Source organism: Aulonocara sp. 'chitande type north' Nkhata Bay, linkage group LG19 (assembly GCF_057382095.1).
Source record: "Aulonocara sp. 'chitande type north' Nkhata Bay isolate Kocher_YH1m ecotype deep benthic linkage group LG19, A_spYH_male_GT1.1, whole genome shotgun sequence".
NCBI lineage: Eukaryota > Metazoa > Chordata > Actinopteri > Cichliformes > Cichlidae > Aulonocara > Aulonocara sp. 'chitande type north' Nkhata Bay.
The window spans coordinates 24,837,841-24,909,929 of NC_141362.1; the positions used below are offsets into that span (position 1 = coordinate 24,837,841).

The following is a 72,089-nucleotide window of genomic DNA, read 5'->3' on the forward strand; positions in this document are numbered from 1 at the left end:
AAGCAGACCACAATACGAGGAGGCGTCTCATGCAGAGAGGCCGCTCCCGAGCTGGGCTCTGTAGCCCACTGCTATGGGGAAAGAGAGTCAAACACATCAGCGGGGTTTGCCTAGAGGAAGAAACACACAGTTAAAGTCCATGTGCAAGGCCACAATGACAAGGGCCCGAGGCTGGTACACTGCGCACAAAGGACAATATTAGCCACAACAGCCAGTTTGTTGGTAGAATGGTTGCAGGTCAGCTTGGTAGAAAATGTACATTTGACAAAACACTCTTGAAAAATAAATGTCACCCTGTCTGTATTCATTTTGTGAGGCACCACAGTGGTAAGGACACAAAGAAGTGCGTCTGCCATAGGCCATCGCATTGGCTTGTGATGATATACTTGCCGCTTCGTCTGTGTCTCTGTGAGAACATTCCCACTGAAAGACGAAATGTAATGCTTGGCGCGTGATTGACAAGTTGTAGTCGTGCAAAGAATTTCAGTGGCTCTGCTCCTCTGTATTTACTGAGAAGCTGACTCTTGAATTTTAACAGTTTGTTTCATGGGAATTCCTTGTACTGTCGCTGTTTCACAATCAAAAAGAGGATTCAAAGCACAATAAAATTACATTTCTCAATATCCTTTGTAAAGCAATAAACAGAAAACTGCTGAGCATGCAAGTTTGTTTAGCACAGATTTGGTAGCATGTTGCTTGGAATTCACATATTTAAAAAAAAAAAGGAAAATGACATAGGAAAGACTTCTTTGGCTCTGTTTTTATTCAGATTTGTATATTTAAAGATTTATGGACAACATTAAAATACAGCGAAAGATTTGTGGATGACATTTACAGCTATTTACTTGACTCACAAAAATCAGCGTACAAAAAAAAACAACAACACTGATACACATTTGACAGGTAAAAAAATTCCCTGACGTTGGGCCCTTTAAAAACCAGGTGAAAGTTAAACGCTCTGTATTTATGGGGGATTGGCTCGCTCTCATGAATAATTGCTTGTTTGTGTTTTTTCAACCTTCAATAAAATTCTTCAGGCTCTATTGGCCCCCTCTGTTGTTCAATTTTTGATAACAACAATCAAAACAGCGCCGTGATGGGTTGGGTGAAGATCGATAAGCCCACTCAACTCCACCGCCATCACATGTGCGATGAAGAGAATAGCTGGAGTGAAGATGTATTCCAACTCAAATTATCAATACAGTTCATGATCTTTGAGAAAAGAAAAGCTCCAGGAGCAATGGTTAATGGTGTTATTTTCTTTGCGCATTGTCACACTGTGTCCACTGACAACCCCCCGCACCAATTATACACACACTTTTACGTTCACAGGACACACACATGCCCTGCAGCTGTGTGTGGTAGCGTCTTTCTCCTATTAACCAGGCAGCCTTAGAATCAACAGAAAACATAAAGAGGCCTAATCTTTTCAGGTGCTTGGTGCTGATTGCCTATTACACAATAATAACACACCTTGAATCTCACAGAGCACGAGAGACAGAGAAAAACTCTCACCTCATTCTAATGCACTTAAAACAGCCACAAGCCAGTCGCACAGTAAATCTATAGGTTTGCAGTGGAGCAGATGGTTTCAGCTGTGGCCTTTATGAGGGCTGTTAGCTAGTGTGCTTAAAGAAATTCTACCAGAAGCAATGACATATCAGAGGATACAGTTTATCGCTACATGGAATGAGACACTACCAGTGTCTCCTTTTGCAAACTCCAGTCTCTTGTTGTTTGGCACGCAGCTTTAGGTTGTGGAAGTTCCATACGCTTTGTCTCAGAGGTAGAATAACAGCTGTTGCAGTCTATGTCTCCAGTGGAGGACAAAGGGGATTACCGGCCTTCATTCTGGTGTCTGAAGTGGACTAAAAACATCCTCAAAACCACACACTGTTAAAACCACTTGCAGGCGCATACGGCTTTGCTTTTCAACAACGAGCTGTAAAACAAAAAAAACAGTCAAACATTAATGAGCAGTTACGCCGTTTTTCTTTTTCCACATTCACTGATGTCTTGTTGTAAGTCATTAGGTGTTAGTCTGTCAGTGTCTTCCTCCAGAAAAGCTCCACTAAATTCCAGAGCTGTGTATGGCTTCAGTCTGGCTGTTGACTCTGGCTGAGATTCTATAAACTGAGCCAGCAGGACAGGTGGAAGATCTGGGAGTCAGGCAAGTCCAGGACTGGAACCAGTGCTATGGATGGACTGGACTCTGCTACTGAGCTTCTTAAAGTTTCCTCAAGTCCTGAAAAGTAGATTTGGGGAGGTGGGTAAAAGGGTGAGGACAAGAAAAGCATTAGTTTCATTAAAACTTTCGCAGGAGTTGAACATTATGTTCTCATGTAGATGCCCCACTGGGGGTGTCCCAGGACAGAGGCTACATTTACCCTTCGACCAGGGAACACGGCCCATTTACAAATTATTGGCATTCTTAAATACTTGGCAGATTGCAGCTGCCCACCCCCACTTCATTCACCTTCCTGCAGTGCAAGCATATGGTCAAGCAAGGACTGATCTCTAGGCTACCCCTCCCAAATTTTGAGACACATATGACCAAACACATACACAGACACATGCGGCCTACAGGGGGCTAAAGGGGTCTCAATTTGCCCTTTTGGACAATTGAGCAGCTTGTTGGGGGTATCTAGTGGACTGCATCCTTTACTCTTGTTGAGTGGGGATATTAGGAAACTGTGTTGGGGCTGTCACTCAGCTTCGCTGGAGCTGAGACATGTTGTTAGAGCATGTGTATGTGTGTGTGCGCGTGCGTTTGTGTGTGGCTACAGATGAACAGTGGACATGTGAGAATTCTTTGAGTGTCTCAGAGGCTGTTCTTGATGACAGCCTGTCTATGTAGCAGTAGCCAGCTGGGATTTTGGTCCTTCCCTCATCTGCTCTGTGCACTAATTGATCACAAGTGTTCCTGTCTCATGGTTGACTGTCCTGCCTTATTTCTTCTAATTTAGCAGCACGTCGGATGAGTCTTGGGTGTGGTCACTACAATCCAGCAAGGTCGTAGAATTAAACATCTGGGAACCACGCTGTCGTAAGTGTAGCATCACAGACCTTACTTATGTTACATTAGCAATTATATTTGGCAAAAATAAAAATTTTTTTAAAATTTACCTTCAATCAGAGTGGTCAAAAACAAACTAGTGCTCTTTTAATAACATCTACTAGTACTATATAGTACTCTGTGACATCTGTATGAACTTCTAAAAAGAGAAATCAGGACACAGAGGTTACAATAGTTCTGCACTATTTAATAATCCCCATTCTCTTTCATTTGAAACACACACAGCATGTCAGACATCCTTACAAAGAGCCCACACACCCTAATTAGCTAATATGCACTACAGCTTAAAATGCCCCCACTGAACATAGGCCTTTTGTGTGGGGGGGCATTAAAAGCCTAAATATGTGTTATCAGAGCATGTGGCACACCCTGGGAAGCGGGATCCTCTAGAGATGGCAAGCTGACAACTGAATGAGCTATGGCGATCACAGACAGGGGATGGTTTTATTAAGAGAAGAAACATACCCTTCATCACACCTTGTGCGCTAAGCCTGTTTTATGTCAGGATGTTTTAATCTTTGTACCAATGGATAGGAAATAATTGTGCTCTCTCTTTGAGAGTCACTTTCAGTGTCTGTGTGCACAGACATGCATGGATGGAAGGCAGGAGGGGGGTGAAGGTGACATGAATGACCACGCAATTTTTTGTGGGGATTTTTTTTTTTGGTCTTTTTAGATAAAAAGTGAGCAAAGAGAGAGTGCCTCTTTCCTCCTGTCCCTATAAAAGCTTCTGTAAAATTCACGCAAAGTCCGATGAGTACTTCCCATCATATACCCAATCCCCTTCCCCTGGTCTCTTAGCCCCCCGCCCCCCTTTTGGGGGCTACATGGGGAGCCTCATTGTGAGGCTCGGTGGACAGAAGCTGTAAGATTCAAAAAGCCATCAAATTAGCATAAGATGAGACTAAACCATCTACCCAAGAGGACCAGTCATTATTCTGCTTCACAGCAAACACACAGGGAGCTGAAAAGGCTGTTTTCAAAACCAAAACATTACTAATGCCCACAACACCCTTTTATGCTAAACATTAACAGCCATTTTGTTTGAAGCGATTAATACATAAATATTGTAAGCCTAAGTGAATAGAAGGAGGGGTGTCAGTGAAGGCTGTGGTGGGGAGGAAAGAAAAGGGGTCTTCCTGTGTGGAATGGATAATGCCTGCTGGGGTTGTGGGGCTTTTAAGCCGTGGCTAAGGCCCAGAGCCAGTGGTTTTTAGCTGTGCTACACTGACTTCCAAACTGGTCAAATTAACCGGTAAACGAGGTGGTAATTAGCAAGTGTTGGCTCATGAAAATTGTTTATTTAGTCCGAAGAGAATAAAGAGAGAAGCCGAGGAACCGGAGGAGCACAAGGCTTGCACACCTCTCTTTAGCAATCTTTCTATGCTAACGCCAAACCACATGACTTCTTGTAATGTGAAAGTTTTCTTGTAAAAATGAACCCACAGAGAATTACCGCGCCCAGCTGTAGCTCTTGTCAGTTCTGCTGAGGCTTACATTGTTAAATTACCTACATTTTATTTTATTCAATTTCTGTTACTCATTATGCAAAATAACGGATTTGTTTCTAATTATATATTTTTTTCTTTTGTTGTAAAATAAGACTATTTAGGTCCATCAAAAAGAAAGATTTATTTTCTTGAGTTGTGAGGTTCTGTCTTTGAAGGAACCTTTCTATCGTAAGTAACAAGTTGAGACAAGATGTTTAAAGGTTTCATTCGAACCATATGTCATGTCTATCAACTGTGAATCCTAACGCAACCAAAGAAAGGAGGGGGTGTGCAGTCACATTTTGCTCCAGTGGTGTCTGTCTGCCCGCTGTCAGCGGCAGTTGCAGCACTGTGACTGCTTGCGCCAGAGGTGTTACTTTTCCTCCTTTGACTTTTTGGATTCATCACCCAATGAGCACAGGCTGTGACCCATAAAAAAGCCCACGGGTAAGCTTCCAGGGCTTAGTTGTGCATGTGCTGTACGGGAGCAAATTCTACCTCAATGATGAGTCAGTAAATGGTTTGAGGAAAGCAGTGTGTGCGGTCCATAATCAAAGAAACAAACATGTCAAGGGTAAATATCTAGGTTGAGCTTGCTCCAGTTCACAAATGACCCGGTAACACGGCTAACAGTTTCTATTAAAACAACAAAATCTGGAAAAACAAGCTTTTCCTTTTGTTGTGGATGACACAAGAAACAAATGGAAAGAGTTGTATATCATGAAACAATGTTCAGTAGCAATTATATAATTAGGTAAAAAAACAAACAGCTCTGCTTGGCTGGCACACATATATCAAGACGTATTCTCAACAGAGCAACCTTTTTCTCATTCATTTCTGGTAACTGTAATTTCACATCCTCAAAGTGATGAGTTATGTCAAAGCTAAAAGTGACAGTAAGATGGCTGGTTTGGCACAAACTCAAAAATGTTAATTAACTGCTTCAGAGATGACTTGACAACTGAGCCTATGTGATCGATGTGCTCATCGCCCTTTTTCCCTCCGAGAGAACATCTCTCAGGATAAAACAAATACCGCTCCACGTTTGTCTTGACAAGAACCTAGAATCCTGGGACGACAATATGGCAGCGTATGAAAGTGTAATGATGACAAAAGACTGCCAGCTGCTTGGGTTACTGTACACAGTGCAGACACAACAAATGAGTTATAATAATTAAACACAGGAAGGAGTTGAGATCCTCAGGAGAGACGGTTTCCTTCAATACTTTATGTTGACTTAACCAGTGTCAGCTCAAACTTTCTTTGAAACAAGAGCGCAGAGAGAGACAGCGAGTCACTTTGTTTTCATTAATACAGTGATGTGCAGCTTAACTCAGAAGAGCAGTATATCTCACACGTGTTCCTTCTAACAAAGCAGCCTATTTAGGATAAATCCTCTTAATGGGCGCACATATTGGATCACTTTAAATGCACGTATGTGTGTGTGTGTAATGTTACAAGTGAAGCCCGTGACATACCTTTAACAATCTGCTGTGCCAGTGAGTGGCTGCACTTGAAGAACACCCTAGCACACTGTGGCACCAGCTTAGCATCCATCTTCTTTGTGGCTTTCCTGAATGCAGTGCCAACTTCTTCTGTTACATGCTTTACATCAGTGGCCTCCAAGTTATCACCATGGACAGCCAGGGAAAGTGAAAGCGAAGCACTATGGCTGTCAGCAGACAGTAGAGTGTAACACTCTATAGATCCACAGGCTATCTTTGTAGTCACGTGACAGGAAGTCCTTTGGGTGGGATCGTCACGAACTGCAGTTGCATGAAGCTCAACGGCTGCACCCTTGGGCAAGGCAGGTACCACAACGACCAATAACGGCACACGTCTGATCGCAGAGTCCCACAACAAGTCCTGCAATGTAGACAGATGGTACTGAAATGAATTGGGTGGCAAATTATATACTATGTTGTGTTACGCACTACAATCAAATGTATGGCCCTCCTGCTGAGTTTCACGCTGCGTCTTTGGAACAAAAACACTACTCCATCAGCATTATCCCAAATGCTACCACACGGCAGTAGGACAGGCTTTTTACTTGAAAGACTGACAGACTATCAATTAATGTGAGACTGGGAGGTGACCCTTGGTAATGATAGTGTACAAACAATTCAGAAAGAATCCATCGTGCTTGCAGCCACCATGAATAAAACACATAAATGCATTCATTTGAGCTTCATGCACTGACATGGCAGGTCCTATCAAAATGACTTCTCACCTTTCTAGGAAGATCATCCACAACATGTGACGGCAGTTTCACCGCACGCATTTAGAGAGAAATGGCCTCCAATTTAACTGCAGGGCCAAAATTTCTCCTTTTTTCCCCCCTCCTCTGGACTGAGGGCCATTAGCACTAACAAAATGTCTTGGAGCAGTGCTACAATGTGGCCCTCTAATAATACTTGGCTGTGGCTTCATCTGCTAATGGGAGAGAAATGAGTGTTTTATATAACCGTCATTTCAGTCAGAGTCGATAGGGCAAAAACACTTAACCCCCCCCCCTTTCAATTTGCTGGATCAATTTTCATCCACTTACACCCCACTTCGTAAGTGCAGAATAATAACAGGTTACTTACATTTTATTTTGATATTCACTCACAAAAAGAAGAAATCATTGACAAGCCACATGGCGGCCTCTTTGTCCCTTCAGCAGACAAACCTGTCATGACCCAAACCGCCACATTCACTGAAGTAGCACTTACCTTCAGATAAAACTTCAGCAAATGCTTAATTGTGTATCAACAGCTAACCTCTTGACTTGGAGAGTTAGAAAAAGAAGAAAAAAAACATGAAAAATGCAGGTGTCCACAATGAGTGTGTGTAAAGAGGTTAGGTTAAGATTTCGCTACTCTTTACTGATTTTGAAGAGCGCTAGCTTGCAGTGATCAACAATAACAATCTCAGAAGGAGAAGCAGAACAATTACCATGTGATCTCAAGCCTCTTAGCATGTCAGACAAAGTGACACCACACATACGTGTCCTATGCTTTGATAAATGTTATATTAGCACTTCTGGCTCAGGCTAGGTATTTTCCTAGAGGGAACTGGTTCTCCACTTGTCAATAGTGATTGAACAGAGGACTGAGAGCTGAAACTGAAGAGAAGAATGACAGGACAGAGGGGTCTTGCTCAGCCAGGCTTAAAGGCCACCCTGCGGGGCCTTGAATGCTAAGATGCTATACCCCACCGACTGTCTACAAGGGACTTCAGCGCAGTGCTCTAGCCTCTGGCAGGACATTATTGTCGCAGCAGAGTTGCTGACTTTCTGTTAGAGCTGTCTGTTAATGTTACATCTACTTCATTTTGCCTTTTTGTAATCGATGTACCACAATGTTAGAATTCATGGGATGTTTATTCAGCGGTTCTGTAAATGTGTTTAAATCGCAAAATTGTGTATGTTTCTGCATTTGTGTGTATGATCTGTGGATGCGGATCATGCTTCTCTTGCAGTGGACTGAGAGGGGAAGAACTCACGTCTACCTGGGGAGAGGTTATTAATGACATTAAACTAATAAAAAATCTAATTTGATATATGGTGGAGCTGAGTGCTGGAGAGGCAAGTGGGGCAGGCTGACAGGTGGCTGCGTGTAGATGGTTCAATTCTGCTATACGCAAGCCACTTAGCACGCTCATTACTTCATGCCAATTCATTTCCAGGGCAGGCAAACACTCCCCCTGTGCTCTCTCTGTAGGCAGCAGGTAAAAGCATATAGTCTGAATCTGCTGCGCTCAGCTCTCCACACTGATGGGGTGTGACCTGCTTCTCCTTATGTTTGTTTTCTTTCTCCCCACTTTCCTCCCTCTAACTCACGTCCATGTGCCTGGAGCGTGTGCAGGGTTGAAGGGCCAAGAGGCGTGAAAGCCGAACGGTAAACACGGTAATAAGGAAGTGGTGTAAAGGCGGGGAACAGCAGGGAGCTGATGGGACTTGCTCTGCTTAGCCAGTTCCCCTACATTTCCTGCCCAGCAGGATGCCTTCAGCATGTGGTTCTATGCCTCAGCACTTACTGTAGTGCTGTCAGTCTGCTATAATATCCCTTCCCATTCACTCCCTCATTCACTCTTCTTTTCTCAAGATTCCACTCTGAAGCTCATCAGACTGTTTTTGTAAATGAAACACACAGGGCCATGTCAGTGAGGCGAAAAGTGGAAGAATATGAGGGTATTTCAAAATCACAGCAGAGGCCACAGTTCCTTAAATCTCCCGTAGTAAGCATGTTTACTGTGGTGTACAAAAAAGAAACTTTGTACACTGCAAATTCAGCGTTTTATTTCCAAATTTCAAAACCAAACATTTCTTTAAGAACGTCTCGTCTTTTGCAAAATAACTCGACGTTTGTGCATGTGCAAATAAAGTTCCATTTAAACCTTAATAGACAAAAAAAGAGAAAAACAACAACAATTGAAAGCTGCCATGCTTTCAGAAGCTATTGCTGCTAAACAAAGGGATGTCTGTTTAACATTTATTGACTTATCACATCAACATCTCCCTGTTCATCAACCCTTCTGCACACACATGCACACAGACAAACAGGCTCTTTGTGGTTTAATGCACCGTAAATACAATTTCACACTTGTAGCGACTCCAGTATGCTCCCAATTAACCCTGCAAGCTTCTTCATCCACCTGATTAGAGAAATTATCAACGCACAACAACAACATGGCCCTTTAGCTTCACAAACACACTAGGCACTGGTGTTTCTTAATATTATAAAATTGCACTTCACAGGTCTGCTGGGCCTTTATATCTTTGCATATAAAAGAATAAGACCACATAATCCAACACATGTTTTTCTAACTATTTTTTAAGTGTAATATCTTAACAGTTTTTAACCTCACACAGCATGTTGTTATTATTTTTTTTGCTAGTGAGATGCATATATTTACATATCATCTGTATCCTTTTCCCCTAAAACTATTTTGAGCTTTGTTTTGAAAAGGCTTTATAAATTTGGTTTAATAAGTCACTAACTTATAGCTACTCATAATTTAAGCACTTGTCTTTGTTCTTTCGTGTGTTCCCTGTATTTCTTCTGCTGTGTGTTATAAATCTACAGCACAGAGAGCAAAGTGTAGGGGTCAAGGGAAGATGACATGTCAAAAGCTAGACCAAAGACAAAAGGTGATAGAGCACAGAGTTAGGCTAGTAACCCAGCACCCTGCTTATAGGTGAGGCACCCTGATCTGTCAAGTACTGTTGTTTAATTTGGAGTCAGTTGAAATTAAAATGTGGTCTCCTGGTAGCAATCCCAGGTCAGTTGAATGAATATTTTCATTGTTCTGACACATTGCTTGGAAGGAGACCAGATGGATGGAGTTGTACATCTTCAGTGACCTCTGATATGAACCTAGTCCGGTTGCCCCCCAAAGCATTGTCCTCAGTTAGCCCTGTTATTATGTGAATGACTCACTCAGTACTTCAAATTTCCACTACACTGTCAATGCTTTAAAATTCTATTCCAATGTGAGTTACAAGGACAAGCAGAACAACACTAACCTAATCACTATACTAGACTTATCTATATGACATGTTTATATTTTAGAATTCAGAAATTTCTAGTTTTATATATACACGACTGCAGGATTTAAATAATATTTGGAATTTTATATTCTGGTATACTACTAAATACTGTTAACTGACATGATGTTGACATTCTCTATCCACTCTTTAACAGTGTTCGCCACTCCACCAAGCCACATGTTGGAGGTGGGCTCCTGCATTTCTCCCTAAGGCCCTATTCCCATGGCTAGAGAGATTACTGTGGGAGGAGAAGGGCTGCCAAGGGAGACTGGAGCCCCTATTAGATGTATGGAGCGGCGTTGTAAGCCTTGGCGGTAGAATGAAGGGAAGGATGGAGGGAGGTGGCAGGAAAGAGGGGTAAGGAGGGAGATAAGCTGCTCTGAGAGTTGAACGGAGCTCCAAAATGGTGTGTGGGGGCAAAGGATTAGGGAGGCTCTGAGGAAGACATCTGCTTCTGTGCCAAGCTCCACATTATCAAAGACACCAGCGTTTCCCACATCATCAACTTTTCATGAGTGCACTCACTGGTAAATATCAGTAGCAGCGGCTTGGGTCTCAAGGGGGCAAAGAGGGGCGAGAAATCTTGCCTTATTTCACAACTATAAACCACAATTCTGAAAGGCCTCTCTGAAAAACTTGGATACCAAATCAAGTTTCTCTTCTTTTACTTATTCATTGATGCATGGATCCCACTGTCTTGTAATCCATTAAACATGTGTTCATCTTATGTGGGTGTAACATTTTATAAGTATGATCAATATTTCCTCTGCATCCATGATAAAACAGTCAGACATTGCTCTGGCATAAATTTTACAAATAAAAATCTCACTCCAGAGTGACTGACCTTCTCTCCTTCTGTGGCTCTCAGCATGCTCTCCCAGACGGCACGGATGATCTGGATGTCTTGGTGCCTTGTAGTGTAGCAATGGGCCTGGACAACATGAGCCAGAGTCAAGCTGCCAATCACAGCTTCCAGAACCTTCTTCATATGGCTGAAGGACAAGTGAGCCTGGGTGTAGGTGGCAGCTTTTACCAACTCCATTTTACAGGGTACCAAAGCAATTTGGCCAGAACAGAACACCACGTCATTGATCTGGAGAAGAAATATAAGGAAAAATGTTACAATGGTATGGTAAAAACCCAGACTAAGCATTAACAACCCACTATGTTAGCTGGGCATATTGAAGGCTGTGTGTGGACAGATATTATCAATAGGTGGAGTGATGCAGATAAATTTAAGCATACTGAGAAATCAGCAGGGTGCATGCTAGAATCTGATGGAACATTAGCCACAAAATGTGATATCCATGGATTAAAAAGAAAATAAATCTTAGTTTTTATTATGTTTCACGTAAGGGATTGGTTCAATAGATACAGTTGCATTTTTAGATGTTTTAATAATTGTAGCATATTATCTTTCTGTGGATTTAGTATCTTGATCTCACATATAAAAACTAAGAAGGAGCAGAGCATTTCTAGCACCAGCCACCTGACAGGAGTCACTGCTGAGCACCAGAAACAGTGGGGATATATGGTGTCAGAGTTTGCTTCAAATTAACTGATAACAATATCTATTTTATTAGCAAAATTGTAATAAAAGACAAACAAATTAAAAAATTTCTCCTGCTGCTTGGTAGGAGGAGCTAAAACTGCTCTTTTGAAGCTGAAGGTTGCCGATGCCTGCCATAGTCTAACCTAGCAATCCACTGGATCCATCTATCTTGCACAGTTAATCTGGGTCCAGGTAATGGAGGAGCAAACCAAGTAGAAATTCACTTTTCTCTGGTCCCTGCCTCCAGCTCCTCTGCTGAGATAATGTGGCGTTCTTAAGTCAGCCAAGAAACATAATCTCAGAATATCCAGCGTGTCCTTGATCCATCGTCTGAGTCTCCTCTTGATTGAACATGCCCAAAACACCTCACCTAAATGCTGTCCAGGTGGCATCCTAGATGCCAGAACCCCCTTCATATGGAAGAACAGTGATAGACACCCTTTTAAGGAAGCCTTTTTTTAACTATTAGCAGAGAGAATGAATGTAAAGTGACCAGTAAATTCCCTGCCTTAACATACAGACTCACTTCTCTTTTTCCAAAACGATACAGCAATTGCAGAAATTGAGATAAATCATCCATCTCCCCATTCACTTTGTGTCCAAGACAATTGAACTCCACAACTTGAGGTTCTTCCCAAAACTCAACAAGGCACTTTACCCTTTTCAGATGAGAACCATGTCCCTGTTAGTTCTCATTCAAACCACTTGGCAAACCCAGAGGTCACTGCTCGATGAAACCTAAGGCAGTTAATGGGTTTAACTACATGTCCATAGGTGTGAATGAGAGTATAAATGGTTGTCTGTCTCTCTGTATTAGCTCTGTGAGAGAATGGTAATCTGCACACGGTGTACCCTGCATGGATGGATGGGTGGACGGATGAAATTATCATCAACATGTATGGAGGAGGTCAGTAAAGAGGTACAACATCTGGAAAGCATCTAATTGGCAACAGCTTCTTTTTTAAGCATTTGTTTTTCTATCCACGCAAAGAACGTGGATAGGAAAACACAGAATGGAACAACATCAGTCATGGATTGACCTCCCCAGACCCCGAATCTAAACATTATCGAAGCAGTATGGGTTCATCCTAACAAGAATTCATGACTAGCGGAGCCCCAACGACTATAGAGGTCCCTGGGATGGATTTGAACCCACGATTGCTGTGAGGTGCTAGTGCTACCCACAACACAACTATGATTCATGATCTCAAAATCAAAATCCCAGCAGAGACAATGGAAACATAAAAATAAGCAGTGTTTAAGACGTGCAATCAGTCCAATTCAAAAAGTTGTTTTATTTCTCTAAAAAAGTACAATACTGAAAAAGGTGCTATAATCAGATTAACATTAATTATAAGCATGTTTGATTAGCAGTGAATTAATTAACAAGTTATGCCCCCCCATTTTCAGCATCTTATCACCAACCATTCTCATTTCACAGTTCTTAAACAAGCTGTTTTTTAGTGAGAGGTCTGCCAATATATCTCAGTGGCACCAGTGTTATTTATAAGCATAATTAACTTAATAAGCTCAATTTTCTTTTAATACCTCTGTTAGAAATAAGCTCCTTGCATAATGAAACCTGAAAAAAATCTATCTGTTTAATGCAGAGAGACGAATAGGGCTGAGGAGCGGCATTAAGGAGGTCAGGTCTTTAGAGACCTTGTAGCTCACCAGTGCTCGAGACTGGATGGCATTAGTGCTGGACACTGGCTGATGGTCAATGCAAATAAATGCCGATGATAAGATGAAAATAGCATTACTCTGAAGGATCCGGATCTCCAGGGAGTAGCAGCCCAAAACAAGGTATTCTACTAATTTGCAAAGACCTACTTGGGGGTCATGTATTTAACTGCAAGATTACCAGGGTAAGCATGAACTAAAAGTCATATTTAAAGGTCTTCTTTCACGCTTTCGGTGGCTGCTTTAGTGTGTTATGTTACTATCTTCCAAATGAAAAAAATGGTGAACTGCTGGATTGGTGGCCGAGGCTTTTCCTCTGTTAGTTATCTACATCACATGTGCAGACGGTTGCCAGCTCACATGTTTTTGGGTAGCGAGACATGTTTTTACGGTTGGTCTCATGCTCTCACACCGCCCAAACACATCTCAAATGAAGTCTCACAGGTCAATTTGATCAAACCCACAGACAAAGAAGCTTTTAGTTTGGGGTTTTAAAGAATAATCTGTGTTACTATTATGTTGAGGAACTGTTGAAGAACGAGCAGTTGCATTGCAGCCATCTGCAGCACAGGAGAGAGGTTTTTTTTTACGATGAAGCATGTAAATCAGCTAGTGTAGTACAGTAGACAGCCCTAATGAAAAACGAACCTGTAATTTGTCTACGAAGGGCTCTTTGAGATTGGACAACCCCTAAAGTTCTTCTCCTCCACACTCACTGCAATTCAAACTAAACTTTTTCTTGTAGGATTCACTTCTAATTGGTCCGCACAGATGGCACTTTATTTAATCTTGAAAACCTGAAGCAGGCCGTGTACCATTTAGAAATTCCATTTAAAACACTAACAGGACAACATGCTACATAGCCATTTAGAGGTCAGACGCAATCATGGCTATTTCCATAATCAAATGTGCCTTCCATGAATCACAACTCCTGGCCTCACTTTTCAGCTCTGATGAATCTTTTGCTTCCATCTCTGCTGCTGCAAATTACTGGAACAGTGACAAGAGATGGAGAGAAGACAAATGCAAGCAATGTGAGCGAGTGAGGGGGCAAAGAGAGGGGAGATAAGGCCTCCAGTGCTTTCAAGCATTTGGATCAATCACCGGATCACTTACCTGCTACAATGATCTACCCAAGAGCCAGCGTTACTGTGACTGGCTAACATAAAAGCCAGATTCCCACACATCAACAACAAATTGTCATTGGCGTTCCATTTATGAGCCATCAAATGCCATCATATCCACTCCAACAAAGAAGAGCTCCATCAGGTTGGATGGGTGGCCAGAATCTTTTAACAAGCTCATCCCCTATGAAAAGACCTCACTTCTTTCTAAATTCATAAAGGCCAGCTACAATTTGTCAATTTGAATATCAAAAGGGTCTAGCATGGGGTCCCTTGGCTGTTAAAGGCAGACTCCCATAGCTGCTCCCTAGCAGGTGTGTGATGATCAATTATTAAGGATCCCACTCTGGTTACTCTTAGTGGGAGGTGAAACTGGGGATCTGGGGGGTTTGTGGTGGTGGGGGAACATATTTCTGTGTTGAACCTGGATGGGAGAGAGACAGCAGAGAAGGGAGAGCGAATACTATTTACATAAAATTAACAGTTCAAAAGAATGAGTTCACACACCAATCAAACTTGTTAATTGACTGTCAATGGTGTGTCCCTGAATATACAACACAACTACATTATTCATCTTAGGCCTTGACAGGAAGACAGTCCAATTTGCATGGGTGTTCTAAACGTGATCAACAACCACAATGCCACATGCATTTTTAATAGGCCAGAGATGGGATCCTTTAATATTCATAAGGGTCAAACAATTGCATATGACATTAAACTTTCTATAACAAGGTAAGTATTTTTCAAATGCTAGCCTTAGTGATCTAAATGGCCCGCAGAGAAAAGGGAGAAAGTGCTATCTTCCAGTCTTCACAGTGAATCAATGCTATATGTCCACGTTGGTTCATTTTATTTAAATATCAAATAATATTAGCTATGTATTGCCAAAATAAGGTTGACTGAAAGTTGATTTAATATTAGTCAGTTGGTTCCGAGCTGGTTTTATTTATTTCTTCATTTACCAATGTTTGAGAATAACACGCATCATTAGTTTAAACAACCATGTTGAGACATTTTTCATTATGTAACAATAACTGAGATTTACACAGCTATAATAACAAAACATCAAACTTAAAAAAACCCTTCTTGAACGATCCGTGCTTCCAATTTACCGAACAACTGAGAAGATAAAACATTTTCCAACTAATTTGTGTTTTTGTGCTGTACTTTACTGACCTTTATTCCACGGTAAAAACAATGTGATTCTTCTAATGAACCCAATGACACATCCAAAGGTCACCAAATTCAAAGACATTTTTTCCCTCTCTGAGAGGCGCAGACAGTAGAACGTATGTAAATGTACTCAGGAAGCGCCTGGCTGTGTCCACTCCCAGTCCTTAACAGTGTCTCGTTTCAGACTGGTGTGTCTGAGGTGTTTCTAATTGCAGTTTGTGTCAAAGGGTTTCCAGAGATGACCAGACAGTGCTAGACTATATTCACATCGGTGTCGAAGCCCTCTGGGCCCCCATCCCGTTGAAGACATCTCCAAGTGTCATTAGCAGAGCCTTGGAATGGTATAGATGAACTAGGCAGGCCTGGATAAAATGACCTGGTATTGATGAACAGTCAGGCTTTTCTGCCTGGTTCCAAGGACAGAGAGGTGGAAAACTGCTCCACCACTCCTATCAGATATGCTAATGGTCACATTTCTCCCCATTGAGACCTCATGCATAATTTAACTAGGAAAATGATAATACAAAATGTGTAAAATAGGTTAGATTAATATGGTGTAACTTTTCCTTTATCCAAGGACATATAACAAAGCTAATGGGGCAATGGCAGTACTATATCAGCTACACTGTCAGTAATTAAATGCAAAATGTAACTAATATTTGGGAAATTTAATTTGTTAAAATGCTGTTGCATGTTTTTTATATAGTGAAGACTAACCACGGAGTAAGAGTAAGTAAAAGGCAACTTGTTCATTGTTGAAGCGTTACATTGCACAGGACTTATGACGATTTTTGAAAGCTGGAAAATGGAACAGAATAAAATGGTAAAATTGTATGATGTGTAAGAAGCACTAGACCACATGTAAACCCACAATACTGCGATTAAATGTTATTTGAAACCCTAAATTGATGTATAAGTTATAAAAAACACTTTTATTGGAAAATTCTTTGGTTTACTTTTAATCCCATATGGAGCATTTTTAATGTGACAAATTTTTCTTTGGTAATTTTCTTCTTTTCTTGAATACTTTAGGGTTGGCAAATAGCTCAAAATAGTTCAAAATCTGGGGATCAAAAACTGAGGTTGAAGTTTTGAAGTTTTGTTGAATGTATTTAAGTGCATATATTATTCCTGCTTGTTGGCGCAGATTTGATATGCAACAACCGTTTAATCCTTGTGTGGTGGATGGCAGTTTGTCAGGGATGTGTGCTGTGATTTCATCTCAAACTGGCTTCAAGTCAGTGGGGTTCTTTCAGCATTAGTGAATTCAAAGCAGATCACGTCTGGGAGTGGGAAATGATAAGAAATGGGCTCGTGTTGTGCCACGCCCTGAGGAAATCCTGCCTCTTCTGACACCTCATTTCGAAAATACAAACCTTTCAGGAGAACCACAACCTTTCTCCCTTCTCCCAAATCTTTCACCATGTTAGTCTTCTCATTTAAGGCTTCATGGGAAGGGGAAAAGATATTTGCCTTTTTTTTATTCCCTCCTCTTTTTTCCACTCTCTTTATTTTTGTCATCCTGTTTGTGTTCCAGTTTGAGCCTAACCCCTGTATGCTCAACTGTCAGACGACATCAGTGTTACTTAAACTGCGACATAAATAGCCATATAAATTGCACAAAGAAGAGGCATTTCTGAATGCGTGCTCTCAGGTCTAAAATGAAACATTTATTTTGAAAGCAATCCATAAACATATGTTGAAGACACAGTGACAATTTTAGCAAAATATGCAATATTACGCAAGTATAATGACCCAGTGTTGAAGCAATGTGTGGTCAGTCTGAGGGGCACTGGCTATTCCCCAGCCCCCCACCCTCACTAAGCTCATCTGTATTTTTATTTTCTGTCTGTTATGTCTGCCCTCGACATGCCTACTCCATACACAATGAACCTTGTGGAAGAGTAACACTGCCATGCCAGCTCTAGTCAACTTAATGCTGGTCAGGAGCTGCCAGTCAGTACTATAACCAAGGTCAGAGGAGCTTGACTGCTGGATTCCAAGGGACACACACTGGAACGTCAACAGGCATAAACAAAAGACAAAACAAAAAAAGTAAATGCATCTTTCCCCGTCATAAAAAATGTAAACTTAAAAAAATAAAATAAAATATGTGTTGTGTTGTGTTTTGCTGGACACATTTATTGCTGCTAAAATGATGTTAAATTTAAGAAATACGATCAAATAAACATAACAAATACTTCAAACTGATGTAATATAATTGTGTGCTGCTTCAGACTACTGTGCCACACCAGAGTTGGGTTGAAAATGAAGAGTGATGGAGGGGCATGGGTTTTCATTGCGTTAGGCAAAATGCCCTGCTGCCTTCAACTGTCCCGACCTCACATTTTTTGACAAATTGGTTGTGAGGCTTTTACGACTGATGCACATATCGCAAAAATCATTTCTGCCAAGCTTCCTCTATGACCTGCCCGTGGGACATGACAAGCCTCTCCATGCATCGCTCTATCAAGCCGAATCTTTCCAGGACAATGCAAATTATGACAAATTCCATCATCCTGCATTATGCGCTTTCCCGCTAATCTCCCTAATTCGAGAGAATCGGGGAGGGTCTCGCTGTTTCAGCTGAGGGGCATGTTGTCTGACTGAATGATGCTGAAACTACAACCCTCATCCCCCGTTCTTTCTCCCTCCCCAGCTGCGACCACCTCGTCTCTTCTGTCTTTTCATATTTTTCTTTTCCGTGAAGCAACATTTCTTAGTCTGGCTGGTAAGAGAAGCGTCAACTTAACCTGGCCACAGAAGAATTATGTCAAAATAAAATGCTATAGCCGTTAAAGTGTAACTGTCAGGAGTAGTGAAGTTAAACAAGTCTGTGTGTGAGTGTATATGAGGTATAACCAGCACAGGACCACGGTGTGAAATGTCTATTCTGCATGACACAGGCTGAATCAATCATTCTGTGTCGCAGCAAAATGAAGCTGCTAATCGAGCGAGAAAAGTCCATACACATACACACATCCTGTCTTGTCTATCCTCTAGAAAATTAATTTTTTGCAGTGGACACAATGTGTAGCTTAGTGTGGAAAAATAAACAACAAATTAAACATTTAAAATAAGAAGACTAGCTGACAGAAATATGATAGAGAAACTGCAGCGCAGAGCAAATGAAATGTATTCCTTCTTCATCTCAACAGATGGCAGTATGACTGCATTAAAAAGGCAGCTGGCACATCAGCCATGGCGCAGATACTGTATAAAGTCCAGTCAAAGCACGGACATTCTGACCAGACAGCATCAGAGTCTCCGTGGATTTTCGTTTCATTTCTTTCTTTCTTTTTTTTGACCAAGTTAAAATATTCACAGAAACAAGCCACAAATACAACTGGTGAATTGCAGGATCGTGGATTTAAAAAACAAAACAAAAAAAAAGAAACAATACGAGGAAAATATATTTTTAACATTCACTTGATTCCACTTTGTATTTTTTCATTTTATCAATGAAACGCCAACATAGCTGCAACGTGACATTAATAATATAAAGAGGAACAAATCAAAATCACAAAGATGAAAAAATATTTTAGTAAAAAAGGGCACAAGGATGGATAACGTCAAATAATAAACTATCATGTATTATTCCTACAGTATGAGTATTGTATAATAATATAACACTATAGGAAAATATAAAAAAGCATGGTTCGTAAAATGCACCAAATCCTAGGTGAAAAACCTAGAAGAAAATTAACAGCTGTGTGAGTGCATCAAATTTAGCTCAATGCATTTTGGCATGCAGAAGACATTGTGCAGTCTATATTATATTAAATGAACATCTCAAATTCATCATATATTACCGATACACACAGTGCCTGACATTCTCTTTCATAACATTTCTATAGGAAAAATTAGAAGAAAAAACACAATAAAAGTAAACATGCTGACACATGCCAAAAAGAGGAGGCAGTATATTATTCATCTGCAGTACTTTTACCTCAGCAAAGCATACTTTGATGACAATGGCATTTTGAAAAATGAATAACCCAGGTTTGAAGCTACTACTTACAAGAACTGCTCTATGTGAAATTTATGATAGAGTGAGGGTGTAAAATTAAAAAGATGCAATACTCATTTCTAAGCTAGTCACTTACAGCCATGTTTAATATGTTGAACTTGTGGAATAGCTGAAACACAGGCATAACAAATATAGAAATAGCGTATAATGGCAGCTGTATTAAACTCTTTCCAATATTGAATTCAATCATCAGTGAGAGTTAGATTCAATTAATGTTTCTGAGCTGACTGTTTGGCTTTAAAGACTTTGGGTAAGAATAAATTGTTGACAAGGCGGTGGGTTACAATTCCTAATGCTGTTACTTATTACTGTCTGCATGTCACCACACTAGCATGTATGCGTGTTGGTCACTGTATTGTTCTGTCTAGATTTGCCACACATGTAGATTTCACAAGAAAAGCGTCTTCCAGACCCTCCCAATCTGTGTGTTTGCATGTGCGAGTGTGTGTAGGCCCCGTCAGCTATGCCCTCTCGTCACTGCTGGGGGAAGAAACACACCCGGGCAGCTCTGAAAAGAGTGGCTAGTTACCATAGTAATGGGATGGTCATACGTCTCTCCTCTCTCAGACAGTGATGGAAGTGGACAGGACACGCTGCCATGCTTTTTATCTATGCATTTGGTATTCAGTTATTTCATTCCACAAATAAAAAGCTAAGCCATCCCACCTCTCCTTTTTCTGTATTCAAATAGATGGGTGAAATGCGAAGTAAATAGTTGGATATGGGGTAATAATTCACACATGGGACTACAAATAATTGATGTGTTTTGACTGAGTGTTTGTGATTGCAATTGTAATAGCGCGAGTGTCTTGGCAGATGTCTGCGGTGGTGGGATCTTTACATGACGCTTTTCAGATGCCTTCTTGATGTCTCTGAACCATTCACCCCTCCACTGCTCATCAGCAGTGACAAAGTGAGAAGCAAACAAGGATGCATTCACATACACACACAAACACATACAGAAATAGCAAACAGACAAACACACACACACACACACACACACACACACACACACACACACACACACACACACACGTACCATGTGGTTCTCTCAAATTAAAAAGCAGAGACTACTATTTATCAAGTGTAATCATATTCATACACCACAACTGATTACATTAATCTACATATCATTAAATATTCTAGTGCATTCCCTACATACAAACCCCCAAATGTTATATATATATATATATATATATATTTGTAAAACTACAAAGATGACTGACTTTTGTAGATGCTATCCACTAGAGACACAACTCAATTTCTTGGGGGAATCAAGGTCTTTGTAGCTTTAATATTTAATTGTGTGTAAAGACACACTTACACAATGTGTAAATACTTATATTAATATATTGGCATCCTTGTCTGTATACTATGTACATATATAAGGGGAAAAAAAGAGAGACGATAACTGTGGCAATGCTGTCCCTGCTTCCCATGGCTTGTTGACATGGACCAAGGCAGTCAGGCACCAATAATACATGAAGAGCTGTTCAAAGGCAATTAGGATCAGTTGTCATGGCTGGGCCCATTAATGAGTGGGAGTGTGGCAGGGGCCGAAGCAGAGGCACAGCGCCGGCAAATGCGACCGCATGAGAGCCGATGTATTCTGACAGATCCAGTCCTTCCCCTGTCCTCGCCTGGTACAAGCTGATACCAGCCTGTACCCACATAGTGCTGCAGCAGCAGCAGCAGCATAGGATAATGTAGCAAAGGACGTCATGCCTTCTGGAAATGACTACTGCCACGGTAGGTCAGCCTCCACACAATCACAGCAGGAGAGAAAGGGGGGAAAAGGTCCAGGGAGGATAGGGCTGGAAAGAATATAATTACCCTTGCTGCTGTGTAGCGCTTCACATAAAACTGCCTCTTCATCAGATTAAAAAGGTAATCTCCTTTGACCTGTCACATATAAGTGTAGACATTTAGAGGCAAAAATGTACATTCCCCGTGCAGTAGCTCCAGCACGGTCCCTAGACGAAACTATGAACCATATTTCAAAGCGGATATATTCCTCAGGATTATATTTGGGGAGGCAAAGGAAGTCCTGTTTCTGTAATATAGGAGAGATTATGTGTATATGTTGTCTGTATGCAAGTAAATATATGACAACATTTGTTAGGTGTACATTTACTGTTGGTTTGAGATGATGCGTGTACGCTCGGGTGTTTATTTTGCTTGCCTTTGCATACATACATATATATACATATATATATATATATATATACATACATACATACATACATACATATATATATATATATATATATATATATATATATATGTATATATATATATATATATATATATATATATGTGTATATATATATATATATATATATATATATATATATATATATATGTATATGTATATATATTTATATTTGCATCTTGCTGAGTTTAGCATGACTGCTGTGTACCTATCCTGTCAATCATGAGTGTATTACATTGAGTCAGCTGTGACTTTTTTTAATGACCAAACCAGTTTACCTTGTCACTCAGACAGAGCCTATCGCAAAGAGCACACAGGTGTGTGTGTGTCTGTGTGTGTCCTTGTAAGACTCGGCCTCAGGGCATACAGCCGACATGCCACTGTGGTAAGGTCTTACCGGGTTTGATCATTGTGTTTTGTGTGTGTCCAATTCAAGTGCAGACAGTTGACCCTGGTGTTAGGGTAGGATAACTAAAGCCTACATAGACAGACTTGGGTGATGCATAGAGACAGGGACTGAATCAATGATTGTTTGGGAAACGCTCTGAGGTGAAGCTTAACTGTCAGTTAAAACCTTTGAGAATAGAAAGACAAAGGTTCAATTCATTGCACATAATTCAGGAAAGGAAACAAGCAGCCTATTCTCCCTGTGCTTATTCTCAGTGAAATAAAAAGATAAAAAACAAACAAATCTGTGTTAACATCCTCTTCTGCAACTTAGGAGCAAGTAACTACATGCGCTAAAGAACACCGCAGCTTCAACTAGCCTTCAATCTCACGACTGCTGAAACCACTGAGCCTTCAAGACCTCATTTTTCATCGACTCAATTACTCGACAACTGTTCCCCTCCTGGCCCAACCCGTTTCCCCCCTCGCCGGTTCATCTTCCCTCCTCCTTAGTTGGAAGTGATCATTTGTTCTTTTATTAAAGTTGATAACATCCCTTGCATTGTCTGAGCATTCAAGCTGGAGAGCCGCCCCTACTGTTCTAGCCTCCAGCGTTTTCATATTATTGGTGCATTATTTCACGCATGCCCTCCTCTTTTATCAAGCGCTTTTGAAGTAATGTTAATAGACTAGAAAATTGAGACATTTATGAAGTATGGGCCATGTTTATGAAAAAATCCATAAAGTATGACAGGGGAGAGGTGAGATAAAAGCAAGGTTTTAATAGATTATGGCAAACAGGGGAGAAGCGTCAGATGCTGACAGGCACCTCCTCCGAGATCCCTCATTTTTTATGGGATTAATTTTGTTGTATTAGAAATGAAGTTAAATGTCCTAATTAATCTGTTCGTGCTGCATGAATACCTCCCTGAACGCAGATGCGTGCACACACACTGGTTTTTGGCTAATTACTCTTCTGTGGTAATTGAGGTAGATGTAGTCTCTGGATGTAGGCTGAGGAAGTTTCGGTAGGTGGGGGCATATTTGATGTGGTAGGGGCCTGCTGAATTTTGCATGCCGGCTCCTTTACACGAGTGAAAAATTCAGAGTGACACCCATAAAACGTACCCACATTTTTACCGTTTGCCAGTCTTTATTTACTTATTTGTGTACATTTATCTACTGTTAATTTTCTGTTGAAGCTGCAAAGAACATATACACATATTTTTGTTTATTGTGTGTCAGCAGTTTCAGCTGCTTACCGTGAAACCACAAAGTCTATTTTCAGTTGTGTTTGGAGACATTTGTCACATTTCATTCAGAGTTCTTTCATATTGTGTTTCCTCTCCATCTACAATGTCAATTATGTTAAACAGACTTAAAGCAATGTTTGTTATTTAACTTGTATTCAATGTAATTAAACTGAAGCTTTAAACAAGCAGAGCAATTTTCTCTTTTGTCCAGCACGGGTGGCCCAGTCTGACTTTGACTCAGCCTGACCTCTCAGCTCTTCATCAAAAGGGCCAAACAAAGTTCAGCTCTTTGTTTTTAGACATTCATGCTCCTGTAAGAAGATTATTCAAATTCTACCGCCTGCCTCAACACACTCCTCCCTTTGATACTAATTGGCAGCGTCAGATACACTTCCCTCCTGATGCCTCACGGTCCACTTTGACAATTCTCAAAATCCAATGCAAATCCTATCGTGGGCTTGTGCATGACAATCTTCTACAATATTGACTGTCACTCACAATTAGGGGAATGAGGCAAGGGGTTAGTGCTCACCAGCAACCTGAGGCTAGCGCAGTCAACTCCCCAAACGTACCTCGCCGAATCTGATCAGTGAGAATAATGTCCCAGCAAATATCCCAGGGGTGAGCCACTTACCTTAACTGGAAAGAGGAGATGTTTAACAACCATCCAGCTGATAGTTTGTCTGTTCAGACATGGTTTGGGTATCGTACGTGCCGCAGTAAATGTTGCTCAGAAGTGAATGTGACTGAACGGCCAGCATTAATTTAAACAGATCTTGCAAGTAAGAGACCCCTGTTGCTAACTCTGACTTTAGTGAATGATGGACCAATTTGATCCATCTGGCAACTAATAAGCGTAATCTATTATTATTAGTAATGCATTTCTGTGTAAAACATGGAACATAGCCAACTAAAAACAGACTTGTGCTCCTTCCCCCGCCTCCTGCTTCTTTTATGTCACTCCAAAAGAATTGCCTAAAAGCTTTCATAAAAGCATTCCATTACTCGTCTTTCATTGTAATGAGAAAATTTGTTTTGATATTTTCCAACTGAGAAACATTCTTTGTCTTAATGAATTGATTGCTGTAGTAAAAGACTGAAATTTCTTATATCTTAATTAGATGATGTAAATTGCGTCTAAAACAAATGACAGCTAAATTTTCATTAGATCCCTGACAAACAAGACAGCAAAACAAAACAATTAAAGAGAAGAACTTTGATACAGCTACGCTCACTAATAACACGATAAGATTACTCTACAGTTCATATCACAGTGAATTCAACCTGTAAACACATGTCTGTCAGGTATGAAACAACATGAAACATTATTAAAAAAAAGGGCATAAATTAAATTAGTGTTTTTTTTTCTTTATGGCTTGCGGCTTTAACCTAAACTGATGCCATATTATATATCAACATACAATACACCAACAGGCCCTCAAGAGGCCCCCAGCTTTGACATTATAAAGGTTAACTAATTCTTTAAATCAAGTCACATCTAAATCTGTCAGCTTACCAGGCCAAGCCGGCGTTCAGTCAGCCTGCCATTTCAGAAAGCTGAAGCAGAGAGACATGACAAGCTGAGCAGACAGATGAATAGACGAATAGAATTTGAAGGTCCAGCATCCATCAAATGCCAATCTATAATGCCATTCCCTATACCTCCACCAGTACCAAGCCTCAATGTGGAGACCTACTGTAATTAAGTCCTGCAGGGGCAGAGCGTTCTGTCAGCAGCCATGTGCTGTCTTTCAAACCAGTGGACATTTGTCAAAAGAATAAACTGATCCCAGTACAGCTGGACATTGATTAGTTTAGAGCCCTGACTGACTACCCTAGATTCACGTGGTTAGCATTACTATATATGTATATTATATATACATATATATACTATATATATTTACTATAATTGTTAAAGAAAGGTAACAGAAACCTTTTTTATTTTTCCAGTTGTTTCCATTTTTTCCCCCTCAACTCATTATCTTAAAAATAGCTGAGCTTCACATAGCTGACTGGATTCTCTGGTCATGATTATGATCTAATATTCTGATATCCATTCCCCCCAACTTCCAATCCCTTTGTATTGTTAAATCCCTCTTTTATTCACTAATTAATTTCCGTGGAATGGAATGTATGAGAAGGTTTCTCCACAAGAGCTCTTTGGTCGCTGTTCTCGCCCTGTCCCTGTTGCCAACACTCACCAAGAAAAAAAGTGTCATTAAGATGGCATCACCATGGTGCTGGTGAGAGGAGGGGTGGGACTGCATGCTTGCTCACAGCAAGGGGGTAATTGTATCAATATGTAAAACTCCCTATCTGTACTGAAGAGACGTTAATACATTTTTGATCAAATTAAGCCATTGTAGCGTGGAGGAGGAGTAGACACATTGAGAGACCACGCAGGGGTCGTACGAAGCTCCGTGCACAGCTCTGAACAAACTCTTCTCATTGTTTTCTCAAATTGCTTTGGATATGAACGATCATTAGAGGAATGAAAGATTAGATTGCTTTCCAGAGGCAACATCGCATGCACACAGCTGACATCAATTTCATGTCTCGATGAGACTCCATTGAGGAAATCAAACACTGCTGGCATGTTAAAAGCAAACCTGACTCTGTAGGTTGCATCTCAGGACTCCAAACTAAACTTCGGTGACACACTGGAGAGATTTGCCATCAAGCTCTGAATGAATGGCTAATCCACACATGTTCTCACTCATAGACGGATTTGGCTGCAACATCAAGGACGGTGTGGAGGAGATGGACACTATCCTTGTTGACAGTACCTTGACAAGTGTAATCCTATATAATACACACTGGGTAAACACAACACCAAGCCAACCGTGCAACCACAGCCCACACTTCCTTTTCTCTCCCTTTGAATTCTAGATTCTTTCTGGGTTTGAAACAATATGAAAGAAGCTTGAGTTTTAACTTTACAAACAAGTGCAAAAATGAATATGCACTCCCCACTATGAAAGAGATACATATTTACATGTATACACAACACAAGTCATACAGAACTATCACATGCATACGCACATGTGCATCTCTATATAAACAAAAGACAAAAGAGACGGACAAGCACAATTTTAATTGCCTTTCAAGAGCGCACAATTACAAAGCATACGAATCACCAGGAAGGTTTGTCAATCATCAGATTAATCCTTGATTATCCTTCTTTAATCTAATGCTTACTTTTCTACAGTAATGTTTCCTATTTTTTGCTTGGTCCAAGCCAAAAACTTACTTTATCATTTGGAAACCAATAATTTCTGTGAATAACAGGGCTGAAATGTAAATACTTATTAATAAGTAAATAGAAGAAATAGTTTCCCTTTTGGGGATATTTTTCTAGACTTACTCTGAGGGCCTGGCTGTAGGGTCCGATATTGGCTGGGGCCCAGTGGGACAGACTCTGGACGTGCAGAGCTTCTTTCTGATTGAAGCAGCCCTCTGCCAGGGGCTCGGTCCAGTCATGGAGGAGACAGTCCATCTGCAGCAGCTGGCCAGCAGGTAGAGGCACCTGGACACACACCCTACACAAAAACAAGAAGAAAACTGGATGATTGCTGTACTAAAAATAAATAAAATAAACACAGAATAAGAATGAGCTGTAAATGCAGGTTTGAGCAGCGTAAATATTGAAGATGTTTTACACTTACCTGGCTGGAGGGTTGATGTCAAAGTGTTTCTTATAGACTGCATTGAGTTCAACAAAATCTTCCATGTTTTTTACGTACAGGTGAACCAGAACAATGTCCTTCATCTTCCAGCCCCTGCTGTCCAACTCCCCTATAGACAGTAAATACATTGGAAGTGATAATAATATATTATAAATAAATTACACTAGCCTAACATTATTACTGCTTGGTTAAAATATGCATTTTTACAAAAGGCTTTTGTGTGCAATATACAATAAAACAACAGTACAGTACAGTCCAAATAAAATCCAAATGCAAAGGTCTGTGGCAAATGAAAGTGTCTCACTAAGCACCATTACAGTGAGGTCATTAAGTTTCTGGACAGAATGAAAATGAGATTTTTTTTTTTATTTTATGGATATTTTTTAATGTTGTCTTATTACACCACCACAGTGAATTCTACAGCAAATGATAAATATGTTTCAGAGGTTTACCAAAACTTTTTCATTAACTGTTTGGGAATTTCAGCCATTTTTACACATAATCCATTATAGAAAGTATTTACATGATTGACTGACAAGCAGTTTCATGGTCATATGAGACCTGTTCTCTCCTTATTTCATGACAAATTAAGCCGATAAGAGATGTTGTGTTGATCAAATATTGAACATTTGGTATCTTTTTACTGGGATACTTAATATGAGGTCCAAAGAGATATCAACGCATGTGAAGCAGGTCATGATTAGGCTGAAAAACAAAAATAAACCTACAAGAAATACGATTTTTCTTTGCAAGAGCTCAGTCCCACTAGAGTAAAAATAGGACAATAGAAAACCACTTTTGGTCACCAGTTCACCTGGTGGGAGACAACCTGTCTCAGTCTAACTCAGACTGACTGCAATCATTCTCAAACAGATTGGCAAAGGTTAAAGTCAGTCTGCGCTGATGAGTTCTGCTCCATCAAATGATGAAACACACAAACATGAGTTACTAAGGTTTGTGGCTGGTAGTTTACTGCAAATTGCACTAAATTTAACACATTATTTTGCCACTGATATGTATGCGATAATTGCTGATAGGAGTGCTCATTTATTTGTAATCAGTGGGAGAGATGTTATCAGAACAAGTGTATAATTGGCACTTGTGGATGGCTCAAAGCTCTGAGTGCAACTTTGGCACTGTCTGTCCGGCTGATGTCACTTTTTTATTTATTTCTTTTTCTAAACACATCACAGGGCTTACAGGGAGTGAAGCATATATTTACTGAAATAAACAGCAGACTTTCAGACTTTGAGAGTTAATAAATATGTAAAAATGACTGGACTCTGTAACATGTTTATGGCATCATGAACCACAAGTTCTAACTGTCAACGAAGGAGTGAACGATGTTTAGGTTTGGGTTGATCTTATCACTCAGGAGTTTGGCTTCTCCTTTCTACTGGCCCATTTCTTCAGAAACACAATCATACCAAAGCTTTCTCACTGTAGGATCTGAGATAGCAGCCCCAGTGCACAGCTCCCACTCAGTTTCACACAGAGCGGAAAAACCTGGAGGGATCTGGGACAATAACAATATTTTCATTTACACGTGGAAACCTTGGTTTCTGACAGTATCTAATATCTCATATTTAAATGGAAAAATATGGAGAAAAACACGGAGAAGAAATCTTGCGCTCCACCTGACTGTCAGCCCTCAGGACGGCACACAGTACACAGCAATTTGTAACACAAGAATTAACCCTTACAAACCGTGTCTTGTTTGCTTGTTTATAAATGCATAAATTATAAATGTTACCCATCTGACCCAGTGAATGACCAAGATTGGGTGGGTGGCATGCCGTGTGCCACATTATTGCAAAAAGATTGCATATAATTTCCATCTTGACCCTGTTGAAAACTGATAGGAGACTGCTTTATCGCCATTTTATCCCAGTTTTGTTGTTGTCTTGACATAATAGAGCTGGTCTCCATTATTTCAAAGGCATTGACTGCACATGGTCGCCACCTGGTCTCCAACAACTGTTTTCCTAATTGTCACAAACTAGTCAGCAAGACTGGAAATTTCCTTTCAGACAATAAATAATAAACATGTCAGCCATATGAATGAGCCCCCTAAACCATGTTACATAAAAAACACAACAACCTTACTAATTTGAACCTAGTGATAAATGTGTCACTTTCAACACAGCACAACCCTGAACTGCATCCACTAGTGTTAATGGACAGGTTTGAACAAGATTCGCATTTTCAGCTATATTTACCAAAAGCCTGAGATTTTTTTGTTTTACTTTTCTGAATCAATTCGGCATAAAGCTACACCTACTGCATACTTACTCAATATTCATGTCATTTTAATTCTGTCACTTTAGTATTTAAAAGGTGGATAGATTAGAAATGTTTTCTGACATTGAAATCTATTGCTTTAAAGTGGTAATGGTGGACCTCTTCTGTAAAGTGCAGTCTAGCACAGTATGCACACACGATGTAGGCTTTGGATGCAAACGCAGGCACAAGGGCTCAAAGCAAAGCCTTTCTCGCTACAATCATTTGAAAGAGCTTCAAGTTTGTTTTTCCTTTGCCGACACTAGCGTCTCAGACTACTTCGCCCTCATACAAAGAGGTTGTTCATTAAATATTAACTTGTTTAATATTGTCTCTGCACTGTGAAGGCTGTTCAGCCAAGCACCACGATAAACATTAAATATGCTTTTCATCTTTCGCTCCTCTTTCCCCATCAAAAAAAGAGAAGGAGAAAAAAAGACTGTGATACACTGTAAAAGCCTACACTTTCAAACTTCTGCAGGGAAAAAAAAAAAGATAACCCACCCAACACGCCTGCACACTGCGTGTGTGTAAAAAGCTTTAGTTTTCGTTAATTTGCAATGCTTGTCCTTGCTTGGTGGCCAGCATGCGATCCTGTTCTTGTCATGGACAGAGTCTTTGACGCATGCTTTGCCTGCTGCCTTGACGAGCACTTCTAAGTAAGAATGACTTGTCAAACTCTGCTACTTCTCCTGGTGTGTGTTTAGCTAACCCAGCGAGGAGAAAGAAAGACACTCAGGGGACAAAATTCTCTCCATGTGTTTCTTTTCATTGTTTTTTTTCTTTCATTTTTTTGTTTTGGTGGGTGGGTGTGGAGGGTGGGTGTAAAGTGAGCAGTGCAGCACAGTAAGCCCGCCATATTTTTTTTGTTTTTTACTGAACAGCTTACATTACCTCTGCACAAAAGAATTATATTCTACCCCCCTCGACCATATCAAAGATGTCATTTTTATTTGATTGAAGAACACATAACTCATTCAAGTATAGTTTACTTTTGTGTGTTATGTGCTTTTGCGATTTCAGGGAGGCAAAAAAGAATTTTCTAGCAGACCCTTGTGATTTTCCAGAGAGCTCAACACTTTTAATACTTTCCCTTACTTTGCAGCTGGATGAAAGCTACCGATGTCTGGCCCTGGATCCCAGAGTCTTGGCTCTGCAGGCCATTGATGCCACAGATCCACTGATAACCTCCGGAACTTCTTAAAGAGCAAGATGGAGAGACGTCTGCATGAAGAGATACGAGATGAAGAGAAAATGTTAGTTTACTTTTTAAAGTATTTTTTCTCTGTTCATAACTTTGAGAAACCCCAAAATGAGAGATCAATCTGTTTGTTTATTCATTTATAACTATTTAAATATTGCTTAAGAGACAAACTGTACATAAACGGTTTATGTCAGAGGAATTATTAAGTCAGAGACTGCCACAAAATGACAGGTCTTGTCAAACAATCATTCAGAAATACTAGCATTAAGATGCTGGCCACATGACACAGATTCAGCCCGCTTACACCACACAAAGATATCATCTGGCACACCAAGACATAAATATAGACTCATGCATGCATATCAGTGCATGCGATTCTCCCAATAAATGAATCTCACCGTGGCCCCACTGACAACTAAGGTCACAGTTTGATGAAAATTCGTGCTGGTTGTCTTCAGCTTGATCAGCATATTCCACCTCCTCAGTCATCTTGTCAATGGCATTTTGGCAAGGACAACTACCATGGGGCAAAGCTCTCGCCACCACATCCTGCAATAAAGCACCACAGGGAATAAATCAGGCCAAATGCCCAGCAAAGAGCAAGGAGCCTTCTGCAAAGACAGACAAAACGCTGTATAATTAGCCAATCTTTTCAAATACCCCACCAAGTGGGCTGTGTGTGTCAGTCTTTCATGACAAGGACCCAGACACGCATAACTTCAAGGTGAATGAATATGAAACAACATGCTAACATATTCACGGTTCGGGCGAATAGGGAGTGGTGTTTTCTGATACTGTAGATTCAATCACGCTGGCTGTCAGTCAAAACTCATGACTGGATGGGTGAGACATGTTCTGGATTTCATCTGTTTACTTATACTTTCCCTCTGCACTCTGCTACTCCTTTAAATAACAAATCATTACCATTCTCTAAGGCATACATATTACCTGCCAAATCCTGCTGGGGCGTCACATATTTAAATACATATTTCATATCTTCACAACGCCCCCCTCACCATGCCTAACACTCATTCACCCCCTCATCGGCTGTCAACCGCATTAGGCAATATGATAATCAAATTAATTATACTTCAGCCCCTCTCTCCTGGCCAGCATGAAAAATAGCTTGACTAGCATTAACGGAGGGCAAATGATGGTGGTCCATCCCCACCCCCTGAGCTTGGTGCGGTTTCCTCTAGTGCTGGTGTCACCGCAGATCTGTCACCCTGACGAGAAAAGCTTCAGAAGGCTGAACCAGGGCAGGTTCTCCCCTGGTTGCCCCCGCCCCCTCCGCTCCCACTCGTGCAGGCCCTGGTTCTCCGTGCTCTTCCCCCAGCAACCTAGGGGGGGCTAGAGGGGCTCTGAGAGGCTGTGAATGTGTCTGTGTGTTGGGGGTTGGAGTGTGGGGAGTTAAAAATTATATAGCTGTAGGGAGTGAGGCTGCAGGGTCACAGAAGATGTGGGACAGGGGTATGTTTTCTGTCCATAACAGTCCCATCCCCCCATCCAGCATCAAGATATACTTACATACATATATAAATACAAACACAAACGCACTCTATTGCACATAAAAACCCACAATGAAACTCACATAGAAATCACATGCTCCACCCTGGAGACATGTTAATCCCACAGTGCAACTTTGAGCTCACAGCACCGTTACACAAGGAGCATTTGCTTTCAGCAGGAACACCAATAAGCCAATAGGTTTCTTATTGAACTACACAACCTAAAATAGCATAATTAAAAAGTAAACATAAATGAAGGCAATGTCTCGATCAGAACTTTCTGGGAATTATTTAAGGATTCTAAAGTTGTCCGCTCTTGCAGACAAAGTAAAATGTTTGCAAATCTTCAAGCCTGTGAGGCCCTCCGCAGCTTCTAATTTACCAAAAGCCAATTTCTACTCCCCCCCACCCCCATCCACAACCCTTGCTTATGTCCGCTTAGCCAGCTACCTGAATGCAAAGTGCCTTAATGTGAGCAGACATGTTTATTAAGCTGGGCCTAGTTTCAGGCTGCAGTGAATATTGCAGACGTCAAAGTAGGCCATGTGGGGCTAGAGGAGAGAGAGAGTGAGGGATGAAGGGAAAGACCGAGAGCAAAAGTTTGTAAGAGAGAGAGCGCCGGAGCAAGAGAGAGGCCCTCTGGAGGTCGATCTGAACCCTGCCCTGCAGTGCTGTGTTTCTCCTCAACAAAGTTATCAGACACCAAAGGGTTTTGTTCTTGTATTTGTTTTGCCCTGAGAGCAGTTTTAAAGCAATCAATCCCGAAGCGACTCAAACTTTTGCTTGTAAAATTATCGATTCGGCATTGAACGCCATTGATCTCATTTGCGAAACAAGTTATAACTCATGGAAGTTTGACTCACGGTGTCTTTGCTCTCCGTGTGCATTTTAGTGAAGCGCAGGTAGCCAACCGGTGCAAAGGCATCTGCTGAGTGGATCACCGTCTCCGCCCCATCACTGCACAAACGTACAATGAACGTCCATATATATTTGGGGAAAGAACACACATGCTGCAAAAGTGTCAGACACAGTTTATAATGCTTTACTCACATAACGATCTTCTTTTTGAAGAGAGGACAATCAAGGGTGAAGGTTTCATATTCACCTCCTTCCCCACATATATGGACTCCATACTTCTGGGAGAGCTACTCAGGGAGAGAAAAACTTTCAGTTTATAATTTTTTAATCTCAATTCAATCCCAAATTTTCAATAGAACACTGGATTTTAAAATGTATAAATTGCTGAATGAAAAAATATATTTATATTAAATCATAAATCATATTATATATATAAATCATCAAGACAATACATCATTTTAACTACATGATTTCATATTGTTTCATAGCCAACTTTGAAATGAACGTCAGGTAATGTCCTGGAGATAAGAGGCTGAAAGTATGGTGGAGTATCTGCCATCCAATTACCTGTTTCAAGTAGGGCTCCATGTCAGCCAGAGGTTTTCCTAAGTGCTTCTCTGGATCCAGGCCTGGCACACATGTGGGAAGAGACACATATGAATGTACACAAAGCAATACACAAAGACAGAAATACAAACACAAACACCATTGCAAACAGACAAACGTATGCACAGACAGAGAACGAGAGAGAGAGCGCGGTCGGATCAGCAACACAACACAGTGATTGAAGATGACAGGCAGGGAGGTTTACGGGCAGTCGCACAAACACACATGTAAACCTGCGCCCTGGATCTATTTGTTTGACTTTGCAAGTAGTGTACACAGATCTCTCCGGGTAAGGGCAACAGTTTTCAGTTGCTGGCCACAGACCCCCCCCCCCCCCTCCCCCCCAATCCTTCGCCCACAACCCCCCACCCCAACAAGTTCCCTTTGAGAACATAAACTCTGGAAAGAGATCTTGTTTATTTGGCTTTCCCCTCCCCTTCCCCTGAAATGGTGCATGGAAGTGACTCACAGGAATGGGAGCGAAAAGAAGAAAGGGAAGAGAAGGGTGGTGGAGAGTTTTGTATGCATATCCAGTGGTGCCACGCTTTTAAAATACAGGCTGACTGGCCCTCAGTCCCCAGACACAAAAACAAGTAAATCCAACTAGCAGCCCGCTTCCCCTTTTGATAACATATCCAAATCCAGACCTGAGCTTAAATGAAAGATTAGTGCGTTGATAGCTCTAATTTAGGAACACTCTACATATTAGTAGGAATAAAAGGCTGAAAACAGCGAGGAGTTTACTCAGCTTGTTGAGAATTGCAGGGTTTTACTACTTTGTGACACTGAGTCCTGATTTTGTGCTCTACAGGCTCTTTCCTGAGGGCACTAAGCAGAACTCCATCTCACCCTGTCACTCCTTTCACAAAGAAAGTGCAGCCAATGATTTCCTGCTGCACATTCTTTGCTGTTCCAACAAAACACAAAGCTTTGAGTACCAGGTGCTCTCTACAAAGAATAGAACAATAAAAACATAACAGGACACGAATGTAAAATGCTATATTTTAAGAAAGCCAAGTCATGCTTGCATCTTTAGAGCAAAACACCTGACTGTTTTACAGAAGTCTCTCCTTATTCTTCATCATTTTTCTTTGCCCTTTCTGTGGTTGCCTATTAACCGATCGACATAATCATTATCAAATAACTGATGAGTAACATGACAACGATGTCATCGCCATAAAAAAAAGCTGCTGACCCAAATTATTTCTCTCAAAATCTAATATAGCTCCACTACTCCTAGACATCAGGTGATCCTGTTCATTGGCATGTTCATGTGTTTAATTAAAGGAACTAAGTTAATCGAAATGTGAGAATCTCTCTTCTCTCATGGCCTGACAGCCTCAAAGGTTAACGTGTCATCAACGGGCCCCCATGGGGAGCAATGGATGGGAGACGTGAGGGAAGGCAGAGGTGATGTGAAGGAAGGACGTCGCATCCCATCCCAGTTCATCTTAATCCCAGCTGTGTCTCTCCTCCGGGTCCCGGTGGTCCGGCACTACAGGGAGAGATGGAGGGCCACAACAGTGGGAGGGACGGAGGGCCATAACAGTGAGAAGGCGGGAGGGAAGGAGGGTGGAGAAAGTGTGGAGAGAGAATGAGCAGACCCTTATTCTCTTCCCAGGGGATCTGTGGTCTTAATTAGTGTGAGAATATCTAATCTCAACATCCTCTCATCTTAACCCTGCCACAAAGGTAATAAGGAGAGATGAAAAAAAAGCATTAAAATTCAATCCAATTTAAATATCCTCTTTAATTAGTCATGCCTTTTAACAAATTTTAATAATTGGCTCCAAATTGCTGAGGGGATGCCGCATTTTTTAATACGTTCATTAACCTCCTCACTCTTAAATAATATATCATACATGATTTGATATTTACAAGGAAAGAAGAGGATGACGGAAACCAGGAAGACAGGAGTGAGTGATAAAACGATACAAAGACGACACTAATGCGGAGGCATTTCTCCCAAGACCACTTAGCACTTGTATGAGTGTTCTCTTAATTGACGTTTCTGACTGACTTAAGGTTACTCAAACCAACTGGAAATGAGAGTAGATGCAGTGAGCTTGTACTTGGAACATACATTCTTTGCAAAGTGTTTGAGTAGCCGCCAGTGTGAGCCTTTAGCAATCTAACATCACTCATTTACATGATCTTCACATCTCTGTCTCCTCTGAACCTGTTTTACAACTTGACCTAAACCCAATTACCTAACCTCATTATGCCACATTAAACCCAAATAAGCCCACCAGAAGCTGCCATTAGTCTGTCGCCAGAGACAGCAAGATCGCACTTTGTAGAGAGAGGAGCTTTCCTAAGAGAGACTGAGAGGAATAGCTCTCCTTTAAAAGGGCTTTTTACCTCGTATTATCCTATAAAACTCCAATTAAATTCAGTGAACTTTAAAACCAGGGAGTCCAGTAATGAGGGAGAGCATTTCTTTTCAAGAACAGTGCCGACATTTAGGGTTTGAAATTAAGGAGGAAGAAAAAGTTTACCAGGAAACCGAGAGTCATTTATACAATTATGTTTTTATACCGAGGTTTAAAAAATAGTCTTTAAAAACAATCTAAAAATATAAAAACACATATAAAACACTAAAACTGCAAGCTGTAGGAGAAGTTAACCGATAAATAATAATAAAAAATGTTTTAAAGCATAGACGTGTTCTCGAAAAAATAAATCCATCTGATCTCTACAGAAAATCTTAGAAGTCACTGAATGAAATTATTTCTTTTAATGTTGTACTAATTCCTTTAAACGATCGCGATTGGGTTTTCCCATCTCGAAAAGGTTGATTCATGTAAACCCACAGCAGTGAGTTACCTATTTAATTGAAAGTGACTGTGATTTTGCTTACTGAGCCTAATGCCAAATTAAAAACTGGGAGATTCTAGATACTGTCTGAGCTGAGCTGAGCTGAGCTGAGCGCAGTATCGCAGGCATCCGCAGGTTGTCTTAAGATCTGGCAGCTGACAGCTCAGCTTTAATCCTTGCCTTCAGAGAGAAAAGGCAGAGAAAATTGGATTCATGATGTGTAACATTTTAGCCTTTAAATGGATGAAATAAGCATCTCCTCCCTAGTAGGTGAGCTGCATCAGCCTTTAAACAACGCACTCAAAGACCCCCGCCAAAACAATAGCTGTTCACTATCACCTAATCTTCGCAAGACAGACAGAGGAATACAAAACAGAGAGGAAGAAAGGAGAAGAGGGAAGTAGCACGGTACAAAGGATGATAAGATTAAGGTTATATGTGAAATTTGTCAAGCTCTTATCTGAAATTCAGTGTCTGTTAGCAAAATAATGGGCAGCATGAACCGCGTAGCAATCACATCAAGATGAAATCTTTCCAGTCCAACAAATGATAGAGAAGAAACTGGGGACCAAAATGAACCTGTGGAAAATATTTTTCAGATCTAGAGTGAAACTGAACAATGTGTAATTTAAAAAACAAACAAAAAATGCAGCCTATCATTCTTAAACTATTTAAGGTAAACCTCAACCCCAAAACAGCCCAAACCATCTGCAGTAGAGAACGTCTTTTTGTTTTTAACACGTGAATTTCATAATTTTCACTGAACAGAAGAACAACAGAATCTCCAGTGCATGCCATATAATGGAAATTTAAAAAATAAATGGATTCTAATAACTGACAGCAAAGTAAAATTAGTACAGTTATCTTGGAACATTTTAATGGATGAAATTAAAAGAGCTGGAAAAGTTTATTTAAGAATTCACCAATGAACTTATTCCTCATTTAGTCATTTTTTCCAGCACATTCTCTGATTGGTTGCTTCTCTTTCTGATTTGTACTAGTACACTCAGGATATTTCAATTACTATAATTGAACAGTGGATCTGAATATGCAACTTGACTGGAAACAAAAGGTATACATACAGTATTTCCTCGATTAGGTCGAAAGGTAAAAATCCACAAAGTAGAAACCATATGTTTATTCCATTATTTTTAATAATTAATTAATTAGTGATTAATTTTGAGTCATAAAAATCCTCCCCCACACTCTTATAAACCTTCCCACTGTCTTTGAAAACCCTGTTATAACTCTGTTATTAATTTTCTAGGTTAGAAAATGCTTATTTTACTGCAAAAATAATTGAAATGTAAAAAAGAATTAAATACCTATAGAAACATGCAATGAAATTCCTGCAATATAAATTTACAGATGATGTCGCGAGTCCATGAAAGGTGCACCGTCCGGCGTGGGAATACTGTGTATGTATTTTTTAATTTTTTTAAATAATCTATTACCTATCTGTCTAACTAACTTCATCTTTGTTAGTTTCTAAACAGTCAAAGCAGAAAGCAGTTGAACCTGACGTGTGAGCAGTAAGCTAAACTTGCAGCCTGAAATCACATGTCTGTTATTGACTATCTACGGAAGAGGATTAGGGCCACTGGAAAAAAACAAAGAGAAAAAGTCAGAATTCTGACTTTGAAGACATCCCCACTTGTTTTGCTTTCTTTTTTTTTTCTGTCCCAGACAAAAGATGACAATGTGAAAAAAAATCATGGCGACATCTTTAGTCAGAGGCCCTCCATTGCACCATGTGTGAAGTTCAAAGTTGTCCATTATAACCACTCTGCAATCCAAGGCAAAATCCTGACAATGGCAGAAATTTAGGATGATCATCTCACAATGTGACTTGTATAACAACCCACAACTACAAAACAAAAAATAGGAATGCAGCACGAAAACACGCAACACCAGCACTGTGCCAAATGTAACAAAGCATGGAAAGCAATAGTGAAGGAATAACAACCATAGATCCTGGGCACTAATTCAGCAGGTAATGCCATCCTGCAATCTGCATCAAACCTGATCCTACAGTGTGGCTTTCTAAAGTCTCAATTTGTAATGGTGCCTTCATATATAGAAACAATACCAAGCAAAGACTCTTTTTATTTACACTATCAGATACCCTGTGGCGCCATGGTACTTCATTGTGGTACAGAAAATGTCTACAAATAACACAAGTTTGTTTAAAAAAACAAATGAAATCGGTCCGGGTTAGAGGACAGAACACTTAATTTCAGGAACAACCTGCATCTTTTTACAGGGGTTGATAATCTCATATCTGATAACAGGCTCTGTTTGGTACTGTTTCTATATCTAGATGCTTTGCCAATGTAGTTCTAATATTCAAATCAAACATACAAACCATTGAGGTCTCTGATCACCAATTGTCCTTTAAATATACATTAAACTATGATAAAGTGACGAGGTGATCAGTGACAGCAAACACGTGACATAAGTTCCCTAATTCCGAGCTTAAAGGATGTGTTCGTGTGAAGGGTAAAAGTTCATGCAGAGATAAAAGATTTTCCAACAGGCAGACCGTGATTTCACACATGCCAATTATCTCTGGAGCTGAGGACCAATTAACTGCTGAACCTGTGCCCTTATACGCACATGCACTAATCAATTGATTAACTAATTACATGAATATTTAATACTAGCTTTTAGGATTTCCAATTATCCACAGTTAGCTGCAGAGACACAGCACCAAAAACGGGAATGTGCCTCCACCTTTCAGACGAATGCTTTTTTGCTCATTAGAAGCTTTAGCTGACATTCGTAGGCTCAGATCCAGTTGAACTTATTTCCCTGCCTGCAATTTGGGATCTTCAATGACTGAATTTTTTTCCCCCACCGTCAGCACACAAAGGAACACTTCCAGAGAATTCACTAAGAGGATCATCCTGCATTTGGACACCTGTCTTTTCATTACAGGGATTTATTACTAAGAAACATAAACTTCTTTAAAAGAAGACAGAAAGAAAGAAAGAAAGAAAGAAAGAAAGAAAGAAAGAAAGAAAGAAAGAAAGAAAGAAAGAAAGAAAGAAAGAAAGAAAGAAAGAAAAGGCCCCAAAAAACTCAGTTTCTTCTAGCTACAGAATATTCTAAGTTGTAGCTATCTGTGCAACTGCAAACTTAACCCTTGCCCTGTGAAAGTATTTTTCCTCTCCTCCTGGGGTTTGCACATCTTAATCCCTCCAAATCTCTTTTTTCTTGCTTTCTCTCTCACACACAAACACCAAAGGCCACCAGGTATGCCCCTCTGTCACCCAATCTCCCCCAAACAGCACACCTCACTGCACAGGCCTGCTTCCACCAAAGCTGCAATTATATGAGTGCTGCCTAAAATGCCTTGGGCTCTTGCACCCCTATTCAATTCTCTCCTTTCTAATTACCGCTGCCTTGGGACAGGTGAGAAGTCAGGGCTGATAAAATCTTTTCTTTTTACCTGTAGCCAACACACACATCCCTAAATACACACAAACACCTACAGTGGGAGGCCAAGATACACACTCATAGTCACCCGAGGTGATTTTCCTTTCTAATTATAATCTTCCAGAAAATGTTGAGAATTTGCTTTTAGAGTTAAGATGTGTTTAGAGTAAAAAGCTTGGCAGAAGCTGCAGGGTTAGAGGGTGATTGAGGTCTTTAAGGTAGGCTGTTTTGGTTACATGCTTGTCATTTTAGGAAGTTGATTGATAGCTAATATAAATGCAGACTTAGATTTTATCGAGTTACAAATGCAAATCAAGATAAGAAAAAAAATGTTGTCTGTAGTAAACACAATTATGATACTGTGAGAGAAAAATGGATTCTGACATCATCTCCACCCTGATGGGCATCTGACAAGTTAATATTATTTATTACCAATATGTCCTTTATAAAACCCATTAAAAATGAGAAATGGCTCCAGGAAATAAAGCACCAATGATGAATGGCTTGACAAGTGCATTCTATAAGAGGTTATTTGAGCAGTGTTGAAAGATATGCAGAATATCATGGACGCCTCACACAGCTCTGTGGGTCATCAGTCAGCCGTGGACCCCTTTTCGACTGATTGCTACCAAAGGTGACAACAACCACTTAACAGCACGTAAACAGTGTCTACATGATGATCTATCGCCACGAGTAGTTTGAGAGTAAAAAGAACCATTTGTAGCCATAATTATCGTTTATCACCGGCACCGTCAAAGGGGATCCAGCTGCACTGTCAAGTAGATACAGGTAGGGATCTTAACATCATATACCAGGGAAAGAAAAACTTTTTTTTCCCTTTGTCTCTCCTGTTATTCTGTAATCTGATCTTCCTATCCTCGGGCTCCAAAACAGGCATGTAGAGAGCAGGTGACACCACATTAACCTCTTCCGTCAGTGCTGAAGCAGTTGAAAAACGTAAATGAGAGGTACCAGATTTTAATCTTCGCTTCACGGACCATGTATTCTGAGCTATGCATAAGCACAGACAGAAGAGTTTCTCACATACAATGGGGACATGTGTCGCTTATTGACAGGTTGCATTCATGTACGGGGCAATCAACCGTGATTATTTCTCGACTGCCAACCTTTCCTCCACACACCCTCCTAATACAGCCGCACACTTTTCCTCAACCCTCCTCCTTCTGTGCGTCTTATCTTTTCATATTGTTCTCTGCTTCGACACTTTTGCCGCTGGCACAAGTCTTAACACCGCGGCTAAGCTGCAGATTAATGATTAGGGCATTACTCTGCTTGTCTCTCTTTTTCCCCTCTGGTTACACCTTATTTTTACTTTCCTAAAGCTCACTTATGCAAATTCTTCCTTCGGTGCCCATTCCAAACACAGCTTAACCAATATAGCACCTTGAGAGAACATAAAGAGAGCGTTCACCAGTGGGCTGAAACACAAACTCACCGAAAGCAGCAACTTTGATGAGGATCGCATGAAGGTCTGATGATATCATCTCAGAGAGCAAGGACTCTTGGTCTCGCCGCCACAGGTAGGCCAATGGCTGCAAACCAAGCCGCAAACATCTGGGAAACAGGTGAAGGGATGCAAACTGGTTAATACTGAATATTAGCCAATGTTAGAACAACTTCAAAGCCTACTTGGCTGGGCAACTCTTCATTTACGGGAAAGCTGCCACCCTGATGGGCCCACAGCACATGCTGCCACCTGCCACCGCAGCCAGCGGTTTTATTCAAGGAGAAAACACACACACGCACATATACACGCACACAAAAATCCCCCCAAAAAACTTCATCTTAAGCTGTGGCTTGTCTTTCACATAAACTCAGGTGAAACACACATATCCACAGCAGGTAACTGGAGCCAAACTGTCTGCAGACAAACGTCTACTGCTCAAGAAATGCCTGAGCTGCTTACCTATATATTTGTGTGGGAAAACAATAGCTGACTGACAGCAGGATTTGTTAATGTGAAGAGAGCCTTTGTGTTCTGCTATGTCCAGTTTATGAAAATAAAAAAAAACAAGAAAAGTAGGATAAAAGAAAAGATAAGATAAGAGTAAAAGTAATACTTGTAGGTGTCTCTCACACGAGGGAACTATTTTTTCTTTCTCGAGTAAGAGCCGTGCGTCTACCCCAAAAGGAAAATGCACTTTTAAAATGATCAAAGTCACTTGGCAATTAGGTAACCATCAGTTTCAACCATCATTTCATTTAATTTTGCTCCATAAAAACAGAACCACTTCAAAGCTAGTCTAAATAACTTGACATAAATATAATGCAGTGCATGTATGTGTGTGTGTTTAAGCAAAACTCGCCCCCAAATTTGGAGCGCAGGGAAGTAAGAATGCAGGCGATGTGCTCTTTTCTTCAGTGGACATAACAGTGTGTCTCATATAAGTTCAGGGGTGCACGTGCACGTTGAACTAACAGTGTGTTCTGGATCGTGAGTGTGCACGTGGTCAACTTACACATTCTCCACCCGGACCCTCTGGTAATCAGAGAGAATGGCCCCTACTGACACCGCTTCGACGCCCTCCTTTTCCTGTGTGGAGCAAAAGATGGAGGAAACTTAACAACAAACATTTCTTGACTTTTCCATTATAAAGCATGTGCGATGTGCATAATGTAACAGCAATTTGATGTCACCAGTCTCTCGAGGCCAAATACCCCCTTCTCAAACTATAACGGTATCCCAAAGTGTTATCTGAACAAAACCACACACACACACAGATGTAAACACAGACACACAGAGACTGAAAGACACAAAGAAAGCAGATTCCTGACAGCTCACTCCTTTCATTGGACCGCAATCCTGTGGGGATGTTTACACTCTGGTCGTATCAAGGCCTTTACGGTCCAGCCCATATCCCCTGGAGGTTTGCGCACATGGCTCTGTGACTGAACTTGCATGTTTATGCTTAGGTTTGTGTGTGTGTGTGTGTGTGTGTGTGTGTGTGTGTGTGTGTGTGTGTACGTATGTGTGACTGGAGGCACCAGCACCACCAAAGGCAATTGCTGGACCTTATCAGTAGTCTAGTATAAGCAGGAGATGAGAGTGTCTGGCTGCAGCCTGCATCCTGTACACCCACAGCTGGAAGATGGAACCACAGTGACAACTTGAAGTATCAGCGGAACTTTGTGTCTGTGAGTGGCATGTATCTTTAATACTGCTAAGGGCTAATCTAATTGCTTTTCATATCATATTCATATTTCAGAAACAGTGAGACAACTATGCACTCGAGAGATACTGACACAGCCTTGAGATGCATTCAATCTTCTTACAGAAAAACAAGCTTGATCTGGAGTGACAAATACAAGCACACACACACACTTACACATGCACGCAAGCAAGGGCTACATGCTGACGTGCATACATACAACGAAATAAAGGCACAACCTCCGTCTCCACCTAAATGCCCCTCCCCTACTCAAACCCACCTGCAGATTCATTAGAACATTACATGGGCTGTAATTAGAATAAGAGGCAGGGGTAGAAGCAGTGGAGGGATGCACAAGTCTCCACTAAATTACCTTGTAGCCGTTATCAATTTCCCTGGCTACTGGTCCTTAAGATAAACCCCCCCACCACCACCACCACACACACACAAAGACACAAAAACACACACCCCTCCTTCTCCCTGTGGTCCCTTCCTGCAATTTTTCTCTGCCTGATAAACATGCTGATTAAAGCGAACAGCGTGTAAACCTTTGATACTTTCCTAAATGAAATCCATGCCCTGCCTGGGGCCTGATGCTGAGCTGAAACGCACTGTACCTCACACACGCAAACACACACACAGCTCCACAAAGGCGTGCCAGCTAATCAGATAAAGGATGTGCTCTGTGTGTGTGTGTGTGTGTGTGTGTGTGTGTGTGTGTGTGTGTGTGTGTGTGTGTGGCTTTGCGAATGTGTTTAGCAGAGAATGTGAGGAATAAAAGTGATGCTAAACACATACCACAAATAATCCTTTGACCTAAAGTTAAACACAAAGCGATCTTAAGAAGGCATTCAGCACTCCAGTATTGTTTTCTTTTTTTATCTCGCCAATCTGTCCCGCACTGTAATGTACATTTATAGTCAATCCCATTGCCCGGTGACAGTAATTAAGTCAGACTGATAACATTTCAGCCCAGCACAGAACGAAGGGGGCTGCAGGCAGTGCCATGTAATTCTAGGTAAGCCTCAAGGCCAGCACTCTATTCTAATGCAATGATAACCTTTTCCCTAAATGCAACTGTCACTCCCTAAAGAGGCAAATTAGGAGGTACAGAGTGGGATAAGAAGAGACACAAAGAAAGACGAAAAGATATCCAAATGAGAGTGTTGAAGAAGTGTGCTACATCAACACCAATTTGGTCCCTTGACTTTAAACTTGCCAGGACCTGACAGACTATCAGAGCATCAGAGCAACAACAAACAGCTTCGTCTCGCATTTCTGTCTCTCTGTCTCCCTCTATCTTGTTTCTCTCAGGAGCAAACTGTTGTAGGTACTTGGACCTCTGAGGGTCAACCTGACTAATTAAATGGCTTCACTTTTCTTTTCCATTCAGCCTTACAACCAGGCACACTCGCCACTAATGACAACACAAAAAAAAAATTCTCACACATCCCCTTGTTTTCAGTGGAGATTCTAACTACTAGACCATTTGGCAACGGCTTTGGGAAATGATTATTTTTGGAAGTGGTAATGTTTTTGTCGCTATTATAGCCACCGCCAGGAGACAGGCAGGAATGAGGGGGCAGCTAATGCTGCTCTGGATGTGATTTTATAAATTCTAGACATATTTTCTCATCCTCTGTGGGAGGAGGTAGGATAAATTATTGTGAAGAGGGGGTATATGTACATATAAATCTAAACTGATGGATATTATGGGAATTGTTCTATGTCTATTCATGACGCCATAAAAAAATCCAAACTTTGATTTTATAGTAGCTGAAAAATTTATCAAAATGGTTTATAGTGGAAATATTTGACAAAGCGACTAGGTAGCTCATGAAGCACAGTATAATAATAAATAATAATAAAATCTTTATGAGAGCTATCTGGCTAAACGATGTTTTGACTATATTAGAGGTGGGATCTGGGTAACATAATGATAAATCAAGGCAAAGGTCATGAAGAGGCCTGTGACCTACAAACCACTTCTCTTCCTCAGTGATTGTTGGCACAAGATCTAAAGAAAGAACTCCCTCGCTGCCCTGATTCAATGTCACTCTTCTTTTTTCAGCATTTAATGACCCTTGTTCATAAAAGGAAGCCTCACCTGATCCAGGACCTGAGGCCCTGTGTTATCTCATGCCCAGAGCAGGACTAATTCTCGCATGGTGCTGTGCAACAGTGCAACCCCTCAGCAGCTCCGTCAGAGGCAGACTAAACAAAAGCCTGGCCTGGCTTCCCCTGTCCTCTCCGGCAGGCAGAAAAGCTATTAATGAGGATCTATGGCCCAAAGCAGTGGAAGTCCTTAGTCCCCCCCAGCCATGTCCATCAGGGTACTTAGCCCCATGCAGTCATTAACTTCTGTTACTAATTGTCAAATTCATTAAACTAATCCTTCCCCCACATCCGGATGTCTCCCGTGGAAATGGATGGAGAGGGCTGAGTTATTAAGATGTCAGCTGTGGAGAAGATTAAGGCCAGCAGACATGCTCCACAAAGAAACGATACGGCCATTAAACTCTATATCAAGGTAGTGTGCGTGATATACTTTGTAATTATATATACATTCATCTTAGTAAGGGAGTGAAAGACTGCTTCAAATGTATTCACAGTCACAGACATGCCTTTGGTAAAGATATGTATCTGCCTCAAAGACAAAAAAAAGTCAACTACAGAATTCAGCTATGATCTCAGCATTAAAGGTACTAACCCATTCCACATTTTCATTCAGGGTAATATTCAACATTCAAAGCCATTAGTAGCAACTAAAGCAATTAGAAAGCCATAAAATATTAAAAATTCAATAATCATATTCATATGGAATACATCAGAACCCTCATTAACTCGCTCTCAATGGCTGTCACAATGAGGTCTTAATTATACACCCTAACAATACAAAGCTCCATTTTGCAAAATGGTAGGTTTCCAAAATGCCCGATTGAGTCTGTTCTGACAGCCAGGAGTCCAGAGCAGGCAGATCTCAACTATTATTGACACCAGGCCACACGTTTCCTTAAAATATCCGCTTTTTATCAAGTCTAAACCTGTTGACACGCTCACTGTATAATATTACTGCCTGGTGTATGCAGCATTCCTGTCTGTGATAGCAGGAAGGTGGGGAAGTCGACAAAGTGGGGAAATTAATTAAAGTGGTTCGAATGACAGTTTGCTCAAGGGCACCAAGGTGCCATTACATGCTCTCCATTGCTGCAATCACACTGTCACATCGTCACCGTGCCTGACCCCAAGACCTCCAATCCCACCCCTCCTCTTCAACATTTCTTTCCCCTCTCTGTGTCTTCTCTTCACCCCTCTCTTCCTGGATCCATCAAGTAAGTGACTGGATGCGACATGGTTTTAATGTTCTCTGCATTAGCTCTGGGCCTGTTCCAGCGTAATGGGATTGTTCTCCCTTGTTCACCTGCATGGAAGGAACATGGGGAGGGGTTGGACCCTGTTGTAGTAGCTCAAATAGATGTCATACAGGAGATGGGGCTCGCTAGGGTCAAGCGGTTGTGTTTAATGTAATGTAGACACAGTCTTGGGGCGTGTTGGGCTGTCCTGACAGCGTAGACATGCCAAACTGACAGGAAGCTTAGTGTGAGCTTAGTAGGAGGAGACACTGCTTATTTGTTGTAAATCAGCTTCCTCATTGTCATTCCAACGAGACTGTTAAACTCCAAGGTGACTCCAAGAGTTGGTAAAGGAGAAATGGGATGCTGAATGGTGCACACAAAGCACAGGATATTCTTAATGATCGTTTAAATTAAGGTACACCCAACGTTCACAAAATCATATTCTGCTTATACAGTACATACTGAGTCTCAAACAACAGGTATGGTGTCTGATCCATCAAAACAAAAAAAACGGACACGCAGGCTTAGCGAATGTTTTTGTAAAACAAACATCGGCAAAATCTCGTTCTGAAAGGCTTTCAGAGACATTCCCTTCGGTAAATTGGCGGAGCTCTGCATCTAAAACAGCTGTTGAAAGACAGGCTCTTCCTTTGTGTTTGAGGACGGTCTGGCAAGATGACTCAACACGTGTCAGTCTTCAACCATATAGAGTGGTGGAATAAGAAAAACAAAGTTCTCACAAAGCCAGCTGTTCGCAAAGCCAAATGCCCTGAACGGTTCCTGAGATGATGCAGGTCATAGTTACGAGAAGTGTGGAGAGGAAGCAGACGAGGGGAGAGTATTATCCTCTGCTGAGGCCACTGTGCAGGTGTGACCAGGCAACAGAGGATATGACATGAGGGATTGTCTATTTAGCACGATGAGTGAAGGACGCTTATCAGTCGAAAGCCAAAGAAATGTGATGAGTGACAGCGAAGTGTGCACTGATTAGGGTATGGGGAAGAATGAAAAAGAAGCTGTTTTTATCCACGAAGGTACTAATGCTGCTTTTTATGGCTGAGCATGAATTTTTTCAGTTTCCCAGCCTTAAGTTTACACATACCCACACGGACACACACACACACACACACACACACACACACACACATGCACAGTCTTTAGTCTTGGATAGTGATTCATTTACAATGACAGAGCTGTTTTCAGCAATAGAGCCTGAGCATAAATATGCCATGCCGCACAGCTGGAAAATGTAGAAATTCATCAGGGTTAAAAAGTAGAGAGATTAACGTTTCACGAGTTTCCTCTAAGATATATACGGTTACGTAAACACAGGCCCCGCCAGTCATCAGGCAGGGAGGGAGAGGGCCTTCGCCAAAGCAAGCACAAAGCCCTGGTTTCAGCAGGCCAAGGACAAGGAGGCTTTCCATATCAACACACATGGAAAACTAAATGTCGGGAAGCACCAGTGAGACAGGTCGTTTATCGATGTATGGTATAACCATGAATACTTGCAATTCAAGAAAACAAGTTTAGTCGTTAGTACTTAAAATGCAATACTTTATTTTTTGTAGACCACATTAAATAAACTGTCAGCCTTTAACTTTAAGTTGATTCATGATTTTTTAGGATTTTTAAATAAAACCACTGTGATTTCCTGCAAAAATTAAATTGAACTAAACTAAATATTAAACATATAAGATATTCTCACTTATATCATGAGTGAAGTCCATAAGGTGTATCCATACATACGTAATGTCGATGTATCCACACTGGCCCACGGAGACAAGAAGACAAGAAGACACACACACACACACACACAGCCTAAAATGTAAATGTTTTTCTGGTGAGGTCAGAATCCAGGCTCTTGGCATTTTGGCTCTTCTGCCCTCCGTCTTACATAGTTCCAACAGACGTCATGCTCCCCCAACACACGCGCGCACGCACAAACACACGCACGCACACACACTCCCCAGAGAGAGACCAGAGAAAAATATTGCTGTGATGCTGGTTTAACCCACTCTCCAGACTCCAGACAGTGTTTTTCTACGGCTGGTTATGACTTTAGCTGCGGGAGGTGATGGGGCCTGCCACAAATATTTCTTGAGGGGAATGGTTCACAAAACAAAACATAAAAGCCCTCTTAATTTCTGAGTAGATGAATGGCAGGGAGTTGAAAGACTTGACACAATTCCTCAGCTGTCAGTTCTGAGGCAGACAGAGTTGGGCCTGACTAACTGTTGATACTGGTGCATTTAAAAGGTTTTATTGAATCTCCTCCACAACTTGCGTTTTTCTTACAAGGTTGGATCCTTCATATTTTATGATATCTGGAGAGTAAAAACAACTCGACTGAGTCTGAGGAAGGCATGTAAAGCTTAGATTAGATTTTCAGACAAAGCTAAAAATTTGAGGTTTTTAAAGCAGAGAAGAAATTGTTGAAGATGTAACAATAGATCTCTGATGATGAAGCAGAAATTGATTTGCAAAAGTCATTCAAAGGCATTTTGAAGAAGGCATGCCAAACAATCACAGTGACAAAAAAGAGATAAAAAATATTGTTTGCCAGGACTAGAAAATTATCACAACTTTTTTCTTAATAAAAAACTGAAACAAGGAATCATATGAACACACTTTGTATAATCCTTTACATCAGCGCATAACATTGAAGCAACAGCTCAAATGCAATAACCTTCCGATACAGCTACAATTCATCCAGTATCAAAATAAAACAAAAACAAAAAAAAAACACGCACGTTTCTCATTGAACAATGTTCAACAATGTAGTGGTTTGTGCCCTCGGCAAGTCGAGATAAGGCTATCAGCTTCCATCATCGCTAAACAAGATTGAGCAAAGTACATTAAGCAGAAAAATACAAACAAATTACAAAGGCTTGAGGCTTGACTCTTTATCTAATGTTTGTGGGGACTGCTAGCGTCAGTTGGTGGGAAATGGGCCTGCATCTAATAGATCCTGTCCCACCACTTCCACACGGCCCGCGAACAATACACAGTGCCATTATCTCAGAGCTAATGCTATCCTTCCTCATGTGCAAAACAAGTCTGCAATCTCAACCTCACTGCCACTGAGCTGACCAACACAAATACAAGCATCTCAGGACCAAAGGAAAAGATAACAATGGTTATCGCAAAAAGAGGCAACACCGAGAGACAGCTGTTTGAAATCTGTCTGAAATCCACACTTTAACATGCTGTGCTGCATCTTAAAGTTAGGAACTGCAAACTTTGCTGAAACGTAAGAAAACAAAACGGTCACCAAAGTGATTATCCTTTGGTTTGAGGCTGCTTGCGAGCTACTTCCAGTAACACCATTTAGAGGTCTCTCAGCACCACAAACAAGCTTCAACAAGCTTGCATTAGCTTTGTTATTGATCTGACCTCCTAAACCCTCGCTGTGACCCCAGAGGTCATGATTTATGTATTAAGCAGCTTTTTAAAGAAATCCATTTTCCTGTTGAGCCCCCAATGTACGTCTAATGCGGCACCATGCCAGTAATCAGAGAAGGGCTGTGTGTTTGATTTTGGGCCCCCCCCCTTTCATAGTTCACACTCCTCCTGAACATCTTGTCTCACAACACCTCAGCTGCCTAATCAATACTACAAAGATACAGAGATTCCTCCGCCTGCCTACCAGCCAGTCTGCCCTCCTCTTCCTTTCTGCTCCATTCTTTCTATTATGTCTCAGTCCTTTTCCCTTCTTTCCTCACAGCAGGATGCACCTCCATCAGGGAACTTGCAACAAGGCAGTGCCAGGCTTCTGAAGGGTCCGGATGAAAGTGCGACGACAGCACAATGGAGACAGAGATGTAGAAGAGAGAAGGAAGGAGTGAGGGAGCGGGAAAGAGGAATGAGACAGATTGTTTGGACTTGTGGACAGGCTGCTTCTGCGATCCCAGAGGGCCCCACTCTTGTCTGCTGATGTCGATAATGGCGCGGCAGTAGTTACTGAGGACGAGGGGGGAATGTCTATGTAACAATGGTCAGGAGAAACGGGGAATAGGGGGAGAGTGTGCGCAAGTTTAGGAGAAAGATTAGCTCACTAAAAACAAGGTGTTCTAACACACACCAATGGAACAGAATGTTTCATCTACAAAGGCCAAAGGTCTCAATGCGCCTTCCCAGGACTTTTCTCAGACATCTTAAAAAAAAACAAAACAACAACAACAAAAAATACACACACACACACACACACACACACACACACACATATACTGGCTTGTTAAAAAAGAAAAAAAGGGGGAAAGCTGGATCTTAACTGAACTGTCTTATAAAAATAATTAATTAATTAAAAACATGTTTCTGAAAAGTCGAATGCATTAGAGGACAGGAAATTGGATTTGAAAGTAACATTTCCATCGTTCTCAAAGTAGGGTCTCAGTATGACAGAGATGTCACAGCGCTGCTAATTAGAGCTGGCAGAATAGAACATGTGCATAGATATCATCTATTGTTCCTCATCACTCTAATGAGCTTAAATGTCTTTGTCTTTATTCATCAGCTCAAAGGTTGCAGAGTTGCTGCAATAGAGTCATTTTCTTTTTATAAAGTATCTATTACCATATCAAGTGACTGAAGCTACAATTACGCCTTTCCAAAACTCAGTGCCATATAGGTTGTTCTATTTCTGAAGGATCTTTGTGTTGTAAAATGGAATTAACTACTCATAATTCAAAACATCTACTTGTGGCTGAGGGTGACAAATAAAGTGCATATGGATTGTAGTGAAAGGACTACAGTGCTGAAAGAGAGGCAGAGGTGTGCACGGATGACAGCGATAGACCTGTTATCATGTAGCACAGGCCTGTTTTGACCTGACCTTGAACACACAAGCACGTACGCACACACACACAAACACACACACACACACACAAGCTGGGTCACAGGGAATAAAGAGCCACTGTGTCAGGTCACAGAGCACAGAGAGAAGGATAAAGGAATTGAGGGATGTGATATGACTAATATGAGGGGTTTTGCAGGCCTTTGGGGGAACTGGCTTTACAGCCAGGGGTGACTGACACTGTTGATCTGTATCACACATGAGAGCGGATCACAGCAGAGGGGAGCAGAGTAGCCACACAATGAAGTATGGACACACTACCTATGAAATCCACAAAAAAGCACACTTTTACAGGAGTTGGATTTTAATTCTTAGCAATAAATACAAATGTTGCGCTTACAGAAAAACATCTTTATGTAAACTTTATATTCTAGTGTCGTTTGAAAGCATTGTTGAGAATGAAAAGATGTCATTTCTGTGAAAATGCATTCTCAGCTGTATATACGTAAAAGTGCTCCACCAAAACTTATTTCTCCCCCTCAAAGAGCAGGTTCAAAGATCAGCACCTAGCAGGATGGGCTTGCATGCATGTTGATCGGGTTACACACTTCAAAGAAGCACAGCTATACACAGCCAGCGATGAGAGCAAAGGGGGCCAAGGATAGGGCCACATTGTCATTCTGCTATTATCAGTACTGCCAGGGAATGGATAGCTCATTTTTTCTATTACAATCGGGCTTTTTTCCCCCTCTGTCAACAAAGGTTCTGAAGAATATGATCTCTTCCTTTGAATCTTTCGAATGGCTTCAAACATTCTTAGAGGCCAGTCTGTATAGATTATGTTTGGTTTGTCAGCAAACGGGAACGATCCATAGATGGCACTGTTGGCTCATGCTACGAGTCAGACACTAGCACTGCAAAACGGGGAGGAGGAAGAGAAGAGAATCCACTTAAAACTCATCAACTTTGGATCTGAGGAAAAAAAATCTTTCATCTATGCTCAAGTGTCATTTGCCAAATATAATCTTGTAACTTCTAATTAATTCAAACTGTGAGAAAGAATCTTTCAAAATATCACACTTTCCAAAACAGAACACATTTTTTCATGCTAAAACTGTTCTTTTCCAGCAATAGTGATTTAACAGCTCATTATCAAAAGCTGTGTTTTTTTCCCCCTCCTTTTACTCCCCCCTCCATCAATTCCTTCACTAATCAACAACACTAAAAAGTTTATGGTCAAAGAAATATGTTTTTTTGTCTATTTTTTTAGAAATAAAGAAAAAAGAAACAAACTGAAGATCTACTCAACTTGATGGAACGTAACAGAATTTCTAAGACGATATTTGAGATGACACGAGAGAGTTTGGGAAGTTTAAAAATACACTTCAAGTTAAATAACTTACTATTTCAATACAGTACATAATGTGGAACTGTGGTACAAGTTAGTCACTCGTTGAAAAATTAACTTTCGAGAGCACTAACTTGAAATTTGAGATTAAAAGATTGTATTCTTATGGTTGCCATAACTTTACGGATGAGAGGAAACCTGTTGTTTATGGTCCAGGTCTGCTGATGACAGAGGAGTGTGAGGGGTGCGCTGGGTGACCAGTGGAGGTCTCCCAGCCTGGGAGGGCCTCATTGGAGTCAAACTGCCCTGATCTATGGCCTGTCGGACTGGCGAGGTCAGACGAAAAAACCCTGGAAATGGGAAATTAGCAGCCCTATGCAATTAGAGCCCTGACCACAGGCAGAGTGGGCATACTGCATCACATTCCACAACGCTGTCCACTACTTGACTCACAAAAGAGGTAAATACTGAGCTGTGTGGATGTGGTTGTACTAATAAGATCAAAAGCTCCAAAAATCAAGAACTTGCCCATGTAGCTGCATGTGAAAAGATTTCTACTGGACACGGCAAAGGAAGTAAGGAAGTAAGGTGAAAATGCCTTCAGGCGGACTGGCCCCTGCCACTAAGGCAGTGTAGGGCCTTAAAGGAGTCAGATGAACATGTCTCCACACATACCTGCACAACGATTCACGCATACCTCTGTCATATACACCACATAAAGCAGAATCCCATTTCAACAACAAAGTCCCATCCAGCATCCCATAAGAAGTGCTTAAATGTTGATGCTGCCAGCTAAAATAAGAGGTTGTGTGGGGATAAAGTGTTACACAGGATCAATCCCACACGGTGTTTGTGCTGACAGCAGGGAGAGCCTTTGCTCCTGTTGAAGCGTGTGTCCATGTAGCCTCCTCATGGCTGCAAGCGGTCAGGTAGGCAAGCAGTGCCAGCAGTGTTCTAAACACACATGCAGTTATCTCAAACCTGTCAGTCAGCCACCCCGTACCTGGTTGGACCACCAAGGCCTCATACATAATTTGCCATCAAATGAATATTTTCTCAGAGTCCTGTCAAAAGTGGTATTTGATGAAATATTAATTTGGTGATTAATTTTTGCATCTGATCTTCTGTCAAGTGAGATAAAAAAAAGAATGGAATTTTTCCTGTGAAGCCATTGTTCAAGGGCACCTCTCTCCAACTTTGCCCATAAAACATTGATTAAGTGATCCAACAGCCACACTATTATTCCAGAGTAAAATAAAAGGAAAACATACCTTATTTTCAAAGGAAAAATTAAAATATGCTAAATCAGGCAGGCTAAAAGCACTATATGGGCTTTTTAGTCTCCCTGGCAGTTTGCAATAGGAACTAAGAACCGACTAGAAAGTTCAACTTCAATTTCTCTTTGGGAATTAAGGAAGCGCAAAAGCAACACTATGTGGATTTTTATTAGAAAACAGCTGAAAAGTCAGCACTCATTACAGTATAGAGTGCTTTAGTACACCCGGCATGAAAAGGAAACATTAAAAAAGCCTTTTTAGGAAAAGGACTTTCATATTGTAGCAAGACAATAACAAACCACATAATCATCATGTATTACAACAATATGACTCCACTGTAAAAGAGTTTGGGTGCCTGCAGTGTAGACCTGTCATCCACTGAAAACACTCAGCAGATTATAAAACACTAAACTACAACCAAAACTGTCAAGCAGTAGAAATCTTACTTCAAGCAAGTAAGCATTTTACACAGTTACCTTAATGTCTTTGGAAGTTGCACTCTACAGATAAATCAAGAAAATGAAACAATATTTTTGTGTGTGGAAATAAAATGTCATGGGCTCCTAAAGTATTAAGGCCTCTTGGCCGGAGGACATGGATTGAAAATGCACATCCGGGGTAATAAACTCTTCTGGCACAGATGCCTACCTTCACAAGGTGCAGCAGCTGATAAAGGTCCTCTACCTCATCTCCCTCTGTCTCTCTGTAGTTTCTGCTAGTGTCCAGGCTGGATCCCTGGATGGTGCGTCTATATAGAGGTAAGTCCATGGCATCGGCATACAGTTCTATAGCCTGGTGGCCCACCGTCTGGTACATGTAGCTGTCCAATTCATCTAATGCACGAAGGAAAATGAGTTACAACCTGTGCCTGATGAGAGCCTTAATCGTGTCTGACAAAAGGGATTTCACTGGATTATGCACAAGAAGTGATGGTGCAATTCCCTGAGAAATAACTGACATTAAATATCTACCTCTACAGCTCTACAATTAATGAATACTATATTAAAAATGATCTGACTATATGTTTTTATTAATACAATGCATTGTATATTCAAGATACCACACGTTAAAGAAAAATTTTTTTAAATGAAAGTAATTTAAAACAAAAGTCTGAACAAACTTAACTGAAAGTTTCAAGTTTCATCATTTTTGCAGCAGTGACCTAAAAACTTGTCCCGGTGCCTCAGAGGTCACAGGTGCAACTTCCAGATGGACACAGTAAATTTGGATTGGTGAAGTGAAAGAGCAGCACTTGCACCTTCCTCATTAACACCACTTATATGCACTTCAAAAAGGCCCTTAAACCCTAACTGCTCCAGAGGAGCTGCTCAGCAGCCAATATAATCCTGTGCCACTCGGTCAGGCTTGTACTGGGCCGCTTCCAGGTGTTAATAAGAAACTATGAAAACATGCACTAGGGATGCATGAGACTGGAGAGTGAAAAGCAAAAACTAGAAATGCGCAAAATTCAGTAACTAAGCAACTGATTTTTAGTTCCGTGTTGCTACATATATACAAGTGTGGCTCCTCACACATGCACATAGGCAAGAGAGTGACACGTACTATAGTTTATAATCAAAGTTCAAGTTAGTTACAGTTATAACAAACTCTTCCATTTTAGCTTAAAAGGTGAAGCAGACTTGGATAGTTGGGAAATGGCACTATAGCTTAGTGTATGAATACAACTGAACTGAACTAAACTGGAAAACAATCCCAACAACTCAGGCCACTTATCATAGTTAGGCCAACATCTTAAATTATACCAGACAGATAGAAACCAAAGATTTCCTTTGGGAAAGCACTCAGTGTGAGTATGGAGGAAAAACTCCTTTTTAACCTCAAGAGACCTCCGGCAGACTTAGGGAGGGCAGGCATCTATGCGAACCAACTGCAAGATCTGGGCAACTCCAAACCATACAGAGCACCCGCTCCAGTATTTCAATCACTAAAAATAGAGAATACTTTTCCAGAGCCCCATTTAGTGATATTAGCAAATATCAATAAAAGTAAAGTTCATGAACTGTTCTTCCTCATGAAAAGTTCTTCCTCAGTAAATTTTAATTCCTCAGGATTAACGTGTTCAAAAATACAGGAAGTATCAATTTTAGACAATAATGCTGTAGTGTAGGCTATACTGGACAAGGAAGAATAACTGTAAAACACAGGGGAGAAGTTTAATTAGAGATACATAATTTTAAGTAAGTTTACAACAAAGAAAATTAAGTCCCATTATTGAGAAGAATTTTAGTTAAGTACTAGAGAGAGCTTTGCTGTTGCATTAGATAAATAGAACCTGTTAATCTGCAATTGGACATGTTGTTTCTCTTCACATTTCTTTCAGTTATACAGATTAATGTGTTGGCATTAGACACAAAATACATATTATATGGGCATACACTATAGTGTGAATAGGGAATTCTTGTAAACTTCTTCTAGTATATTGTGGGTAAATGTTTTAAATGTATTTAATCATTAACTTACTTTTGAAACTATTCAAATATTTTTGGCCTACTTAGCATTCCATAAATGACTCTGGTTATTTTAAACACTAATATTTGAATATTTCATTTGTTAAAACATCAAATCAGATCAAATATATGTAAGGACACAGCACACAAACATGCAGTTCAAAAGTGAAATGATCAAATATTTAATTTATGTACAGTTATTGGGAACGGAAGTGCAGCTGGTTGGCCCATATAGCAAAGCCAGCTCCAGCCAGCTGCTGGGGCTTACAGGTTAATCCCAGGAGCACGTTTTACTCACCTGTGTGAGCAGGGCGCAGGTTGGCCAGAGCTACGATCCGGTGCCCAGCAGCAACACACTGCATCATGTTGTAGCAGCTGTCTTTGCCCCCACTGGAACACAACATAATAAACAGACACAGAGGCTAAGCTGACACACACATTATCATGGGTGCAAAGTTTAGCAATGTGGGAATGTGGTGCACCATATTTAATATCCAGGGTTGGAACACAAGGTTGTGGATGTACCGGGTGAGTTCTGGTGCACTACTCTCACAGCATGTTACAGCCACTCTATGCCACTCTTTCATTCGTCTTCAAACCCTTAGGCAATAATTCTACACCTGCATGGGTGTCATATTCTTGGTTTGAATTAACTCATATAGATACATCAGCATCCGTAGCTTACTGCTCTGCAAGCACAAATCATCAGTGACAGACCTGTGTGACGGTTAAAGCGGCAAGCTGCGATTACCTTATTAACGCAACCACTTTCATCCTGTTAGATTTCGTTTTTGAGCCTAAAAGCACCACAAGTATTGACTACAATGTGATAACACCGCTTAGCAACCGGCGAGCGTACACAAAAACATGTGGAAGCCAGACTTCCGGGTTGTTAAAGGACCCTCGTCATTCGACTGAGGTGCCCTCTAATGTGCCTGACAGAAAATCCGTAACACCGCTCTCTTTCTTACTTACATTATTGAAATGTAAGGTTTGTTAACAGTTGCTCCTTAATAATTCAAATCTTTAAAAGGAAAAGGAAGTATAACGGTAGTTGTTCAACCAATAGTGGATAAAAGATATTACACTGAAAGACACCAAGAAAAGAAAAAATAAATAAATAAATAAATAAATAGATGTTATTTATGTGCTTAAAGTGCTTAAAAGAGGGTAGTGCTGAGGGATATTACCAAGCCTGTTGGTCAAAGGTTTATACTCTGTATGTTCAGTTAGTGCTGCATATTCCCATCACAGTGCAAAGACATGCAGCAAAGACTTACTGTTTCACTGTGTTAGGTGCTTCCAGGGTGTACATAAGTTACAAAGAAAGAGTGTGTGTGTTTTTTAAACATATGTGCAATGGCATATTATATATATATAAAAAAACGAGTTTGACACGTCTACTTTTTTAAAGATATAGCTGAAAAAACATTAAAAAAAGGTTTATTTACACTGTTGCTACTGCTTGCTGTATTATAACGTAATCAAAGTGGATAGGCACTGCAACTCTATTGACACGCATCCTTTGCCTCTTGTGTCTCAAGAGAGGGCCTAAAGTCCATGCACTGGTATTCACACACAGGTTGCGCTTTCCTCTGAGGGAGCCCTATTTTGCTCAGAGGAAAGCCTTTGATGCTCCTTTTGCTCTCTGTTGTTGTGCCAGAGCAGAATAATTGCACTGCTTTTGTGTGCTTCCCTCACCTTCTACCCTTAAGCAGGCCAAAGGCAACTGATTCTGTCTGAGTGTACAAAATTGAGAGAGACGTCTCTTCATCCCCTTGCTTTTTTTTACTAGGTTCCCTCTTTTGTTTTTGTTTTTGTTTGGCTGTATTCATCCTGAATATATAGCAAAATCTACAACCTGCAGATGAGCTTCGTTTATGTTGGGGTGCAGACAGTATAGGCTGAATGGAAGGATTTGTTTTCTAATGGAGTAATATTTTCTTATGATATGTTCATTCGATTGTTTTGGTTTTTTCCCTCTATATTACATAAGATGATAAAAGATGTAATATTTGGTCACTTAATTTTTTGTAATTTCTTTCCTTGTCCTTTATTTATTTATAACAATAAAAAGAATTGAGTTGTATTCAAGATATAATATAGCTGAGCAAGTTACTCAGTCCCCAGTCTAGTGTACCAAAAATATGCACAACAAACAAGTGCCTGTATATCTGTAGAATTAATATTTCAATATTTTGATCTTATAGGAAATTTCAGTTGAAAGGATGAGTGATATGGTTTTAAAAAATGTTCCTTTGACATGTTTGTTTGAAAAATGTCCTCCTCCTGGCCTCCTGGAGAGCCAGTCACATCCTTCTGAGTCTGGTTGTCCTTCAGTTTTGTAAACTCATTAATACATCACCTGTGTTTTCCAATTGTGCGGGTTATATTTAATATTAAAAGTTCTCAGCCTGTGGTAATTTCCATTAAAGCCCATAACATAGGACTAATGCAAATTTTGTCGCTTATCACTTTTAATTTATGTCGTTTATTACCTAGACAAATAAAGAGGTGTGTTGTTCATGTTTTATTTGTGGCAGCATTTTGCTGACGTAAAAGAGCGTTTTATGTCCATATTGTTGGTGTGATGGGGATAAAAAGTGTTGATGGATGGCCCAACTGAGACACAGCCAATGGACGTGAATATGAGACGCATAAATATGAAAGCAAGGCAGCAGGAATCAAATGACACCCTTGGCCTTTTCTTAAAGGAGCATGTGCATATGACAGGTGATTTACACAGACACACAAACTAATTTTTGTCGCACAAGGACACAAAAACTTTGGGTGTAATGAGAAACTAAGGCCTCAAATCACAGGACAATAAATTGAGTGTCAGAACAGGCCAGCCAAGGTTGCAGGCTGAGTGGCCAGAATACAAACACACAAACACACTTGTGCACCACATCATGTATGGAAGCAGAGAATGCTTTTTTTTTTTTTTTGAATAACAGTTGCTGTAATGCTTGCAGGATATTTATGCATTACATTGAAAATAAAGAAAATAAATAAATTGTACATAGTAAATAGTAGTACATTATATTTATCGATAAAATATTAAGTTGAAAGGTAAAAATGTAAGTAAATGTAATGTAAGATTAGATCTTACCAGTAAATGTTAACTCTAAAGAGAAAATTGGTTTTACTGCTGACAAAAAAACACAAGGTTGTACAACTTGTGAATAAATGTGCATGTAAGTGCCATGATAGCAATAAAAGGAAACAATAAGATGCAATAAAATACCTAAAAAAAAAAAAAAAATTTATCACACAATATAACAGTTATTGTAATCATTTATACTCTGTATTTTTCAGATGTAGCGCAAAAATACTGGATTCACATGCTGTTGACATCTAAAATTAATTTTAAAATGACATATAAATTCTGTTATGTGAACAAGTATTTACAACACATCCAAAGTACATTCATCTGAGGGCCATGTTTTGTTTTGTTTTGTTCAGTTGGTTTTATATCAGGGTTGACTCTTTTTAAAGAGAAATTAAATATTGGGACAATTAACAAAACCTGTACTAATGACCTTAAAACAGCCTTAATTTTAGGTTCATTTTTTTAGAGGCCTTTAATAAAATAAAACCGTGTGAGCAATGTTTGGCATCGTTCTTCTCAAAGACAACTTTCTGTTTCAGCTCAAGAAAATCGACTTCTCTGTTCTGACTCTACACCAAACATAAATTGGATGTGAATGTTACTGTAATTTGGAATTAAGTTTCAACTAAGCCACAAACAAAGTAGGGCACAAATGAAGCTATTTGCTTGAAACATCCAGTTTCCTCACGTTATTCTAAACTTTTGTGAATTAACAACTACCCAAATGTCAGAGATTTATTTAAGTCATTCTTCTCTATAGAAAACTCCTGTTAATTATAGGTGAAGTTTAACAAGCACCGGTGGCCGCCAAACGTTTTAAAGTACTGGTAAATTTGCTCTCAAGTGAGCAATGGTTGAAAGCAGTCCTGTGTATTCTTAACTCTACACCACTCTGGTGTTGTCTCCATCAGGGGCTCATTTTCCAAAGAACTATCAACATAATGATACCTCTTTAGGGCCTAACCACATCCAAATCAGTTAGTAAACAACCCAAACGGGGATCTGTACACATTTTTACAGACAATTAACTGTTATCACGAGGGGCCCAAATGGATTAGTAGGCTCATTAATGTCTGAGGCTAATCGGTCCTTGATTGGAAATGCGAGAGAATGTGAAAAAAAAAAGTCACGGTTTGATCCAAATCGTGTTTGATCATGACATTGTCCTGAACAACCCCCCTCCTCCAGTCTGCAAACGCTAATTGAGTTTTTCCCCCAAGTCTCCCAATGAAAATTTAGCTGTTACCCCTGTTCCATTTGGTTTCTACATGACATAAAGCATTAAAATGGTTGAAACATGTTTTGCCCAATAAGATGCTGCACTTTTGTGAGCGATCCAAGATCATTTTGCTTAGAGCTGTTATTCGGTCTTCAAAATAATAAACATCTTTGCGCAGAAAAGTGGCTTTCACAGGCGTTTAAAGTGGTGCTTTTATCTCATATCTCAACTCAACCTGAATGCAGTAATATGTATATAATGCTTCACAGAACAAAAATAAATAAATAAAAAATAATGACAGTTATACTCCTAAGAACCTTTACTGCGTTTTTAAGGATCATTTAGCAGCAACAGAACTGCAAGTTCAGAAATTTGCTGTTATATCTTCACAGTTTATATTTTTATTATTATTATTAAACAAGACAACATGGCCAATGTGGCCTTTATTTGGGGCATAATGATGCTTTCAGTTAGATGGTAATGTTTTGTAATGGCATGGTGATTTTTAGTAATGTTTACCTTGTTCAGCGTGTTAGTCTAGCTTCTTGAAACATGAATTCCTAATTAGCACTGAATACATACCAAAGGAGCATTGTTAAAGACTAATAAATAGTGAACCCTGAAATCACAGCTCTCTTGTTAGGCCTCTACATTTATCATCATTATTGATCTGGGTAGGCTATTTAAAAATAGACATTATACTTGAGTCTGGATGTATTTTTGTATTAATCAAGGGTTAAAAGTAGATGAAAAAAAAATCACTATCCCCTGATCCATGCAGCCCTGTAGAAATGGAAACTTTCCAATAGCCAAACCAGCCAACCATCCCTAAGTACAAATGTAATTTCCTGAATATTTCTCCTTGATTTGAAATTGTCTTGCCCTACTTATAGCATCCTAGAGTCAAATTATGGCTTCAGTGGTTGAAACTTGTGAAGCTTCAGCCAAAAGGATGTGGCCCATTTAAGTATACCACCATTCAACTAATTTTGAAGCAGCCAAAGCAAACTGCACATGCTGCTATCACCAGACTCTAATGCTGCCTGGCAATGGTCTGCATATGGGATCTTCAGCCTAATGGTTCACAGAAACTATCTCCTCCTAGAAATCAAAACCAGGGGACATCAAACCTTAAAGCTGTGCCATACAAATCCAATATGGATATCCTGAAACAACAAACAAACAGATAAATATACTGTTTTTCTGTCCTTATGTTATATATCGAGGTGAGCAAAACATATAAATTCTGTTTTTGTTGCTGGCCGGTGTGTTACTTAAATACTAAACTGTGGATGGGATGCTATAATTAGCTAGTCTGCTCTCTGATATACAATCCTCAGACAGTTTCCATCTCAGTCGACAAACATAATCCTAATCCAGGAAATATCCTGCAATCAGAGTATTGGAGTTGACATCAGAGGTAGCCACAGAGGCGATTCCCACACACTCCTCCCATAGCTTCAAAGGTCTTCCTGGGCCTGTTATGGGTTTCCCTCGTGATGAAGTGTGACACTCCACAAACACAAAAGCCCCAGCCCTCTCGTGGGTCTGCTTTGCTTTTCTTGGATCACTCCAGTCAGACCAATGCCAAGTCAACTTGGCGGTTGTCAAAACTGGCCTCATATCTCTGTGGAGTGTGCGTGGTGCCTTGTGCTGTCTGCATGTATGCGTGTGGTTATGTGTTGAGTGTGAGTAGATAGCTTGTCACAGTGGCAGGGCCTAGTTTGCATGTCTGTGTGTGGTTATGCGTGTTTGCTTCCACCTTGAAATGATGTAATGTGCAATCAAAACCACCTCTAGGATTGCAGTGGGAGTTGCTGGTTTTCCAAATAACTCCATAAGACTAGTCCTTGAAGGCAAATTTTCTTTTGGCTTTTCTTACATTAGAAAAATCAAATATAACTACAAAAAAATACACAGACAAAATATTAAGCAGTTCATTTTTATCTCAAAATAATATTCTATTGTTTAATGTTGGAAGAAAATGTTTGGCATAGAATAAGAATGGTGTTAGTGGAAGGCATCATGGAGAAAACATCTTTAAAAAAATTGGGAAAAATTATAGAAATTAACAGGATACTCCAAATTATCTCTGAAAACTGTGGAATACAATCTAAGAATAAAAGGCACTGTACATCAACACCAAAACATCCCCACCTTGAAGCACGTGTAGGGAGCATCATAGTTTAGCTTGAGCTGCTTTGCTACCTCAGGGCCTTAGGAATGATAGCCCTTATTTAATATGTGCTCAGGAATGATCTTACCTTTTACAAAAATGAGTGTACACTCAAAATCACCATCAAAGTTTTGACACCTGTACACTGGCCAAGTTTGTTCTTACTGCCACACATTTGTTTAAAATCTGCATAAAATCTGCATACAGCCACACTGCCATTTCTTTATATGGAAATACCCTTTCCTGGAGGTGAGGTGCATAGAGTGGTGACGATAAAAAAAAACCTACACTGTTGGAGGCAGAAAGAAAGAAAGTTAGACTGGAGAAACTTTAATAATGTTGTCTGAGGAAGAAGCGAGAAAAAATACAAAAAGTTTCCATCGGAGTGGCAGGCGTTTAAAATAAATAAAAGATAAAGTAAAAATGACTTGGGCTTAAATTACAGGGGTACTAAATATTGTTTCCCCCTGATATATTCACTGTGGCTCAAATACTTACCTGACGCTTAGGAGATGATGGGTGATGTAACATGACAATGACCTAAGGCACACAACTAAATCAACAACAAAGGGATTTAAAAAGGACAAAACTAATATTTTGAAAAGGCCACGTCAGAGTCCCGACCTCACCTAAACTCAAATGTTGTGGTGGGACCTCACGAGGGCTGTTCAGTCAATACATCCCAGAAATACAGATGAACCAAAACAGTTTCATTGGAATAGATGGTTTAATATTTCTGCACATTGTTGCTCAAGCTCTCATAAAAAGCTACAAATGATGGAGGCTTTTACCTCTATATGTTATTAAATTCAAGTGTTCACTTAGCTTTTCTGCACTATGAAGAGTAGCTAAATGTATTCAATAAAGACATAAAAATATGAAAAATGTGTGTGTTCATAAATGAATGTGTTTAAAAACACCCCTCATGCTTGCCGGTTGCCTTTCCTTTACATTTTGTTGTCTTACCTTTCAGCAAATTTCTCTCTGCTCTCCTTCCATTTCCCTCTGTCCTGCTCCCATTCTTTAAACTGTTCCCACATTTTCATTCATCCACCACCCACCTTTCTTCCTTGCAGTAAGATGTCATTCGTGCTGAATGGCTGGCCTCAGCTAAGTCAGACCAGGAAACTCGCTGCCAGAACACAGCGAGCTCTGATCTGCCATTTGTCTTGTGGTTTTGAGTCTAGGATATTTGTCTAACCTGCTGTCCAATGTCAACACTCACTCTAAATACCCTCACTGCTGCATGAAGTGGACTTCCTTAGAGAGGATAAGGATTAATGTTTGGTTGGAGATGAAATTGAGAGGGAAGAAGAAGAGAAAAGAAGACAGAGAGGACTACTACTGAGAAAAGAGGCTCATCAAAGCAAGGACTGAAATGTATGGCAGATGACAAGAAGAGCCATACCACTCAATCAATCTGCAGATAAAAAAGTTTCTGAATAAAAACAAAACCTGTTATATAGTAGTAGCTTGAATTTTCTTTGTTTTTTCTCCATTTCTCAGACACCCTGTGTACACAGGGGGTTAACCAATTTAAAGCCATGACAGACTGAGTGTAAAAAATAGCCTCCGATCATTCAGAACCATTTCTAAACCTGCGACTAACCATAAATAACAAACAAAATCCAAGGCCTCCCTCCAGCATTAACGCCAGCATCACCAGATGAGAAACTGTCGGCTAGATAGGAGATGACCTCAAGTTTACAGCCTAAAACCTGTTGATCCTGAGCGATTGATTGTCACCCATAAGCAAGAGCCAGCGCCTCCATCAACCACCATCTCAGCAGGAACAAGATGAATTCTAGCAGCGATTCTGCCATGAGAGGCACATCAGTGGCCTGTGCCTTTTCTTTTACGAGGAGAATTCCATACACTGGGCCCAATATTCCTGGTTACTGGAGTCTGGTGATTAAAGTGTATAAAAAAGGGGGCAGGCCCACTAAAAGGCAGTGATTTAGTGAGCTGTCACCCCAGTTCAGATGGGGCAACAAGTTCAAATCCTCGCAGGAGGGTTGTAATGAAAATGAAACAAGGAATGAGACAGTGTTAGAGGGGAGAGGTTGAATGGCTCGAGGGTTGAAGGGTTAAGGAGTCTGAGGTGTTGGTAGGAGACATGCGGCCATCTGGAGGCTACTCCTGAGCAACAATGAATACTTGCGTATGCAGGTTAACTTCAGTAACATAGTTAAAGTTTACGATAGGATCAAATATATATATATATTTTTGCAACATTTTCACTGATTTACCAGCTCTATCTATTTTACTGTGGTATAAACATCAACAAACTAGTGTCATCATCCTATGAAACTACACCAGCTGTTTTAAAGAAAATAATGTTGACCAGTGTTGTTGACATATGACCACATTAGTTTCTTTTCTTAGTTGGCTTACGTTTGTACTCAGTGTTGGATTTTTGGCATAATTTTGTATTAATGTAATTAGTGTATAGCTGAGATATGACACTGATAAACATTTTTGACTGAATACAAGTCTTTATATAGCCAATACATGTCTACAAAAGTGTATTTTAAACCTTATGCTGTGATTTGGCATGCAATACAGAATTGAATCTAAGGACCTTTAAAGGAAAAGCTCTGGGCACTGCATAATACAGTATTCATACAGCTGCAGCCAGCAGCCTTGGCGAGATAGTGAATAATAATAAAAAAAGGTCTACCTCCATCTTTGTGTCATTTAGGCCTCAACCAGTGTTAATACACAATGTGGTATCTCACCCGTACAATGGTGTTAACACAATTCTAACATCGTAGACTGAAAAGAAGAGATTACTGAGTTTCTGACCTTTCGCTAACCTCATCCTGACCTTGTAAAAACCCTGACCCCGTCATTTCCACCCTTACAGGATTCATCTGCTAGCTGGACTGCCTGCCTCTGGGAGTGACGTTTGATTCCTTCAAGTACCAGCCAGCTATAAAAGACACATCCTGATGGGCCTTCCTCTGTTGTGTTTAATAGCTGTCTCTCTCCCCCTCCTCCTCCATCCTGACCTCCGCCACCACACCCACCCTCAGCCTCTGCTCTGGCCCTTGGCTAACCTCTTATATTCAGGGTTCAGGGTCAGGGCAGCAGACTCCCAGCCAACTGGGCGGTTGCCCAGAGGAGCTGATGTAGCCGTGAGCAGCAAGAGAGACGTAAGAGACCCAGGGACCCCTCTGATGTTCCTGAGAGTTTCCAAGAGGGAGCGGCTGCAGTGTGTTTACGACATCTTAAAGTTAGGGAGGGAAGGAACGCTGCACAGGCTTAGACAGAGAATGACGAAAGCGCAGCGCAGTGTATAAATAAATGTCATGTAAAAAGAAGAATGTGACTCTTGTTGCAGTCAGACATCTGAATGAAGGCAGACAGAAGAATGACACACAGTAATGGTTTCCTTGATGTAGTTCAGCAAAGGTTCTTTTGTGCGTGCATTGTCTTGCTCTTCATTGCTGTCACATCTTTATTTGGAGCTAAACGTCTAGAAATGGACACCAAAGATAAACAAAGAGGTGACTGTTCTTCAAAATTCCTGGCAAGGTGGGCAGATTATTTTCAGGAAGCAACTAAATCAGGGCATAGTTATTCTTATGAATCTAAGTGTTGTGCTAACTCCATAGCAGACTATGAACACTCTGCTTTTACTCATTTCCACTTAAGGAAGTCTCTTCTGGCCTTGAGAGCACCAGCTTAGAAGTCTGGTTTCTGTTGCTTTCTAATGCAGGACAAAGGGAACACAAATACGCACACTTAGTCATCTAACACTTTTAGCATTACGTGCGTGTGAATCTTTGACATTTTCAATTCATATTTACATTTCTTTTGGTTCCTCTGGATATGAAATATAGCCCTGCTGTTGTTTGTACTTGTAACCCACTTATTTCCTAAGTAACTATTGCACAATGGACTACCGTAATAGATGTAAATCAGTAAAGGAATGTCTTCAAAAGTAAAGATGATGACAGTACAAACAATAACATCCACAAAGCCTTCTTGCCAAAATGAAATCTTTGGAATAACAAATGTTGGCTGCTTATGGCTCTCTGATGGCTTCATTTTTCACTCAGGATAACGTGCTAATTTTTACTGCTCAATGTCCTCCACTCAGCTTGTGTCACTAAGTCATAAGCCTGCTGCTCCTGGCTGATATATGGGTCCACAAGATGATGTCAGCGAAAAACACTTTCAATAATTGCTATGATTAATATTCTCAACCTTCCAACACCTTCCCTTTTCCATCCAGCCACATATCTCCACTAAGGTTCATCTATCAGTCTGCTCTCAATCTGTTTAAGTCCTCTGAGTGATGCATAGCATAGTGTAAATTCTATGTTCCAGTGCACCTCTGTTTACATTTATTCAAATTATGAATTGATGATGCTCTTGTGTGCAAAATTGTCAATGGTTAAAGGTAGCAAAGTAAAATATTTACCATTTAATTGTTTTTAAAAACATTTGTAAAAGGAAAATTCCCTTCTTCTCTTCAGGTTTCACGTCCCCTATTATTCTTTTGCTTAAAAACGTGTAAATTGCATAGATAGGTGAACGTTTGCCAACACTTATTTTGTCTGTATACTGGATACAGTTGCGTAACATCATGCAGCTGGCACTAGCAAGAATAAGTGTGGAAAACAAACAGGATGGGTTTCCTTTTGGCCGGCTCACTAATTGTTTAGGAGGAAAAAGGTGAAAGAGATATGTATAAACAGTGTAGGGCTTCCAGGGAGTTGGGAGAGGCCTAGAGGGCCTGGGACAGTAGCTGACCTGTAATATTCACTATATACACTGAGGAGTCAGGTCTGCCTTATTCTGTCTGGTGGCGTCAGAAAAAAATAAACTTTTGCTTCCTCATTGGTGACGGACAAATTTGTACTCAACTGGGAAACACTTCCTGTAGATACTGGCTTTGAACATCTCTGGTCGTCCAGAGAATACACTGTCAACTGCCAAATTAAAGGAAAGCCCGACTTAAAGTGTCTCAGTAAGATATACTAGCTGCCAGAAAACTGCTTCTATATACTTTGGCTTAGAGTCTATGAGCCTCGGAAATGATCATTACTACTTTTTGTTTGTTGTTTTGCGTTGACATGCTTTGTAGTACATTTATTCTTGTGCATTTTGCTCCCGTCAAAACAAAACATCTTGGCCTGAACTCCTCCATAAGTGTCAAATTGGTGATTTCCAGGGCCACATATGACACCCAACCAATGATTCACTGACCTCTCATTCCCCATAGATGGGAGGCATTGTCATTTTGGAAAAGACCACTTACATCAAGATATGTTTTATCGGGATAAAAGGCGATCCCTCAGGGCAACTTTGTATTGATTTGCAGTGAGCATCTCCTCTAAGGAGATAAGTGAACCCAAACCACGCCAGTAAATTAGTCCCCACAGAACAACAAAGCCACCAGATCCCCTCACTGAGGATTTTTAATTTTAAAACTACAGGGTATGTGTGTATGTGCGTTCACTGTTTTATCCTTAAATCGTCTTGCATACTACTTGTTCATACGCTACTTCATTGTCTTTGTGAATCCCAAAAGTGATGATCATAAAAAAGTAATATGGTCATTGCTGGAAATGTGTCTGCTCCCAGTATGAATAGGATCTTTAGACAATGATGTTCATTGTAACAAATTGATATGAGTCAATTAAACATCTATTATTAACCTCCTATGGTTCACTGTCAATTATCTGTCCCATTAACTCTGTAATACTGTAAGCAGTATGTGTTTAATACTAAGGAGATCCAGTATGGCTCATCTAATCACTTATGAAAAAATAGCCTTAAATAATGACTTTTAATGTCAATTCAATTTAATTAGATTTAATGAAATAGTTAAGGTCTTTATAGCTCTGTTCCTGGTTCTTAGATCATTTATTTGAATAATAAGGTACACTTATATCGATTAGTCATAAATTTCCAACTTTTACTCTAGTGTGTTAAGAGTCTTTTTAAAGATAATATTATTGCCTACTTCAAAGATGATGGGGAATTTCTTTTAAAGGTATTTCTTAAATCGATGAAGTTAATACAAAGGGAACTTGCTGAAAAGCACCACAATCACCGCCACGTGGGAATAAAGCATTTTTATTGCAAGCAGCATGTGCAAAAATGCCTTGCAATTTCTTCCATGCTGCTTGCGTGTCTGTTGCATGATGCCAGTTCCTGTCATGTTCTTCTTGATGTTCATCAACAAACCACTGTGCTTGTAACAGGAAATCATTTTACAGCTCCACTCACAGAGTCCTATTTACACAAACTCCCCCGAAACACTTAAGGCAGGATATTTGATTGTGAGTAGACTTTTCCGTGCTGTTTTCCCAGACCTGCCCGTCACCATGGGTTAAGACCTAAACACTTAAAAAAACACAACTTACAGAACTGCTTGCATAGTTCAATAAAAAATAATAAATTTAAATGTTAATCATAAAAACCTGCTAGTCATGAGAAACAGCTCTGATGTAGCATAATGCCATTGTTTTTTGGGGTTTTTTTTTCCAGCAGTGTACTGAATCATGTGCTATACCTAGTGCATTAAGGCACATTGCATCGGGGTTCAGGAAACAGGCCACACCGTAAAATATTCACAACACAATGATATTCAAGGATATTATGTTAAGATTCAATTCTTTTTCTATTTGGAAATGAAACCATGCTAACTACAGAAATCCCAAATACTAGCTAGTTTGTTGCTGGCATCAAAGTCCTGGGCTGCCAGGGACATGCTGTCATCTGACTCTGGTGAATGGACTGCAACTTGTAACACTTGTGTCTATAGTTAGTGCCTGGACATCCTCTGTGTGGGAATAGACTGGCAATGTCCCTGTGGCAAAGTCCCTGCCAGCCATTTTCTTCCTAATGGCCCTTCCCTGAGAGATTTATGATCCACAGATAAAGAACAATTAGAGAAAAGGAAATACAAACATTTGTAGCTCTCCAAAGAAAGGTTTACACTTACAGAAATACCATTTTTGAAACTGAAAGTCTGATTTGAAACTGCTGATGGTCTTATTCATTAGATGACTCGGTTGCACGTACAATGCCAGGTTCATTCAGGTGTCATTTAACAGGTTGCCTCATTACATCTTTTCCTAGTCTGTGGTTGTATGCTGTGACTGACATGTCCTTTTTTGTTTGCTCACCTTTGTTTATCTGCCATTAACGCTGACATATCTAATAATTGTGTCACTTCGAGATATATGGCATTATGGCAGAACATGTTTGTTACAGAGGTTACCACCCCACGAACAGTTCAACTGGGGCCTCCGCATGTCTGTCCACTCAGGAAGTGAAACAGGATATACTTGTAGTCATCCTCCAAGACACCAGGAACCTGAAGTCCTGAAACACAGAGAAGGGACATAAGACCACGTAACACGGAGGGTCTGAAGTGAAGGGGAAAAAAGAGGAAATGAAAGAAGTTTTTGTGAATAAAATTATAGATTCAAGATTAAATCCACAGTATGTTGTCCTTTTTGGTAGACAACATCAAAGAGCATGTATTAGTCATTGCTTATGCTCCTAGACTGTAGACATGCCACTAGAACATTGGGAATAGCATTTATATAGCATTGTTGGCTACAAGCCACATTTAACAGTATTCATACAATGCTTTATTCTATATACCTTATCTATCACATACCAAAAGGCAATTTACCAATGGTTGAACTGATGCCAACTAGTGAAAGCCTGCTAAAGTCGATGAGCTTCCTGTTGTGCAAAATAGAAAAAGGCCACATAAAATTCAGCAAGTCGTCCAGCAGTATCATACAAGACATGATGTCAAGAACTTATGGACAGTAGCAGCCTTTGGCCTTGTGATTTTAGTTGAGACTGGTTGGATTTCAGTCATATTTTTTTAGTGACCACTTACAATGTATTTGTAAAGACACGTTTTTCGTGCACAAGTTCCATGTGTTGGATCTTATGCACAGCATTCACCGTAATCAGGAATTATGCAGATTCCCATAATGATACTAAATTTGTACTAAGCCCTTGCATCTTTTACTCCCTTTCCTCTCTGTGTTGGCAGTGTCTGACATATTGCTCAGCGATTGTGTTCTTTGATTGTCCATGTTTAATGGCAGCCTCCATCTGCCAGCCCCGTGTGTCTGCAGGGTAGCGGTCCGCGGTGCCCCACATTAGAGTGGGCCCCAGGCACATTCCGCTTCTGGAAGTGTGATTATTGAGGCCTGATTACAATGTCTGCGACCACGATAACAAACCAACACTCACTGAGTTCTTGGCAATCTCATTGCCAAACAAAACGGCTGGAGAATTAATGATGCTTCAAACTCGGACAGGTTTTTTAGTGCTGATAATCTGGATCCAGGGTAATTTGAAACAATTGGTGGCATATGGTTTGGTTTTACAATTGTCCAGCAACAGATATGAAATCTGTTGGACTGAGAATGTTACAGCACCCAATAATCAGATCCATTCAAGTTAATTTAGGGTAACTGGATAAACAAACACAGCAGTTGCACAAATGAATAAAAAGTTAAGAAGAAGAAAATAAAATGAATGAAAGGAAGATAAATTAAAAGAAAAGGATTATAGGAATTTCTAGGATCAGGCATTCATCAAAAAAACAGTAGATCTGTCTGGTTTGGATTTTGTGGAGGCTGTCTGTAGGGTGGTTAAAACACACTGCTGTGGAGAGGAACCGGAGAACAGAGAGCATGCTGCTTAGTGTTTGACACACACCTGAAAGCCCCTCATGTTCTCCTTCTGTAGAAATGCCTGTGGTGGTCTCCAACTGCCTGCTAGGTTTTGAGGGGTACTGATTGCCTCATCCCTGCCTCCAGGCAAAACTTCGTCCTTATCACTACCTCCTCTCTTTTCTGTTTTTCTATTCTACTTCTCCCCTCACTCATCAGCTTCCTCTTTTGCTCAGTCTACTCTCACTCTCTCTTTTCTTCTCTGTTTCTCACTCTCTTCATCCCCTCAGGGCAGCAGGTTCGGGTAGAAGTCTATTGCGGCGATCACAGCTGATAACCTGTATTCTGGACAGGCGGGCCACATGGGGCCACACCTTGCCCGAGGATAGGTCCATCCATGCTGGGGGCAACATAGGCACGGGGGCCGGGGGGCTAAGGCCGGGGGCTAGGTCTAAAGTCGGGGTTGAGAACTTGAAGTGAAGCAGGAGCAGGGGGGAAGTGGGCTGGATGCTGGGATGGCAGCTGCAGGAGCCTGAAGGCCAGGGCAGGCGAAAGGGAATGCAAAGAGGGGTGAGGGGTAGAGCTATAGAGCCTG

At 40.5% G+C, this 72,089-nt stretch overlaps 1 protein-coding gene and 1 long non-coding RNA gene across 3 annotated transcripts in view; both read right to left on the minus strand.

The window, feature by feature from the left end:
• Positions 1-742: 742 nt before the first annotated feature.
• Positions 743-57,206, minus strand: dph6 (diphthamine biosynthesis 6). 2 transcript variants are annotated; one of them, XM_086274973.1, is made up of 15 exons: positions 57,076-57,206; positions 56,623-56,714; positions 54,505-54,689; positions 42,391-42,464; positions 41,367-41,485; positions 33,617-33,678; positions 33,242-33,336; positions 33,055-33,148; positions 31,082-31,232; positions 30,578-30,703; positions 27,179-27,308; positions 26,878-27,052; positions 10,944-11,192; positions 6,045-6,432; positions 743-2,245 (listed from the first exon to the last, which is right to left on the minus strand). In XM_086274973.1, the coding sequence occupies exons 1-15, from the start codon at positions 57,096-57,098 to the stop codon at positions 2,127-2,129; spliced, it is 2,082 nt and encodes a 693-aa protein (XP_086131099.1). In that variant the 5' UTR covers positions 57,099-57,206; the 3' UTR covers positions 743-2,126. The 2 variants fall into 2 exon arrangements, with proteins under 2 accessions (XP_086131099.1, XP_086131100.1); XM_086274974.1 differs by lacking the exons at positions 743-2,245; positions 6,045-6,432 and adding an exon at positions 6,478-6,999.
• Positions 57,207-68,969: 11,763 nt separating this feature from the next.
• LOC147307107 (uncharacterized) overlaps positions 68,970-72,089 on the minus strand; it is a 9,004-nt gene continuing 5,884 nt past the window's right edge. The window contains exons 3-4 of the long non-coding RNA XR_015126417.1: positions 69,977-70,175; positions 68,970-69,703 (exon numbers count right to left, since the gene is read on the minus strand). This is a non-coding gene — a long non-coding RNA (uncharacterized LOC147307107). The remainder of the gene's footprint in view (positions 69,704-69,976; positions 70,176-72,089) is intronic.

Coding starts and splice junctions, on each gene's coding strand:
- dph6 (XM_086274973.1), bottom strand. CDS start 57,098: ATGAAAGTGGTTGCGTTAATAAG. Junction 42,465..54,504: donor AGCTGCTGCACCTTGTGAAG/GTAGGCATCTGT, acceptor TGCTCCACACAG/GAAAAGGAGGGCGTCGAAGC. Junction 33,337..33,616: donor TGGAGCCCTACTTGAAACAG/GTAATTGGATGG, acceptor CTCCCTGAGTAG/CTCTCCCAGAAGTATGGAGT.